The sequence below is a fragment of the Natator depressus genome, chromosome 23 (genome assembly GCF_965152275.1).
Source record: "Natator depressus isolate rNatDep1 chromosome 23, rNatDep2.hap1, whole genome shotgun sequence".
In the NCBI taxonomy this organism is placed as follows: Eukaryota; Metazoa; Chordata; order Testudines; family Cheloniidae; genus Natator; species Natator depressus.
In genome coordinates this window covers 23,544,052-23,610,635 of record NC_134256.1, presented here as the reverse complement: position 1 = coordinate 23,610,635, position 66,584 = coordinate 23,544,052, and the positions used below count along the sequence as shown (strand labels likewise).

At 56.0% G+C, this 66,584-nt stretch overlaps 4 protein-coding genes across 7 annotated transcripts; 2 read left to right on the top strand and 2 right to left on the bottom strand.

The window, feature by feature from the left end:
* The first annotated feature begins 151 nt into the window (after positions 1-151).
* On the top strand, positions 152-8,620 carry LOC141976552 (selenide, water dikinase 2). 2 transcript variants are annotated; one of them, XM_074937565.1, is made up of 8 exons: positions 152-200; positions 1,154-1,257; positions 1,631-1,738; positions 5,202-5,356; positions 5,935-6,025; positions 6,293-6,392; positions 6,767-6,979; positions 7,668-8,620. In XM_074937565.1, exons 1-8 carry the CDS (start codon positions 167-169, stop codon positions 7,895-7,897), a joined length of 1,035 nt encoding a protein of 344 aa, XP_074793666.1. In that variant the 5' UTR covers positions 152-166; the 3' UTR covers positions 7,898-8,620. The 2 variants fall into 2 exon arrangements, with proteins under 2 accessions (XP_074793666.1, XP_074793665.1); XM_074937564.1 differs by lacking the exon at positions 152-200 and adding an exon at positions 362-501 and having other exon boundaries at positions 7,668-8,618.
* A 5,318-nt stretch (positions 8,621-13,938) lies between these two features.
* Positions 13,939-32,102, bottom strand: IKBKG (inhibitor of nuclear factor kappa B kinase regulatory subunit gamma). 2 transcript variants are annotated; one of them, XM_074937563.1, is made up of 14 exons: positions 32,003-32,102; positions 31,674-31,877; positions 30,349-30,560; positions 30,035-30,118; positions 25,125-25,189; positions 24,746-24,808; positions 24,331-24,454; positions 23,368-23,483; positions 16,128-16,280; positions 15,870-15,966; positions 15,608-15,757; positions 15,374-15,516; positions 15,014-15,075; positions 13,939-14,890 (listed from the first exon to the last, which is right to left on the bottom strand). In XM_074937563.1, exons 2-14 carry the CDS (start codon positions 31,855-31,857, stop codon positions 14,733-14,735), a joined length of 1,611 nt encoding a protein of 536 aa, XP_074793664.1. In that variant the 5' UTR covers positions 31,858-31,877; positions 32,003-32,102; the 3' UTR covers positions 13,939-14,732. The 2 variants fall into 2 exon arrangements, with proteins under 2 accessions (XP_074793664.1, XP_074793663.1); XM_074937562.1 differs by having other exon boundaries at positions 13,945-14,890; positions 23,368-23,486; positions 32,003-32,100.
* A 124-nt stretch (positions 32,103-32,226) lies between these two features.
* Positions 32,227-48,941, top strand: G6PD (glucose-6-phosphate dehydrogenase). 2 transcript variants are annotated; one of them, XM_074937561.1, is made up of 13 exons: positions 32,227-32,246; positions 33,500-33,639; positions 39,176-39,213; positions 39,324-39,432; positions 39,660-39,877; positions 40,036-40,194; positions 40,382-40,507; positions 41,302-41,395; positions 46,012-46,198; positions 46,762-46,997; positions 47,369-47,445; positions 48,205-48,297; positions 48,651-48,941. In XM_074937561.1, the coding sequence occupies exons 2-13, from the start codon at positions 33,520-33,522 to the stop codon at positions 48,739-48,741; spliced, it is 1,548 nt and encodes a 515-aa protein (XP_074793662.1). In that variant the 5' UTR covers positions 32,227-32,246; positions 33,500-33,519; the 3' UTR covers positions 48,742-48,941. The 2 variants fall into 2 exon arrangements, with proteins under 2 accessions (XP_074793662.1, XP_074793661.1); XM_074937560.1 differs by lacking the exon at positions 32,227-32,246 and adding an exon at positions 32,322-32,381.
* Positions 48,942-49,962: 1,021 nt separating this feature from the next.
* LOC141976312 (ceramide kinase-like) lies at positions 49,963-66,084 on the bottom strand. Its single transcript, XM_074937243.1, has 13 exons — positions 65,682-66,084; positions 58,478-58,570; positions 56,945-57,070; positions 56,335-56,463; positions 55,267-55,330; positions 54,988-55,133; positions 54,498-54,572; positions 54,049-54,201; positions 53,484-53,589; positions 52,811-52,899; positions 52,070-52,269; positions 51,459-51,658; positions 49,963-50,450 (listed from the first exon to the last, which is right to left on the bottom strand). Exons 1-13 carry the CDS (start codon positions 65,839-65,841, stop codon positions 50,387-50,389), a joined length of 1,605 nt encoding a protein of 534 aa, XP_074793344.1. The 5' UTR covers positions 65,842-66,084; the 3' UTR covers positions 49,963-50,386.
* Between the last annotated feature and the right edge of the window lie 500 nt (positions 66,085-66,584).

Here is a 66,584-nt window from a genome sequence, read left to right as displayed (position 1 = left end):
CCATAGCGCGGAGGCGCAGGCCGCAGCCCCCTCGCGCTGCGCGGGGTCCCCCCTGCAAGGGCCCCACCCAGCCCGCGGGATTCAGTTTCCGGCGCCTCTCGCGGGATCCCCTGAGTGGCGGGATTTTCTCGTTCTCACCCCGCCCAGGTCTCGCGGTCTCTCCGCCATGGCCCAGCTCTCGCGGGACGTGTCGGAGTCAGGTCCGCCGCTCGCGCCCGACCCGCCTTCCTGCCGCGCTCCCTCGCTCCAAGATGGCGACGCTGTCCGGCTCCCCCTCGGCCACGGGCCCTGGCCCGCCCGGCTACCGGCCCTTCGAGCCCGAGGCGCTGGGCCTGGCCCCGGGCTGGCGGCTCACGGGCTTCGGGGAGCTGCGCGGCTGAGGCTGCAAAGTCCCGCAGGAGACGCTGCTCAGGCTCCTGGCGGGACTGGGGGGGCCGCGCGCGGGGCTGGCGGCGGCCGGGCTCGAGGCGGGGGGGCCCGAGGCCGGGGGGCCCTCGCTGGGTGAGCGCGGGGGGGCAGCAGCACGGAGTGTGGGGGCGGGGCGTTGCATGGGGAGCAATGGGGTCGGGGAAACACAGGGGCTGTGGCTAGAGGGGGGCACTGGGGCCTGTCGGAATGGGGAGGGGGCTGTGGGCGAGAGGGATGGGTTGGGGGCAGCAGGGGGCTGGGGTTGGAGTGGGGGCTGTGACCAGTGGGAGGGGCAGTGGGGAGGGGCTGTGAGCAGGAGTGGTGGGGAGTCTGCAGCCATGGGGGAATGATGGTGTAGAGGGAGCGGGGGGCTGTGGGTGAGGGAAAAGGGGCTGTTGGGTGGCAGCAAAACGAGGGGGTTGGGGCTGTGGGGGAAGTGTGGGTTGAGGGTCGTCGAGGCAGGGGGTGGTAGTAGGGTCTGGGAGCTGAGGGATAAGAGTCGTGGGCGGAGGTTGAGGTGGCAGCTTAGAGGGATTCGAGGTGGCAGTGGAGGGTTGGGGCAGTGGTTTTGGATGGATCGGGATGGTGGGTGAGGTAGGAGGGGGTTGAATTGGCTGTGGGGCCTGTGGCAGTGGAGGGATAAAGGCTCCAGGTGTTGGGACATCTGTGAAGAATGGGGATTATGGGTAGGGTAGTGGGCTAGAGGGCCGTTGCTGATGTGAAAGTCTCCATCTCCTGCTCATAGGCATAGGGATGGACTCCTGCGTCATCCCCCTCAGGCATGGGGGTCTCTCCCTTGTACAGACCACAGACTTCTTCTACCCACTGGTTGAGGATCCCTACATGATGGTACGAGTAGGGGTGGGTTCCAGAGTGGGCAGGAGAAGGGAACAAGTAATGCCAGAGCCAGAGACTGCGCTTGTGATGGCCAGTGGAAGGCGACTGTTGTGGGCATGCCATCTTCATGGGGGATGTGCTAGTGAGCTCAAAGCCCATGGGGGGGCATGGGTAGGGGATGCTCTCTGACTCAGAGCATGGGAAGTGGGCCCCCTGCAGGGGACATGCTCTGTGGTGCAGAGCCCACAGCGCAGGAGATGGGCCCAAGGAGGGGGGCGCGCCTTGAGTCTCAGAGCCCAGGAGAATGGGGTATGGGCTCTCAGGCTCAGAGCCTGAGGCATGGAAGGTAGGTCCTATGGGTGACCCTCACGCTCCTGTGTTCTAGGGCCGCATCGCATGTGCCAATGTGCTGAGTGATCTCTACGCCATGGGCATCACCGAGTGCGACAACATGCTGATGCTGCTGAGCGTCAGCCAGAAAATGACAGATGAGGTGAGGGGATGGGATGTCGGAGAGAAGGGTCTACCTATGTGCTGTGGTCACTGACCTTCACAGCTGGTATGGGTAGACTCAGCGTGTCCCTACACTGCTGGTGTGGGGGTATGTCGGATGTTCTGTGACAGGAGAGTTGGAAGTACTGCAGGTTTATAGAGAATGAAGCAGCTGCTGCCCCAGAGCTGGCAGCCTGATAGCTACTCTGCTCTGTAAAGCACAACTAAGATTTCCAGGCACTGAGTTACAATCCAGGGAGATGGTGGGGGAGGTCCTTGTCTCCCTACCAGAGCCCTGACTTTCCATCTAGGGCCCCTGAAATACCCTAGTGCTGGGGAAGGCAGAGACTGAGCCCTCTCATTGGTCTGATCCAGACTCAGCTCTCAGACATGGTTGGGACCAGGCACTCCCTCTGTCTCCCTTTCCCAGTTACCCAGGTAGGAAGCTTCCTGGCGGGCTACAGGGTGTCTCCTGGCATCTTAGTGGCCTAACTGGGCAGCACCTCCTGTCTCCATCAGTCCAAGGCTAACACTTGTGTCTGTGTGCTTTTGCCTGAGACCTTTGAGTGGGGTTCAGACTCCCCACTGACTTTATGCTAGTCCCTGCACTGGTCCTGCTTTCTCTCTTCAACTCTGCAACCTGAGGGGAGAGAACAAGGCTGTGTGGGACAGGCGGAGACTTAGGAGGTGAGATGATACCGGCGTAGTGAAGGGACTGTCATGCAGACAGTGAAAGGGGAGAGCAGGACTAGTACGTGGGCATGCTGAGAAATTATTATTTAAAGAAAACCAAAACAAGGAAATTAACTGCCCCCAACAGTTTGTTAATGCAGAGCAAAGGTTGCCCAGTGGTGTCTCATGCCCTTCCAGAACATGGAGATTGGCTAAACTGAAATCCCAGAAGTGGAAAGTGAAGGTACAGGCCACCCTCACAACACAGCCTTAACTCTACCATGTCCCAGCATGCCAAGAACACACATTCTGGCACTCTAGATATCACAGAGCATGGTAAAGTCCAATGCCACCTCTTTGCTAGGACAAAGGTCAGGTTTAGGTCTGGTGTATTGAACAGGTGCTGCCTGCCTCGCCTTACACTGAGAGGCGGAGCCAATGCCACCCAAACAATCCCATATTTGCTCTTTGCTGCCACCCCTTCACTCCTGCAGTAAGGATTCCATCTGAGACATTGATTTTACCTATCCCTCACTAAGCCCTGGAGACCACAGTAGTGTATGCCCCCAGGCTGATCATCCCTGTGGGATGGGAGGAAGAGGACACCCTCATGCACCTCTTCTGACTCAGCCTGCAGAATTCAGCACTGAACTGAGGCATTCCTCAAAGTTCATATGGAGCTGTTCTCATAGCATGGTGACAGCTCTGCCAACTTGCTCCAGCTGATTCACCCACCACTCAGTACAGCTATGTCTCACACAGGATTGCAGGTGGAGTGCAGGGAAATGCTTAAATTCAAATCTGGAACACAGCACAAACAGTGGCAGGTTTTTAGTGTCTGCCTATTATGGCTCCCTCTCTTACTTTAACCGTTTCCTGTGGCTATTGCCTGCTGTGGGGGGGGAGAAGACTTAAGATTGTGTTGTGGGAGTACCATGTACCTTTGTATTTCCTAGTTTTCAGAAGCTGTAGCCAGCAGCGCTGGGCAGCTTGGACTCAACATTAACAAAGTGTTGGGGGAGTTAATTGAAGAAAAGAGTCCACATGATGTGGCCCGTGCTATAGTGTCTCTCTCTCATCCCCCAGTACTTGGCACAGCTCAGTGAGGAGGCTCTTGTTATACTGAGCAGTAAAGCAAATACACCTGCAACCCGATATAATGCGGGTTCGCATACAATGCGGTAAAGCTCTGACACGCTGCTCTGAGCAGCATGTTAAGCGTGCCGGGCCAGGGCTGAGGGGTTGGATAAGGGGCAGAGGGTCTTGGGGGGCGGTCGGGGGCTCCCCCGCCAGGGTCTGGGGGGCAGGAGCTATGGGGGGGCACTTTTGGGGACCCCGCAGTCCCAGAGTGGCTCAGGAGATTTGGGGGGGTGGGGGGGCCGGGAGCAGCCCGCTCTGCTTCCCTCGCCCCGGCCCCAGATGTGTCGCTTGGGGGAGGGGGCTTGGGGGAAGGGATCCCCCCCGCACTCACCGGCAGTGGCGGAAGTGGAGCAGCCTGCTCCACTCCGCCAGCTCCCAGCCGTGGTGCTCCGCTTCCCGCTGCAGGTGAGTGTGGGACCTTTCCCCAACCCTGCCTCCAGCAACATGGCTGGGGCAAGGAAAGCGGAGCGGGCTGGGGCTGGGCTGCTCCGCTTCCCGCCGCCAGTGAGTGTGGAGGGCATCCTTTCACCAACTCCTACCCAACCTCCCTTCCGACCCCTATCCACACCCCCCCGCCCCCTGACAAGCACTCACCGGCAGCGGCGGGAAGTGGAGCAACACAGCCCCAGCGCGCTCTACTCCGCCAGCTCCCAGCCACAGCGCTCCGCTTCCTGCCATAGGTGAGTATGGGGGCTGTCCTTTCCCCAACCTCCTCGCACTCACCAGCGGTGGGAAGCGGAGTGCTGCGGCTGGGAGGTGGTGGAGTGGAGTGGGCTGGGGCCGCGTTGCTCCACTTCCCGCTGTTGCCGGTGAGTGCCTGTCAGGCGGCGGGGGGTGTGGATAGGGGTCGGAGCAGTCAGGGGACAGGGAGCAGGGAGGTTGGGTAGGGGGTGGGATCCTGGGGGCGATTAGGGAACAAGGAACTGGGGGGCCAAAGCAAGTTCGATATAATGCGGTGAGATTTTTTTGTCTCCCAAGGACCACGTTATATCGGGGTAGCGGTGTAACTTTAATTTCCCCTCTGGTCATCTTGTCAGTGACCAGCAGTCAGTGGCCCAGGGGCTCGGTACTCTGTGCCCCTAGACCCATTTGTCAAGCCCCAGTCAACAACTTGGTTCTCGTCAAAGGAGTTACCTTCATTCTGATAGGACACTGAACTATGTCAGCATCTCCACAAAGCACTGTTTGTTCCAGTGTGCTGTCGGGAGGCTCCATGCTGCGGAGAATGATTATTGTCCCTTCATTCTGAGGATGCCTCCTCGCCTCCCCAGCCTTGCTCTGGTAGAATGTCCTGCTGTCCTGGCATGTTTTCCAGCATTTCAAGTCCTTCTGATCTTCCTGAGTGGAGCTGATTAAAATCTGATATGTGACCTTTGGCTGTAGGTGTGAGGTCACCTGCAGTGTCAGTCTGTCGGGCCCTGTTGCATGTTATACGGTTGTTGTCCTTTTTTATTCCTCCTACTAATCCACTTTCTGAGAATTCTGAAGTGTTGGCAGAGCCCAGATCCTGGTCCTCAGCTGCTCTCTCCCTGCCGGTGCCTCTCAGTCCTGGCTTCCCTAAGGCACACCCTGCCCTCCTTGCATACAGGTCCCCTGAGCTGCCAGTAGCCAGCCCACCAGCTGTTTCCTGACCTGTGTTCTCACCTCCCCAGGAGCGTGAAAAGATTATGCCACTGATGATCAAAGGCTTCCGGGATGCCGCAGAGGATGGTGGAACATCAGTGACAGGCGGGCAGACTGTGTTGAATCCTTGGATCATTGTCGGGGGTGTTGCTACTGTGGTGTGCCAGCCCAACGAATTTATCATGTGAGTGAGGAGCAGTGAGGTCCTAGGGGCTGTACAGTTAGTACCAGGGTTAAAGGGCAAGGGGCAGCCCGAGGTGCCAGAAGCCTCCAGTGGGCAGGATAGCCTGAGGCATGCACAGCTCCTGGAGTGGCGGGAGGGAGGAAGTATGCAGGGGTTCCACATTTCTATGGTCTGGGCTGCGCGCTAGCCACTACACAATTTCCTGGAACCAGACCCCGAGGGACCATGCTTTTTACAAGGATGAGCGCGGCAGCTCTCCGACTCTGTTTGGGTTTTCAGGTTCCAGCTTCCTTATCTCTCACTGTGGTCTCTTACAGTGAGCCCACCTTAATTCAGTATCCTGGAGAGATTTCTGTACCTTCGGGGAGCAATGCAATCAGCGAGTCGTGATGCAGGGAGGCTGTTTCAAAACAGATAGCGTTAGTTAGTCAGTCACCCAGAATATGGCATTTGAGAGTTCTTTGGTCAGTATGGAAAAACCACGCTCCTCAGTCCGTATTGGTAGAAGCAGTGGCTGGAGGGCATAGCCAGGAATGACTCACCTGGGTGTGCACAGTTCACGGGTGTATCCGTTTCAGGCCAGACAGTGCAGTTCCCGGAGATGTGCTGGTGCTGACCAAGCCGCTGGGCACGCAGGTGGCTGTCAACGCTCACCAGTGGCTGGATAATGTACGTATTCACCTGCTGCTATTGTTGCCCTGTTATGCGTGCACAGCTTGCAGTCGGGGGAGGTGAGGGAGTCGGGATTGAGGAGCTGCCATGGGAGAGCCCCCATAGATCCTCGGGCCCAGGCGGTAGAACATCCACAAGATGGGCAACAGGCCTTGCTTTGGGACCCTCCAGAGGGTTTGGAGGAGACTGAGCCGCTGGGGGTGGCGGGGGAAGGGCGGGGGGGCAGGCCTGGGTGCCTTTTACCCTCTCCTGTTTCTTTTCCAGCCTGAGAGGTGGAATAAGATTAAGCTGGTGGTGTCCAAAGAGGACGTGGAGCTGGCCTACCAGGAAGCCATGTTCAGTATGGCCATGCTGAACAGGACAGGTAGGCACCTGGACATGTAGTTGGTGAGGAGCATGGGCTGCTCTGTTCTGCAGCTCCCAGCAGTAGCCTGACTGGGCTTGTGGCAACAGGACTTGCTTCCTGCCTCAGTGTCTGGAGCTGGTAGTCAGGGAGCAGCCAGAGCCTCTTGGCTTGTGAGCTCAAAGGTTAAACTAAGCAGCACGACATGAGATCTGTGCTTGGCAGGGAGTCTTCGGGGAGCACCCCTCATCTCCCGGCATTAATCTCCCAAAAGAGAAAGAGACGAAGCCCTGGCAAGTGAGAGGTGCATAAAGTCCCTTTTGGAATCCAACCCCTTGTCATGGAGTTAGCTCCTTCCTGACCGGCCCATAAGTGCCTCTCCTTCCCCGCCACAGCTGCCAGTTTGATGCACACTTTCAATGCTCATGCTGCCACCGACATCACGGGCTTTGGGATCCTGGGCCATGCACAAAACCTGGCCAAGCAGCAGCGCAGCGAGGTCTCTTTTGTCATCCACAATCTGCCTATCATTGCCAAGATGGCTGCCATCAGCAAGGCCTGCGGGAATCGTTTTGGGCTGCTGCAAGGGACATCCCCGGAGACATCAGGTAGGGCGGGGAGCCAGGGTCACCTGAATTAGAGGTGCCTCCTAATTCACCTACCCACAGGCAGGTGAGGACGGCTGTCTCATATCATCAAGCCTGGCCAGTTCCCTGGGGATTTCAGGGGAGGCAGCTGGGGTGGTTTGTGGCTCAGAAGCTTGATGCCTCTGAGATGAAGCTGGGGCAAGACAACATGGGATTGGAACCGGGGCTTCATGTGAGACAGCCAGTGACCAAATGGTGGGGCCTGGTGTGACAGGAGAGAGGGAGAGACTCACTGGGTTAACCTGGCAGAGTGGAATCTGATACCCTTTCGTTTCAATATTTATCGACTCCACCCTCCTGGGCTGGCTGCCAGGCCTTAGTCATCCTGCCTTGTAGTCCCTGCCCAGGGCAAGGAGAAATGCTAATCCCTGCACGTCACCCCAGGCCACTGCGTGTGCACCGGCTCTAGCTAGCGGCTGGGCGGCGGGACTCTGGTGGCATCTCCCCACAAGCTAACTGTGTGGGGCAGAGAAGAGTTTTCACCCCTTTCTGAGCTGCTCTGATTGGCCCATGGCAGAAGGTTTGAGGGGCCAATAGCAACCTTCCCCCCACGACTGCTGCTGACTGTCTACATGGCAGTGAGACTTGAGGGCGAATTGACACCCCTCCCCCCACAATGGGGACTGAGTAGCCCTGTCCCTCTTTGCAGGGGGGCTGCTAATCTGCTTGCCCCGGGAGCAGGCCGCCCGCTTCTGTGCTGAAATCAAGTCTCCCAAATACGGGGAGGGGCACCAGGCCTGGATCATTGGCATCGTGGAGAAGGGGAACCAGACTGCGCGCATCATCGACAAGCCGCGCATCATCGAAGTGACGCCCCGGGGCGCCACGGCCTCCCCCCAAGAGAATAACTCAAGTGCCAGCCCTGAAGCGGCCTCGTGAGATGGCAGATCTTCCTTCCTTTGGACACTGTAAGCTTCTGCCCGCAGATACAGGGCAGCAGGGCTGGCTGGGTGTCTTGGCTTTGGGAATGAGAATCACAGAATCATAGGACTGGAAGGGACCTCGAGAGGTCATCTAGTCCAGTCTCCTGCACTTTGGCAGGACTGCTCTATACCATCCTTCCCTTGAGAGCTATGCTTCTCTCACGGTGCAGCAGGTGCTGATCTTCCTCCCCAACTCAGAGCAGCACCGTGATCAAACGGCTCCCCTTCCCAAGATCAAGGTGGCCGAGGCAAGGCCCTTCCAGACTGTGCCTGAGCTGAGTGTCCGGTGATGCTGCCTTCCCCACAGGCTGATTCAGGGGGTTAACGTGGCTAATTAGTTCCTGCAGATTTAATGAATTAATTATTTATTAAGGATAAATGCAGGTGATGCAGAACAGCAGGTAGTTTCTATCTAGAATTATTTATTGGAATATTTCAACGACCTCTCGGGCTCCCCCAGCCTTTGTTCAGACTGAGCAGCTGGTATAAAGGCTGGGAGGGTTGGTATAAGCCATGTGGCTGGGCATGTGCCCTTCCTCTCTTTAATGAAGCTCTTCCTCTTAAACCCACCCTGGGGCTAGGAGGAGTCGAGGACCCCCAGAGGGCAGGGCACCAGCTCATCCAGGTGGATTGCTTCTTGGGTTGTAAATTCCTGATGATTGATTCAATAAATACCAATTTCTATATGTGCTGTGGTGGTCAATCCGCAGTGGGGGGGCTGGACGCACACTGCACTTCAGTTCAAGGAGACGCTGTACAAACGGCCTGCAACGAAGGCACTTCACAATTGGCACGATCAGAGTGGGATGGGATGGTGCAGGAAGGGTGGGGGCTGAATGTCAGCCAATAGATGTATCCGGTATCGAAGTTAATGTAGAATCACTGCTGCTAACATTTGCAGATGATGCAAAGATTCATGGAGTGGTCAGTGAGGAGGATAGGGCAGCCATAAAGAATGATCTGGCCCTAGCTTGGTAAGATGGTGCCATTCAAACAATGTATTTTAATACAAGGTCATACACCCAGGAACACTGAGTGCAGGTGAGAATGCCCAAGGGGCATGTGTGCGCAAAGGTGGGAGGGGAGCATGCAGTGAGTGGGTCTGGGGGTTGGGGTGGGGTGTGTTCAGGCCAGCTAGGAAAGCAAAGGGTAAGGAGGGCCTGGGGCTGTCACGTGACTTTATGGGATGCTCCTTGTTTTGGCCTTTTCAGTGCACTTTGCAAAATGGTTAATGGGAAAGGGCTGGAGGAGGGGAAAGAGGAAACCCCTCAAATGATCACTGAACCCAGGAGTCTGGCCCTGCCACCCCAGGGGAATGGCCTAGCCATCAGGATCATGGAGGGCAGTGTTGGGGGCAGGGGGATGGGGATAGTTGGCTGGTCCGTTCGGGCCAGGTGGTGGTGCCACCTGGTGTCTGTGAGGGAGGTTGGTGCTGCTGGAGCTGGGAGAAGAAATTACCCTAGTGTTCTCCCATACTGGCCTCTGGTTCTGCCTGAATTCAGCCTGGGACTGATAGCCAGGACTCCTGGGTTCTATGCACGGCTCTGGGAAGGGAGTGGGGTCTAGTGCAGTAATTCTCAACCTGTGTTCTGTGGACCCCTGGGGGTTTCCGCACCTTCATTCAAAATTTTTTAGGGCTCTGCAAATGAAAAAAGGTTGAGAACCACTGGGCTGGGGGAGTAGGGGACTGAGAACCAGGACTCCTGGGTTCTCTCCCTGGCTCTGGAAGTGGGGGGTGGGGTTCTGGTGGGTTAGAGGGAAGGGGGAGTTTGGTTCCCACATCTGCCAATCAGCTGGTGTGAGATCATAGACAAGTCCCTTCCCTGCTCTCTTTCCCCTTCTTGCCAAGTATCTATTCAAATTGAGCTGTTTGGGTCAAGGACTGTCTGTGCGGTGCCTGGCAAAATGAGATTCTGAGCTCAGCTACCCTAGTACTGCTAATAATGCATACTGTGTAATGGGGCCCAGTCGCAGTTGGGCAGGGCGTGAAGACTTGTCTGGCAGCCAAGAAACACCCAGAAATAGGGCATGACAGTCACCGGAGATGCTCAGGAGTTGTTTCTGAAGCTGCACAGGAAGTTTCCATTAAGGGCATGTAGTCTTGCAGGCGTCACCCATTCACCCTCAGAGCTGAGCCAGTCAGAGCATGGTGAAGATTACATGCATGGGAGTTAAAGCCAGCACTGTGGACTCTGCAGCCAGTCGACGTGGGTGATTGTTGTGTGGGCTGGTCCCAGCACCCAGATCATTTTGGATGCAGGTAAGTGCTATTCCAGCTGTACTGCTGGTGAAGGCACACAATAGGCTGTTGTGTCCTATGGATCTGGAGGGAGAGCTGGCAGCCCTAGAGGCTACAGAGCCTGTGGGACTTAGACCAAGACTCAGCCCCAGTTTAAACAAGGGAGCTCATAGCTCAGTGTAAGAGAAACCAGGGCACAGTCGAGTGTGGGGAGGGTTTGGCAGTCCTCACCTGCCCTAGCAGGGCACATGGAGAGAGGACAGTGCCCAGGCAATGGGGGTGTTATATGCTAGTCCCAGAGCCTGCACCACTTTAGATATAGGCTACAGATTTCCCCCCTCACCAGCATCTGAGCAGAACATGCAGTTGCTAACCCGAGGCTGGAACACTGCTAGTCATGAGGATCCTAGACTGTGCTCACTCACAAAACTCGGAAGGGTTTGGAAAAGCACAGAGACACTGCCGTTCTTCTCCAGCTCTGGAGCATCCTGGGACCCGTGCTGCACTTCAGGAAAGGCTGCAGAGTGAGAAGTTGAGCAGAGGGGATGTGTTCATATGCATGGGCTGAGGTATAGAAATGTAAATGTTTTGTTAGTCATGCATTGGACTGTGCATAATAGCAACAAAGTGGAGCAGTCTTTATGGGCAACAGCAGCACTGTTATTACCTAATAGATAGTAAACAGACGTTATCTATAAATGTTCCAAATGCTGTTGAGGGTGTTTGCTGTGTGTATTGTTTGTTTACTAAGGGGTTGACTGGGGCTCTGTCTTTGAAGCTGACTGGGAACTAGTTACACCAGCAATCCATGTTTTACACACAGTGGCCCTGAGTGTGACTCTGCAGAACCAAAGGCCAGAGTTTGGTCTTAGCTGAAAACTCTACAAGGAGCGTTAAACTAATGTGTAGGGGAGACTGTCATAGAATTCTACACAATATTAGCTCAGCTCTCTGTTCCTGGTGTGCATTTTCTGATGGGGCCCTCAACCCAGTTGGGACCTCTAGGTGCTACCAAACGTAAACTTAATAGTGGGGCCTTTACGTGCTCCTGTAATCCTGTAGTAATGTGGCCCTGATCTTGCTTGGAATGTTGATCTTTCATCCTGGTCTCCTTTTAACTCATTCCTCTCGTTGTAGGTTATGGTATCAGTGCCAGCCCATCATGAACTGGCACTCAAAAGTGGACTCACATATTTGTGCTCCATAATGCACCTTAGCTGGAGATGTCATCTCAGAGTGTTGCGATGCTGCTGTGGAACATTCTTGCTAGGGCTGTGCTCTGCTGTGGGGGAATTTTTGATCCTTGATGCTGGAATAGGGAAGCGTTGGTACCAAAATGCTGCCTTTCTCTCCCTTCCCTCCCCCAATGCATCTGTTGGCAAACTTTTGTTTCCACTTCAGTTGCTGAGATACTATCACCTGCCCCCACATCCTCCTGGCTGTAGAGAGAGGAAGCTGCACTCAGCTAGTCTGTTAAAATAGAAGTAAAAATCCCCTTCTCACACACATCTGTAAGAAAATAGTGCGCTGTTCCTTGCAGTCAGTTCTTCACACCGGGTGAGACTGCTGGGACAATGCAACAGGAGGTAAAAGGCCTTAAAAGGGAGCCAGCAATGATGCACCTGAATGTGCTGGAGGAGTTGGAATCACCTCAGCAGCAGAGCACACCCTGCTGCCCATGGGGGCCTTAGTGCTTCAGCAGCAGCCAAGGAAAGGTTGCTGTGGGGCTGTTGCACCTCCCAGAAGCTGTTCTGAATGTGGGCTGTATTTTGCTTTTGAGTCCCTCTGTGTAATCTCATTAACTCTAATTTAGTCTGATTTCTGTTCCCCTTGCCTCGCTGTGTTGGTGTCACCCTGATTTGGCATAAGAATGGCCAGGCTGGGTCAGACCAAAGGTCCATCTAGCCCAGTATCCTGTCTTCTGTCCGTGGCCAGTGCCAGGTGCCCCAGAGAGAATGAACAGAACAGGTCATTATCAAGTGATCCATTCCCTGTTGCTCATTCCCAGCTTCTGGCAAACAGAGGCTAGGGACACTATCCTGGCTAATAGCCATAGATGGACCTGTTCTGCATGAATTTATCTCGTTTTAAGTCTTGGCCATCACAACATCCTCTGACAAAGAGTCCTACATGTTGACTGTGTGTTGTGTGAAGAAATACTTCCTTTTGTTTTAAACCTGCTTTTAATTTGGTGGCCCCTAGTTCTTGTGTCATGAGGAGTAAATAACACTTATTTACTTTCTTCACCCTAGTCATGATTTTATAGACCTCTAGCATAACCCCCATTAGCTGTCTCTTTTCCAACCTGAAAAGTCCCACTTGTCTTATTTGCTCATCCTATAGAAGCTCTTCCATGCCCCTAATCAGATTGGAACAGCAGAGTCCCCTGCGCTGTAACCCGAGAGGCTGCTTGCAGGGTGATGTGCTTTGCAGAATGGGCCTGGCTTTTAAACATCAACATACAAACCAGACTTTTTATGTTAAATCTCCCAAGCCATAATGAGAGAGAGACTGGCCCCAAAGCTGGGGGGAATGTGGCTCTGTAACTTTAAAGGAGGGAACACTTACTGGGGGGTGTGGAGAGTGCTATGGTGGGGTTCACTTGCCCTCTTTATGCTTCAGAAATTTGGGAGGGGTGTGCCTGTAAAGGGCTGCATCAGCTGTACACAGTGGAGCTAGGTCCTTCCAGCCAGGGTCCAATGGGGGTGGGGTGAACAGTGCTAACTAAAGCTCAGCCCCCTCCGCGGGCTGCTAATAGAAGCGCCCACTGGGCTCCTGCCTCATGCGCCTCAGCCAATGAGCCGCAAGTGAAGAAAAGCGAGCTTCCTGATTGGTCTGCAATGTAGCCAATCGGTGGGGACGGGCCCACTCAGCCAGTCGCTCCCACCAGCCTTGAGTTCTGGTTACATAACACGCACCGCTCCCCCGCTAGAGTCAAACGGCCAAGGGCATGAGCCGTAAATGCTGCAAAGCAACGGGCTGGCGAAGAGCCGTGAAAAAGGCTGCGTGTGAGAAGCTGTTGAGCACTTTTCGCTAGCCCAGTACCCTCTATGTTAACTAGCCTAACTCCACAAGCTTGCACGCACGCACCAGGAGGCTATACGCAGGGGATTCAATACCCCCCCCACACATATTTGGTTAGTTTATAAGCAACTTGTTAGACCTATTTCAGAGTAACAGCCGTGTTAGTCTGTATTCGCAAAAAGAAAAGGAGGACTTGTGGCACCGTAGAGACTAAGGTGCTCAAATAAATTGGTTAGTGTCTAAGGTGCCACAAGTACTCCTTTCCTGGTTAGACATAAGACTCCACCAGGTGGTAGCTTCCTAATTTTACTTTTTTAAAGTTAATTTAGGAAAAAAAGTACTTCCAAAAGTGCCCAGTGTTCATACCCTTTACACAGAGAGCGATTAACCTGAGGAAAGCCTGTCTCCCAGAACAGGAGGCAGCGCTCCCCCTCAGGCCTCAACGTGGAGCACAGCTCATTTGCTATTTCAGAAGTACTGAAGGGTACTGGCTTAAGGACTGACACAAGTGACCCAGACCCCTACTGCCTGCCCTGGTGCTTATACAGTAAGGGGGCATAGTTGCCAGATGATCCATAAATGCAAACTAATGCACGCTGGAAAACACAGTCCTCACTACACACTGTGTGTTTGTGTAAAACAGCTGCTGTTGGGATTAACCAGTATTGAATTTTATTTGCCATCTTGTCTTCCCCCCTTCCCCTCAGTAGTGCCAGCACTTGCGTTTTGGACATTGTTATTCCATGGTAGAGGAGGGCAGACCTGGTGATTGTGTGAATCTAGCTCAGCATATAAGCACTTTCACAAGAAGAAAATACCAGGTACTTAGAAAAGAAGCAGATTCTTTTGTTGTAGATGCTTTAGCCAAACCAGGAAGGGGGCTCAATACAGCAAGGTCTGTAAACACTCAACTCCCCTCCCTCCACATTAAGTTTTAATAGACTTTACATTAAGGCAAGAGTCTGACTTTTAGAGCAGCACATGGACCATAATGTTAAATAACCAGAGCACAGTGTAGAAGGAAAGCAGAGAGATGCTGCGACAGCCTGAAACTGAGCAGGAGAATCTGTCTTCACCACCACACCCTGCAAATGGTTCAGGGTTAGCAATAAGGTGCTCAAAAAGGAGATGAACAGTGAAACCTTCCTGCCACCCCTCTTCCACCCCTGCCGAGTGCTGCTACAGCCCTGGCTTGAAGTGGTTTCCATTATATACAGGGTTTAAAGTTTGGTTCAGTAGCTCTCAGCACCCCTGCTCACCCTACAAATCTGTCAATCTCCACAGATTGTCAAATCCCTGAATTAAAGCAGATCAGGTACATTCAGTTTCACGTAAGGCAGAGACAATGGTGCAAACCCCATCCTCCCCCATGGTACCCGCAGACTGTCCATTCCAACTGGCTCAAGACAGCTGTGAACCCAGTTTGCAGCATTGTGTCGCAGAGCAGCAAGTGCCATGGGGGGGAAAGCAAAGAGTCGAGCAGGCCAGGCATGCCCCTTGCCCCCAGCCTCCTCCTCCTTCATGGGCATCACTTGATACAGTCCATCACATGGATCTGCAGTGTATCCATGTCAGGAGCCTGGTACTGGCACTTGGGACAGCAGAAATCCGGCTGCTCCTCGGAGATACTTCGCCTACGCCCTGCAGCTGGCAGGGCTTGGAAAGGTACTGGGGCCATGTTGTAAACTAGGGGGAGAGAGAAAGTTACTGTCCCGAAGATCAGCACCTTCCCGCGGTGCCCAGATAGTCTGCAAGTGCCCAGGCCCTGGCCATGAGCATGTCCCACCTAGGGAGAGTTTTAAGACTCACCTGGCTGGGGTACAGGCGGGCGCCCCTCCGAATGGCGGTTCCTCATCTCCTCCATCAGAGCCCTTTGCAAAACAGCAAGAGGTTGGGAGTGGGTGGGGGGGGGGGTCAAAGCAGAACTTCAGCATCCTTTTCCTCCTCCCTCCCCCTCCCCACAAGCATTAGAGTGGGGCTCAAACGCCCATGGGACCCAGGGCAGTGGGCATGGCTAGGGACACTGGCTCTCCACAGGAGCCCCAAGGGACAAAGCAGCTGTCTGCAGATTCGTCTAGCAAGACAGGAACTTACACTAAGCTCTGACCCACTGACAGGGCCCACAGGCCAAGTGTTTGGGGAGTGGACACAGACAAAGGGAACACTCACCAGGTGGCTCCATTAGCGTCTGCCTTCAGCTTGTCATAGTCCCGCCGTAGCTGCTCCAACTGCTCCTGCAGAGTTTCGCGTTGCTCGTGCAACTTCTCCCGGGCCTCTCGTTCCGCTAGGAAATCCGCCTTGTAGATATCGGCCTGCAGGAGAGGCACCAGCGACCCTGCCCTTCAGCAACCGTGCGCGCGCACACACACGGTTACCCCCCACCTCCTATCCCCCTGCACCCACCTGGGCCTTCAGCACCGGGATGGTCTCCAGCACAGCCTTGTGCTGCTCCATGTCCTCCTTCAGCTTGTCAATCAGCTCCTGCTTGGCCACCAGCGCCTCCTCGGCCTGCTGCAGCTGCTGCAGCAGCTCCTTCAGGTGCAGCTCCATGCCCTGGAGTGGGGGAGAGGCCCACATAACACTGAGCAGCAGGGCACCCAGGGGGCAGGGCTGGCCCAAGCCAGCCAAGCAGCCCTCCTCCCCCCCAAACCAACTCTAAACCCACCTGGCTCCTCTTCTCGCTCTCTAGGCTGGATTTCACATGCCCATCGTACTCCTGAAAGATCTGGTGATAGGCCGCCTGCAGCTGGGCCAGCTTCCTCCTGAGGGATAATTGCGAGGTCAGAAGCAGCTCCCCACCTCCCTCTGCTCCCATACCACCCCAACTCTCCCTCCCACTCATCTCCATGGCACACTCCCCCCGCCCCCCAGACAGACACAGACGCTCCTCTGCTCTGTGGCCCCCGTTCCCACGCCCACTCACTTCTCCTCTGTGGCGCCCTGCCTCTCCACCCGCAGCGCCGTCTCCAGGTTCTGGGCCTGCATGCGCAGCTGGTCCACCTGCACGCTGTGCTGCTTGTGCAGCGCCTCAGCCTCCCGCTCCAGCTTGCAGCACTGCTCGGCAGCAGCCTGTGCTCTGGCGCACCGGGCAGGGGAGAAATGCCAATGTCAGCAGGGGGGTCGGTCCCATGTGCCCCCTCGATAGTGTGAAAGTAGAATGAATTATATTGAAATTATAATTCATTAAAGAAATGATACTTGAAGGGTTTGTTGAAATATAGTTGTCAGGAAGAGAAACATTAAGGAGAGCGAAACAATGGGTCCTCAAACTAATTAACTTGGAGCTCCTACTGAGCTAGGAGATTGGTAAACATTAGAATGCAAATAAGATATGTATGTATATTTGTCAGTTTCTGCTTCCTTTTGTCTCATGTTAAATTGGCTTTGGCTTAGCTGTATAAATAAGTCATCTTGAGCCTCAGAGAGGGGCTCACATCTGGGTGCATTGGCAAAGCGCTTTGCTAATAAACAGAGTGGTCAGACAAATTATGAGAGTCCTGAATCTGACTTTGACAATTTGGAGGTTCCACCGAGATGGCAACCGTCTTCACTGGGGCCGTGTGACTCCTGACTGTTCTTAGGATGGCCATGGCAAGCCGGCACCTGGGCATTTGGCCCGAGTGGTCCTCCGCTAGAACGGAAGGGTGCATGACCACAGTGAAGTCTACGCCATCGAACCTGTTGGTTCCCACTCTGTTCTGGTAGGGATCCCGGGATCTGATATCAGGAATCTGGTCAGGTAATTATTTCTGTGTTTTGTCCGGACTGAGGACTGTCTTGTCTCTGTGTCTATCCGTCCTCCCTGTGGTGTGTTTGAGTCTGGGCGCCGTCTCCGTCTGGGGATCAGCTGACCAAAGGGTTCCTGTCCCCACGGTCTGAGTGAGTGAAATCTGCACAATCGCAGCCGCACCGCGCCTTGGGTAAAACCCTTGGTGTGAAAGCAAGGGTGATTGAGGCAGTGGCCTGTGGGCTCCTTTTGTGTGTTGCACCGGGCATCGCTCTGACGAACCCAACTTTCCTTCTTGTGTGATTGGTGTGTGAAGTCCTCCTGTATGGGTAACCAGGCGTCTCAGTCGGGACAGTTCCCTAAAGGAACGCCGGCTCATTTTATGTAAATTTCTGGAAAAATGGTCTAGGCTAAGGGGGTCAGGTAGAGTGGCTACTATCACCACTACGCTTTTGTCCCCAGAAGCCTTTACAGCTATTCTGAGGGAAAATGGGCCCTTTTCCCACAGAAATGGTCTATAAGGGGCTGCTGCAGGCAGCAGGCAGAGAGAGAACCTGATCAAAATTATTTGACTATTGGGTAATGTAATCAAAATCACTAAAGGATGTAAGGGGTTTCTATTGGAACTTAACTTGGCTGCTCCTGGTTGTGTCTAGTTGTACAAGATGGAAGTGTAATCGGGGTACAGTTGTGTAAAAGAGTAATCACAGTGCAAGGGATGTTAGGCAAAAGAGAATTTTGTGTGTGTGTATAGTGCTAAAATCTGAAGCTGTGTCTCAGCTATTACCTGAGAATAAACTTAAAACTTGGTACAGCAGAGAAACTATTGCAAACATGGTCTGTTGCACGAGAGGGGAAACTGAGGTACACCACCTCATGAATTTCATAAATGACCAGCGAGTGGGGTAATTCACTAGCCCGACTATAGAACAAAATAAGTACAGCCTGGAGGTAATTCTTCTGTTTTTCCTGCAATTAGCAAGGAAATTTGTAAAAGAAAGTGGTATTATTATTAAGCAATAATCTGTCCCCACCAGGGGGGTGGAAATTGTTTCTTTTGTTTTTAGACTCTACAAGCAAGCTGGCGCCAGCGGAAGAATAACTCAGAATACCATGGATCTATGTTTTGTGTTGTTTGTCTTGTTGCTAGCATTGTTGTGTTTTAATGAACAGAAAACCTCATGACATGGGTGGGGGATGGCTTCAAAAGGCTGACCTTTGGGGGGGGGGGGGGGAAGATGTGTATAGGAATGCAAAAGGCTAACTCAGGAGAATCCCAAAATTCAGTGGCCACTGTTAGGATCTTGGACAAAGACCGAGTAGACGTCTTAAAAGACAAACTCGGCCAACCTAAAACTAAATTGGCAAAAGGAGAGGTTGATTGTTTCATGCAGTGGTGGGAAGAGGTAAATCATAGGTGGACAGAATCAAAACTTGCCTCTCTCAAAGATTCTGGCTTCTATCCCACCAGATGCAACTCATTTTACTGTTGTTGATTTGTGCTCTGCTTTCTTTTCTGTCCCGGTTCACCCTGACTCCCAGTTCCTGTTTGCCTTTTCTTACAAGGGGCAATACTACACATGGACCACACTGCCCCGGGGTATACTGAAAGCCCGTCATATTTTTCCCAAGCATTAGCCCGAGACCTTGCTGACCTTGTTTTCCCGTCCAGGTCCACACTAGTCCAATATGTAGATGATCTACTCCTCTTTTCCCCTTCATTGTCTGCCTCTGAAACTGACTCTTTAGTGCTCCTTACTGCCCTAACAAATAAGGGTCACAAAGCTTCTCACTCTAAACTATCCTTGCAACAAAGCCCGTTGCCAACTGTGCCCACATATCTATTCAGGGGACACCATCACAGGGCCTAATAACAACATCAGCCACACTATCAGAGGCTTGTTCACCTGCACATCCACCAATGTGATATATGCCATCATGTGCCAGCAATGCCCCTCTGCCATGTACATTGGTCAAACTGGACAGTCTCTACGTAAAAGAATAAATGGACACAAATCAGATGTCAAGAATTATAACATTCATAAACCAGTCGGAGAACACTTCAATCTCTCTGGTCACGCAATCACAGACATGAAGGTCGCTATCTTACAACAAAAAAACTTCAAATCCAGACTCCAGCGAGAAACTGCTGAATTGGAATTCATTTGCAAATTGGATACTATTAATTTAGGCTTAAATAGAGACTGGGAGTGGCTAAGTCATTATGCAAGGTAGCCTATTTCCCCTTGTTTTTTCCTAACCCCCCCTCCCCAGACGTTCTGGTTAAACTTGGATTTATGCTGGAAATGGCCCACCTTGATTGTCATGCACATTGTGGGGAGAGTGGTCAGTTTGGATGAGCTATTGCCAGCAGGAGAGTGAGTTTGTGTGTGTGTTTGGGGGGGGGGGTGTGTGTGTGTGAGAGAACCTGGATTTGTGCAGGAAATGGCCCACCTTGATTATCATGCACATTGTGAAGAGAGTGGTCACTTTGGATAAGCTATTACCAGCAGGAGAGTGAGTTTGTGTGGGGGGGCGCGGAGGGTGAGAAAACCTGGATTTGTGCTGGAAATGGCCCAACTTGATGATCACTTTAGATAAGCTATTACCAGCAGGAGAGTGGGGTGGGAGGAGGTATTGTTTCATGGTCTCTGCAGTATGCATCCTATGAAGTGAGCTGTAGCTCACGAAAGCTCATGCTCAAATGAATTGGTTAGTCTCTAAGGTGCCACAAGTACTCCTTTTCTTTTCACTCTAAACTACAACTCTGTCAAGCTTCTGTCACATACCTTGGTTTTCTCCTCTCCTAGGGTTCCCGTGCACTTTCTCCCACCCGCGTCCAAGCTATCCTTAGCTTTCCCCGACCCCGCTCCCCACGCCAGGTCCAGAAGTTTTTCGGCATGGCTGGATTTTGCAGACAATGGATTCCCCAATATGCCTCCCTTGCACAACCTCTCCAGGAACTCACTCGATTCTCTGTGCCTGACCCCATCCCGTGGCCCCCTGAGGCCAATTCTGCCTTTGTTTCCCTCAAACAGGGTTTGGCTTCTGCCCCTGCCTTAGGGCTGCCTGACTATTCTAAGCCTTTTACCTTTTTCTGCCACGAACAATCTGGGTGTGCACTTGGAGCTCTCACTCAGATGCACGGAGAAAAGAACCGCCCAGTGGCTTATTTCTCTGCCACTTTAGACCCTGTTGCCCAAGGCTTACCCCCCTGCCTGCATGCTGTGGCTGCTGCAGCGCGCCTAGTCGAAATGTCTGATTCCCTTGTTCTCCGCTCTCCTCTTACCCTCCTGGTCCCTCACTGACCTCACCCTGCTCGAAGACTCTGCCCCAGAAACTAAGAAAGAATCCTGGGTTGCCCAAGGTTGCTCTCTACATCCCGATTCTTTTTGGCGCTCGCCTACTGGTGCCTTTGTAGCCCCCTTTTCACTCTACCCATCTCTGGCCGTCCTGCTACACGGTGTTCCACGTGTTGGAAAGGAGGGGATGGTCTCTGCTGTAACTAAGACAGGATGGTGGGCCCCCCCATTTTAGCTCTTTTGCAGCCTGCCACTGTGCAGCCTGTACCATTTGCCAAAGCCATAATATTGGTAAACCTGTAAAAGTGGCCCAGGGGTTCCGGGGCCTGCCTCAAGCACCGTTCTCGCACAGATGTCTAAGTGTCAACAATATGAATTTATATTGGTTATGGTATGTTTATTCTCTAGTTGGATTGAAGCCTTTCCTTGTTGCAAGGCTGACTCACTGTCTGTTGCCAAATGTTTGTTAAATCATATTATGCCTGCCAAGGGAATTCCTGCTACTCTGTCCAGTGATCGGGGTACATATTTTACTGGACAACTTGTTCAACACCTGGACCGTATATTGCATATCAAACACCTGTTGCACTGTCTCTACCACCACAGAGTGCAGGTGCAGTTGAAAGACGAAATGGTGTACTTAAGAATAAGCTTGCTAAAATTTGTGACTCTACAGGATTAAGCTGGCCAGTAGCCTTACCATTAGCCCTTATGGACATGAGATCCACTCCATCCCAAAGGCATAAATTAAGTCCCTTTGAAATTGTTAAGGGATGCCCTATGCAAGCTATGACTACCATTACTCCCGTTTCAGATTTGAACTTGACTCACAGTGCGCTCCTTCAGTATTGCAAGGAACTAATGCAAGCTGTAAGTCACTTCCATTCACAGGTTCGAGTCGCCTGGCCCACGGAACCCACCTCCGACGCTTGCCACAACCTCGAGCCAGGTGATTGGGTCTATGTATGGCGCCATCATCGAAAGCACGCCTTGGAGCCCCGGTGGAAGGGTCCTCATCAGGTACTGCTTACTACACAGACGGCTGTTAAACCATCTGGCATCGCAGCGTGGATACATGCTTCACAGTGTAAAAAGGCACCAACCCCAGAGAACCAATCACCACCTCAGGACAACGCAGAGTCAATTTTGACTCCAGAAGAAGACGTAGAGGAACAGTCTGCAATACCTTACAATCTACGCTCTCGTAAGGGTTGCCAGAAGCAGACGCTGTTCCTTGGCTGCTGGTATCTTACACTCTAAGGAGACCACGATGACAATTCTTTTATCCAGCAGCAGGTGTGGATAGCTCAGACCCTTAATATTTCTAATTGCTGGGTCTGCAGCCACATCCCAGCCCACTCTCAAACTGGTGTTCCTGTCCTGGCTATCCCATTCAAGTCCCCAGACCTCACTGGAGGGCCTCGTCCGTTTAATAAAATATGGAACAGCAATGACACTTGGGAAGCGGCGGGAATAAATGCATCTAAATGGATAAGTGTGGTGGAGGGAAAAGGTCATTGGTGTTGGGTGTATAATGGGACAGGGCTGGATCTGGGGAAAAGCCGTTGCTTTCAGCATATTGCAGCCAATGGTGTATGGGATTATTCAAACAAAACTAAAAAGTGGCGGGCCGGGTATGGAGATGTGAATTTTTTCTCAACCTGGGATCAAACAGAGAAATCAATCTCATGTTCCCCTTACAGTACACTTAGTGAAAACAATACAATCTTTCAATGTCATGCAAATAACACCACTCCTCATAAGGAGAATTACCCTGTACCCTTTGGGGGATACTACTCCTCCTTTGCAAACACCTATATGACAAATGGGTGCAACCGATCCTTCCCGGCCTTAATAGGCCATCACTGGGTGTGCGGGACCAGGGCTTATACCGCACTACCAGCTAATTGGTCAGGAATCTGTTATCCCGCCCGAATCTTCCCACAATTCCGAGTGCTAGGAACCTTCCCTCGAGAACGCCTCCGCAATTTCAGGCGAAAAAGAAGGGACTTAACAGATGCCCAATGGTATGTAAATAACATAAGCCCCTTAACCTGGGAAGAGGCCACTGGTGGTTCCTTCATATTGTTAGGGGGAGTAATACACCATGCAAAAAGGCTCCTAAGGTTACAAGGAGTAGTTGAAATAATGGCAAATGAAACCGGAGAAAGTTTAAGAGCCCTGGCCAAAGAAACAGGGGCAATCCGACAGATGGCCCTCCAAAACCGTCAGGCATTGGACATAGTGCTGGCGGCAAAAGGAGGGACTTGTGCTCTCATTGGAAAAGACTGCTGTGTGTATATACCAGACAACACCAATGAGGTAATAGATCGTGCTAGCCACTTAGAACAAATCGCATATCTTCCCCAAGAAGAGCCAAGTTCTTTATGGAAGTGGCTAAGTAACCTTTTCAATTTCTCTGGCATAGGAAACTGGTTGTTTCAGGGAGTCCTACCTCTCCTGTTTGGAATCCTAATATTTTTTGTATGTTTTCAGTTACTTTCCTATTGTATCCAAAATTGTGTCAGGCATGCTACACAGATAGCTGCCCCAAACCAGAGTGCTAATTTGATGATTTTAAATATCACTGATGAACAAAGAGATAAAGAACGATTGATATGTGCAACCCAGTCATTGTTGGTCATTGCATAGCTTGACCAAAAGGAGGGATTGTGAAAGTAGAATGAATTATATTAAAATTATAATTCATTAAAGAAATGATACTTGAAGGGTTTGTTGAAATATAGTTATCAGGACAATGGGTCCTCAAACTAATTAACTTGGAGCTCCTACTGAACTAGGAGATTGGTAAACGTTAGTATGCAAATAAGATATGTATGTATATTTGTCAATTTCTGCTTCCTTTTGTCTCTTATGTTAAATTGGCTTTGGCTTAGCTGTATAAATAAGTTATCTTGAGCCTCAGAGAGGGGCTCACATCTGGGTGCATTGGCAAAGCGCTTTGCTAATAAACAGAGTGGTCTGACAAATTATGTGAGTCCTGAATCTGACTTTGACAATTGTCAAGGCCTGCATCCCACTTCCAACCTCCCAGGACAGGTCAGTGGCTGCAGCCAAACTGACCTGCTGCCAGCCCCAGACCAGGAGGGAAATTCACGGGTGCGCATACTCACTTCTCCTCCAGATCCTGTTTCTCCAGCATACAGGCCTCCAGCCGGCTCTGGCTCTCCTGCAGCTCCCCCAGCAGTGAGGTCACCTGGGCTTTCACCGAGGCCCTGTCCTCCGTCAGCTGCTGCAGGGAGGGAAGGGTCCACACCTTAGCCCAGGCCACACCGCCTGGGAGATCTAGATTCAGAGAGAGGGTGAGGCTGCCGCAGGCTGGGATGGAGGCTTATGGAGGCCCCATCCTGCTCCCTTTCCCACTTCCCTGGAGGAGGGGCTGGCGTTGGATGTGTTTGCACATGTGGGGAGGGGTAAGAAAAAGGGAATATTCTGAAAATGTTTGTGACTGATATGCATGGCAGGGACTTACTGAACTAGAGATTGCTACCCACTGGGGGCAGAAGGGTTAAAAAGCTGCTTCTGGGTCCGAGCAGGGAACATGAGATGGTGGGGGGGGGGGGGGGAAAGGTGTCACATCTAGGGGTTGCTAGAGGACTGGCTGCAACTGACCCATGTCAATGGGAGCCCAAGGACTGAACAATTAACACCTAACAGTGCAAACTCCAGCAGGCAGAGCCTGGGGACTGAGGAGGTTCTGCAGGAAAGACAATGGGACTGGGGCATCAGGACTGGGTTAATAGCAGGTATCACCATTGGCTTCTCTCTGCTAACCAGAGGGCATCCAAAGCTGCACCCAAGTGACTACACCCAGCTCTGTTTGGAGAACGCCTGGCTGCCGGCCATCACTTGCTGGGGTGTATGGGTCCCTGCAGAGCGTAAAAGTCTCTCCCAGGAATTTGTCTGGGAGGGCCGGAGCCCGGGGGCTCTATCTCTGACTCAGTAAAGCTGCATAGCCTCCCCTGACAGAAGAGGGGGACCCCTTGGGGGCATGCTTACAGGGTTTCTCTGAGGGGCTGTTTAAAGGCTGGGGTCTAGCACCCATCCCATGGGGCCGTGACTTTGGCAGCCTTTACCTCCAGCTGTTTCCTCAGGGCCTGAAGCTGCTGCTCGGCCTGCTGCTCAGCCTCCTGCGCCCTGGCTCCCAGCCTGGCCACCTCCTCCCGCACCAATGCCAGTTGCTGCTTCAGCTCCACGCTCCTGCCAGGGAACCCACACAGTGAGTGGGTGATGGATCAGCGCCGAGAGCCCTGCCACCTGCCCCCGCTGCGTGTCTTGCATTCCCCTCCCATCCACCGCCCCCCCAAGTGTCCGCCAGCCTCTTGCACAAAACCTGACCCACTCCATCCCCCAAGCGCTGAGAGCACCCTGCATCCCCCTCCCCTCATGCCCACACACCACATCCCAGAGCCACCTGCAGCAGCCCCTAACACACACACAGGTGCCAGCACTGTCCCCAGGGGCACAAGTCCAAGCTGGGAAGCAACTTACTCCTCCTCCGTCTCCTTCAGCCGCCTCTGCAGCAGCTCGGCTGCGTCCTGCCTGCTGCTGGGTCTGAAAGGACATGCAGGGTGGTGAGGGGTGCCCGGCAGATCTGAGACTAGGGTGGCTGGTGCTCAAACCCTGGGGAGCTCTGCTCCCCTCAATCACAGCCCCCCCACCACAAAACTAATCAGTTGTTCCTGCCACGAAGGATGTGGCCCATGGTGTCCACACAGGAGAATACCTGTTGTTCCCTCCGCAGAACCTGCCCCCTCTTTCCCCCCCAGTGGGGTAGGGACGCCCAGCCTGGGGGATAAGGGGGGCCGGCACCAGCGGGGGTCTCCCAGCCTCACTGTATCACCGCCTCCAACGCACGAGCTGCTCTTACCCGCTGTCCCCGCTGCCCTGCAGGGCCTCCAGCTCCACCGGCCTCTCCAGCTGGACCCCATTCTCCTGTGAACGACACTGGCACCGCTGAGCCACAGCTGCCACCAGAACCAGCCCAACTCCCCCCACCCTCCCACACCCCACTTGGAAACGGTCCCAGGCTGAGCAGGGCCAGCCTGACACCACCAGGAACCCAGGTCTCCCTGCCTGGCACAGGGCACCCCAAGAAAGGGTGCACCTCTCCCAGCACCTCTATGGCTGGAGCCCTCAAACATCCCTGTGACCCCCACAGAACTCTTGATTCTGTGAGGACATAGGATTTTTTCTGACGCCTCGCTGTGCCTGTTTCCCCCCATACTTTTCATTGCTACCCAGTGGGGAGAAAAGGGTCAAGTTTGCTCTTGGGCTGTGCAGGATGGGGTGGTAGGAATGGTTCAGTAAGGAACCCACTGAAAGCAACCCAGATCAATGCAGCGCCTGAGAACACGGAAACCCCCTATGGCCAGACCATTGACACCTAGCATTCCATTGCCCAGAGGAAGGATGTCCCCACAGCCTGCACCCCTCAGTAGGGAAGCTGAGCAGAGAGCAACTGGAGAACAAAGGACTGGGATGTGGCAGGCAGGGGATAAAGTGCTGGCTGTGGGCAGAGTCTGGCAGCTCTCATCTGGGACTGAGAAAGGGGCAGAGACAGAACCGGAAGTGGGGCCCACTCCAGCTTGGCTGGCGAATTGTTCTGTCCTGGCCTGATGGACTACGTCTTAACCTTTGTGTCTCTGTGTGAACGTAAGGAGGCCCCGGGTTAGGTTACAGGTGACTAGTGAACCAAGCTTTGTTCTGCAAATCCTGCCTGGGTGCATTAGTCCCTGCCAGTGTGAGAGTCTCTGACCAGGAGTCTGTCTCTGCTGGACTTGCTGGGCAGAGCTCACAGCGGGAATCAGGCATGCTGGAGCCCCAAGGCTCAGCCTTGGAGGCGGTGAGGCTGCGGGGCCCGCCTCTGCAGGGGGTGAGGGAGGTCTGGCATGCTGAAGGGGTTCCTCCATGGAGCAGAGATCCTGCCAATTGGCAGCGGATACAGGGGGCATTACAGAGATCCCAAGTCTGGCCCTCACATTCTAGTTCACCAAAGAGCCTCCTGTCCAGTTTCCAGGGAAAGCCTATGTCACACTGGCCACCACAAGCTTTGTGAACTGCATGTGTAGATCATACAGATGATTGTGATGTTGCATTCCAGAGGATTCTATGAAAATATGCTAATGAGTGTGAATATAATGTAACTGGAATATGCTTCATGAAATGGCTCTGTTTACTTGTAAGTCTTCCTGTATGGGGGGAGCCGCCTGCGCGCTGGCAAGTGGGCAATGAAGTCTTACAGTGACGTGATCACGTCACCTGAACTGGAATCCATCTTTAACCTGGTGCTTTTCCATTTAGAAGAAGGGGTGAGAACCCAGAGGGAGATAAAGGATTCCCATCTTGTGCAAAAGATATATAAGGGAGTGGAACAGAGCAAAGGGGGCTGCAGTCATGAGAAATCTCCTAGCTACCACCCGAGCTGGAACAAGGACTGCACCAGGGGAAAGGATTGGGCCCAGAATAGAAAGACGTCTAGTCTGTGACAGAAGCTTATTCGAACATCTCTGAGTGTGAGGTTTCATCTGTAATCATATTCTTACTGTATTAGGCTTAGACTTGTGTGTTTTGTTTTATTTTGCTTGGTAATTTACTTTGTTCTGTCTGTTATTACTTGGAACCAAGTAAATCCTACTTTTTACATTTAATAAAAATCACTTATATTTACTAATTAACTGAGAGTAAGCAATTAATACCTGGGGAAGCAAACAGCTGTGCATCTCTCTCTACCAGTGTTATAGACTGGTAGAGAGAGATGCACAGCTGTTTGCTTCCCCAGGGGTCGGTCCTGGGGCCGGTTTTGTTCAATATCTTCATAAATGATCTGGAGGATGGTGTGGATTGCACTCTCAGCAAATTTGCAGATGATACTAAACTGGGAGGAGTGGTAGATACGCTGGAGGGGAGGGATAGGATACAGAAGGACCTAGACAAATTGGAGGATTGGGCCAAAAGAAATCCGATGAGGTTCAATAAGGATAAGTGCAGGGTCCTACACTTAGGATGGAAGAATCCAATGCACCGCTACAGACTAGGGACCGAATGGCTAGGCAGCAGTTCTGCAGAAAAGGACCTAGGGGTGACAGTGGACGAGAAGCTGGATATGAGTCAGCAGTGTGCCCTTGTTGCCAAGAAGGCCAATGGCATTTTGGGATGTATAAGTAGGGGCATAGCGAGCAGATCGAGGGACGTGATCGTTCCCCTCTATTCGACACTGGTGAGGCCTCGTCTGGAGTACTGTGTCCAGTTTTGGGCCCCACACTACAAGAAGGATGTGGATAAATTAGAGAGAGTCCAGTGAAGGGCAACAAAAATGATTAGGGGTCTAGAGCACATGACTTATGACGAGAGGCTGAGGGAGCTGGGATTGTTTAGTCTGCAGAAGAGAAGAATGAGGGGGGATTTGATAGCTGCTTTCAACTACCTGAAAGGGGGTTCCAAAGAGGATGGCTCTAGACTGTTCTCAATGGTAGCAGATGACAGAACGAGGAGTAATGGTCTCAAGTTGCAATGGGGGAGGTTTAGATTGGATATTAGGAAAAACTTTTTCACTAAGAGGGTGGTGAAACACTGGAATGCGTTACCGAGGGAGGTGGTAGAATCTCCTTCCTTAGAGGTTTTTAAGGTCAGGCTTGACAAAGCCCTGGCTGGGATGATTTAACTGGGAATTGGTCCTGCTTCGAGCAGGGGGTTGGACTAGATGACCTTCTGGGGTCCCTTCCAACCCTGATATTCTATGATTCTATGATTCTATAGAGGGCGGACAATTTATGAGTTTACCCTGTATACGCTTTATACAGAGTAAAACGGATTTGGGGGTTTGGATCCCATTGGGAAATGGGTATCTGGGTGCTAGAGACAGGAACACTTCTTAAGCTGTTTTCAGTTAAGTCTGCAGCTTTTGTGGGGGCGTGGTTCAGACTTGGGTCTATGTTTGCAACAGGCTAGCGTGCCTGGCTCTACAAGACAGGGTACTGAAGTCCCAAGCTGCCAGGGAAAACGAGCTCAGAGGTAGTCTCAGCACATCAGGTGGCAGTCCTAAAGGGGTTTCTGTGATCTGTATCCATGTTGGGAAATGATGTTCTTAAGGCCTCATTTTAAAGTAGGGGTGGGCAAACTTTTTGGCTCGGGGGGCCACATCTGGGTAGGGAAATTGTATGCAGGGTCATGAATGTAGGGCTGTGGCAGGGGTGAGGGAGGGGGTGCGGTGTGCAGGAGGGGGCTCAGGGCAGGGCATTGGGGTGCAGGAGGGGTGCAGCAAGGGGCTCAAGGCAGGGGGTTAGGGAGCGGGGTGCAGGAGGGGTTCGGACTCCGGCCCGGCGCTGCTTACCTCAAGTGGCTCCGGGGTGGCAGCGGCACGCAGCAGGGCTAAGGCAGGCTCCCTGCCTGCCCTGGTGCCGTGCCACTCCTAGAAGTGGCCAGCATGTCCAGCAGTGGCTCCTGGGGGTGGGGTGGGGCAGGGCAGACAGCTCAGCCATGCACTGCCCTCACCTGCACATACCACCCCTGAAGCTCCCATTGGCCGCGGTTCCCCATTCCCGGCCAATGGAAGCTGTGGGGGGCGGTGCCTGCAAGCAAGGGCAGTGCACTGAGCCATCTGCCCCCCCCACAGGGGCCGTAGGGAGCGGCGCAGGGCCAGGGCAGGCAGGGAGCCTGCCTTAGCCCCGCTGCACCACGGGACTGGCAATCCCGCAGGCCGGATTGAAAGCCCCGACGGGCCAGATTCAGCCCACGGGCCGTAGTTTACCTTCCCTGTTTTAAAGGCAAGTCGCTCAAAGGTAGTGTGGAGACTTTCTCCTCCTGGCTGGGGGGGCACTTCTGTCCATTTACATATTGAGGCAGGTGCTAATGGGAACAAGCAGACAGACACAGCAGGGGTTCTCCTGAGGGGGAAGAAAGCTACCAGTGGGCCTGGGGTAGGCCGCATCTTATTACACAGAAGGGCAGCTTGGAGGGTGAGTTTAGGCTTTAGAACACATGTGAGGATTTTACTTCCAATGTTTCTCTTGGAGTCTCCGTTCTTTGTGAGCCCTACCCTGGCTGTGTGAGAAGTGGCGCTGTGCTCAGTGTAGCCAGTCAGCGGCGCTGGGGGTTCCTTTGGGAACAGCTGGTCTGGTAATTCTGGGCGCATCCAGTGGATCAGGGGCTGGGCACTCAGGGGGATGCTGGGCCATTGCTAGCCTGCACGTGCTGAGGAGAGGCCTGGTGCTGCCTGTGGCCGAAGCCAGCAGGGAGCTGAACCTTGGCTGGTCCAGATAAGGCTCCCTCGCGTTAAGGGCAGGTGGGAGCGAGGTGCCTCGCAACCCTGGGTACCCCCGGGAAGAGATGGGGGCATTACGGGTAACATTCACATCCCCCTACCTGACCAGTCCCTTACCTTGACCCTCACACCAGCCTCTCCTGGGGGCTGCACCTGCTGCTGGATCTGGGCCTGCAGGGTCTGGTTGGCCTCCTGGAGCTGCTCCAGCTGCTCCTTCAGCAGCTGCAGAGTCTCTGGGCCAGGGGGAACGGGGAGAGCGAGGGACAGACACCACAGCCTGCTTCCCCCACAGCCAGCGCTCCCACCCTGCCCGCTGCTGGGAGAGGCCAGGGCTGGAGTAGCCAGGAGCTCCTCCCAGGCCAGAGGGCCCCTGATGGGCCTTTTTCCTTCTACTCTCTCGCTAGCACAGCTATGGATGAGGCAAAGCAGGGACATTTTGGGGTGGAGTATTCTGTTCCTCAGGGAATTGGGAGCTGGGTTAGGGGAGATCCCCGCCCCCCCGGCCAAGTGTCTCTCACCATCATGGGCTCAGCCAATTCCTGGGTCAGGGTCATAGTGTCCGCCTCCTCTGGCTCAGGAATCTCCTTCTCCAGGGTGGGCGGCTAGGAAGTTGCAAAAGAGTCAGACGTCTGAGAAGAGGCAGCTGTCCTGACCTACCTCCTGACTCCCCATGGCCCTGCTGCAGAAAGGAACTGGGCCAGGGGAACCGCGGAGAGATCAGTGCCAAGGTGAGACCTCCTCCTGGACTTAGTGTTGGGGGGGAAGGTGACACAGAATGCCCCTGCAAACCCCCTTTCCCCTTGGTGTGGGGGATAGGAAGCTCTCCTGATACCTGCTGCCTTCCCTTGAGCTGCTCCACCTCCCAGAGGGCCTGCTCCAGTTGGCACTTCATCTCAGTCCGCTCAGTGTTCAGCTTCTCTACCACATCCCGGGCCTCCCGGAAACGGAGCATCAGGAACTCCTTCTCCTCGCGCTGCGTGGCCTGGAAGCGCAGGAACTCCTGGTAGCGCTGCCGCAGCATCTGGTTACTCTGTCGAATGGCCTCTGCCCCAGGGACAGGGAGATTGTTAGCCTGGTGCTGGCTGAGTTCCTACCCTCCCTCTGTGGGGGGGCACACCCTTTATCCAGCTCTCCACCCCCCTATCCGGGAGACCTCTCTGGGATCAAGGGGGAAGTTTGGTAATGTGTATGATGCCCGGGTGTGCCTCAGTTTCCCTCTGTGCTTAGCATTGCTGTGTATGGCCTGGGGTGGCATGAATAGGTCGCTCAAGGACTGGCTGAAACCCACCCACTGCAATGGAGGATGTAGAAAGACAATGGGAGCCCCGATGTGTAGGATGTGCCAGGTCACATCTAGCAACAACCCAGTTTTTGCTCCCACCCCTAAGCCCATTGCTTCTTGTCCTGTCCTCAGAGGTTCAGGAGAACAAGTTTTCTCCCTCCCCCTTGTAACAACTTTTATGTAATTGAAAACTGTTCTCATGTCCCCCCCCTCAGTCTTCTCTTCTCCACACTAAACAAACCCAGTTTTTTCAGTCTTCCCTCATAGGTCCATGTTTTCTAGCCCTTTGATCAGTTTTGTTGCTCTTCTCTGGACCGTCTCCAAATTGTCAACATCCTTCCTAAAAGGTGGCCTTGTTTGAAAAGGCTCCTTGGTGTCACTGCAAATACTCCAGGGCCACATTGCCCACTGAAGGGGCCCAAGAAAAGCCTCCTGCAGGGGTCTTTCTTGGCAGGATTCCCTGCAGGGAGCCATGGACAGAGACAGGGATCACTGGAACCCAAAGGGCCACCCTGGGAGGCCAAGGGCCTGCCCCTGTAAACTGTGGGGGTGCTTAGGGCCCAGTCCATGGAAGGGGTGACTCCCAAGGGATTAGTTACAGGCTGGGTCATAGACCAGACCCTGTGGATCCATGATATTGTCCCAACCATCCCCCCCAGCAGCAGGGACTAGCCACAGCGCAGGGCTCCCCGGCCCTCGACCCACCCACCACGGGGAGCAGGGACTAGCCACAGCGCAGGGCTCCCCGGCCCTCGACCCACCCACCACGGGGAGCAGGGACTAGCCACAGCGCACCCCGGCCCTCGACCCACCCACCACAGCGCAGCGCACCCCGGCCGGAGACGAGGCCTCCAGGGGGCCCGGCTCTTCCTCACCCTTCAGGTCCTGGTTCTCGGCCAGGAAGCGCTGCAGGGCCTCGTGCCCGGCCAGGTCGGGGGGCAGCTGCCAGGCCGCCACCTTGCCCAGGGACGAGTCCTCGCCCAGGGCTCCGCAGTCGCCACCTGGGCCTGCGCTTGGTTGCACCATCTCGCAGCTCCGGCGCTGCCGGGTCCCGTTCATCCAGCCGGGCGGGTCCGGGCCTGCGGGGAGAGATTGCGGCGGATGAGACGGGCGGGGCGGGGGGGCGCCAGCCAGATGGGCCCGGACACCTGGGTTCAAATTCCCGGCGGGAGAAGAGGAAAGCACGGACACCTGGGTCCCTTACCCGGCAGCGCGGCGGAGCTCGGACGCCTGGGTCCCTCGGCCAGAAGTCCTAGTACCTGCGTCTCGCCCCGCCCAGCTCCCACTTCCCCCTTCCGGGATCGCGGCTCTGTCCCACCCCCCCGGAAGTGCTGCCAAAGGACCCGGAAGCAGACGGGACGCTCGGCGGCAGATGCGGACCCCGTTGGGAACCGGCCCGGAAGACGCAGCACCGCTTCCGCCTCGCTAGGTGTCATGGCGGGGTCGGGGTGAGGCCGCCGATTGGCTGGGCGGCCAGGGGGCGGGGCCGCGATGGGGAGCCGGGCGGCCAGGGGGCGGGGCCGCGATGGGGAGCCGGGCGAGCGTTGGACCGGCGGCAGAGCGGGAGCGAGACCTGGGGAGCGGTAGGAAGCGCCCGGGGCGGGGGGACGCATGTGGGGAGGCGGGGGGGGCATGTGGGAGCGGGGGGGCGCTGGGGGAAGGGGGAGGCGGGGGGCATGTGGGAGCGGGGGGGCGCTGGGGGAGGCGGGAGGCATGTGGGGACGGGGGGCGCTGGGGGGGGGCATGTGGGAGTGGGGGGGCGCTGGGGGAGGCGGGGGGGGCATGTGGGAGTGGAGGGGCGCTGGGGGAGGCGGGGGGGGCATGTGGGAGTGGAGGGGCGCTGGGGGAGGCGGGAGGCATGTGGGGAGCGGGGGGCGCTGGGGGAGGCGGGGGGGGCATGTGGGAGTGGAGGGGCGCTGGGGGAGGCGGGAGGCATGTGGGGAGCGGGGGGCGCTGGGGGAGGCGGGAGGCATGTGGGGAGGGGGGGCGCTGGGGGAGGCGGGGGGGGCATGTGGGAGCGGGGGGGCGCCCAGGGCGGGGGGACGCATGTGGGAGCGGGGGGGGCGCTGGGGGAAGGGGGAGGCGGGAGGCATGTGGGAGTGGGGGGGCGCTGGGGGAGGCGGGAGGCATGTGGGAGTGGGGGGGCGCTGGGGGAGGCGGGAGGCATGTGTGGGAGGTGGGGCGCTGGGGGATGTGGGAGCAGAGGGGCAGTGGGGGTGGGGGGCTCTGGGGAGGTAAGGAGCAAGCGGGGCATGGAGTAGTGGGAGGGGACCAGGAGTTAGAGGGCGCTAGGGGTAGGAATGGGGGGAGCAGGGGGACGCTGGACGGGAGTGAGGGCACTGGGAGGGCAGGAGGATGCTGGGGGATGAGGAGCAAGTGGGTGTGGTTCGCTGCGGGGGCAGCGGTTCTGGTGTCTGGGGCTGTACTTGGGGCAGGACCCAACAGTGACCCCTCCCCTCACTCCTATCCTGGGACTTCTCTTCACATCCCCACCAGGCCTCATTTCACCTCCGCCATGGGGCTTCTCTGCCCTGGGGCTTCTCTGCCCGGCAGCTCAGTATCCGCCCGTCCTGTTGGACAAGCAGAGACCTGTTGCCCTGCTCCCCAGGGTGCTGGTGGGGGAGCCACAAACTGGGCCAGCCCTCCCAGGGGCGGGGAGTCCAGCTCACACAAACCAGCCTGGTCTCTCTCTTGCTCTTAGGGAGCAGCAATTCAAGCACCATGACTCTTCAGCGGGAGCTGAGCCGCTCGCAGGTGTGTGGGATGATGCGCGAGGAGCTGTGCCAGGGCAAGGACTTCCTCCAGTCTGACACCCACATCTTCATCATCATGGGGGCCTCGGTGAGTACCCACAGCCCACCCTGGAGCCATTGAGGCAGGTGCCCCATGCCGGCGCCTTCTCCTGAGTCGCCTGGCCCATGCAGTGCCTCCAGCCTTAACCCAGATCACCCTGTACCAAAGTCTGCACAGGCAGCGCTGAGAGGTCACAAGGAGCTCCCTGTAGGTCTCTGTGGAGCGCTGAGGGAGGGGATGGATCTGGGCAGCGGGCCCCAGGGATGGACCCAGATCCCCCTCAAAGGGCTCTGTGTTTCTGTGGGCTGGGACCCTGAAATCCCTCTGGCCCATGGCTCTGGGGGCTGACAAGATTGATCTTCTCCTGGAGAGACAGCAGCCCTGAAGCACCAAGTGGCCGCAGGATTGTCCCTGGTCTCGAGCCTCCCTTGGGGCTACTCAGGTACTTCTGCACTGGGCTCGAAGGAGAGGGCAGGGATTGTACCAATTGAGATAAATAATGTTGATGGCTGCAGCCAGGCTGCCCGGCACTGGGTACAGAGTGACTCAACTTCCTGAACCATGTTGTGTAACACAGGCAGCGATTGCAGCTCATTGTGTAACCTGGCTCCCGCAGGAGCAGCTTGTGGGATGGGGGTGCGGGTGGGGAGTTAATCCCTGTAAGCACAGATCAGGTTTAGCTGTGTGCCCCGCCATGGGGAAACCAGAGGCCTGGGTGCACTGCTGGTGCTGGCCGTGGTGATGAGACGGTGCGGGGGGCAGGCCCTGGCTTGGCCAAACCCCCATTGTCTCGATCCTATGCACAGTAGCATGATTTCAGCAAGCAAATGTGTGTGACTGAGATCGTCCCGGTGCCCGCAAATTCACCCACCGCCCCAAATTTGCCCTGACACCCCCAGATGCCCCCAAAACTGCCCCATCCCACAGGCATGCTTTAGGCCCCTGAAACCACCCCATACTCACCTCAATGCCCCCCAAACTGCCCCAGTTCCCTCCCCAGGGCCTTCAGTTTAACCATTTTCTACCTCGATTTCCGGTTCCTGCTGCTCTCAGGGGGGCCGTGATGGTGACACTCATGCTGCAGGATCCATGGTGTTAGCACAAGGGGAAGTGCCAGGCACTGCTGAGTCACTGTGCCCAGAGGAGAGCGAGGCTGCTCTAGTCCCGGTGCCGGTGGTGGGTGTCCTTGTGCAGCAAGAAGTGTATGGTCACATGGAGGTGGCTATCGCTATAAGTCCTGGCGCAGATGAGCCCCAGGTAGCTCTTACCTCTACGTAGCTAGGTATGGTCAATGCTACACTGCTCACCTTTGCTAGCTTCATGGAAGTAAACCTACCTTAGCTTGCAGCAGTGTGGGACATCTAGTCTAACGCGTGTGTGTCCCAGGCCAGAGAATCTCACCTACTTCGGTCCCTGGTTAGCCAGTACCTTGTGTGAGGTTCCAGCATCTTCCATCAAGGCAGCCTGGCTGGACTCGGAGGCAGCAGAGACAGAGAAGTCCTCACTTCCCTTGGGAGTTGGTTCCGATGGCTAATCACCCCCACAGGTGCCGTATTGCTGGACTGAATTTCTCTGGCTTCGGCTTCCCTTTCCCAGTGCTGGGGCTGCCTTTCTCCCCAGCGCTGGAATCAGTCTTCCCTTTGAAGCAGAGAGAGCCATTTAGGGCTCTTGCATTTATCATATAATCATAGAATATCAGGGTTGGAAGGGACCCCAGAAGGTCATCTAGTCCAACCCCCTGCTCGAAGCAGGACCAATTCCCAGTTAAATCATCCCAGCCAGGGCTTTGTCAAGCCTGACCTTAAAAACCTCTAAGGAAGGAGATTCTACCACCTCCCTAGGTAACGCATTCCAGTGTTTCACCACCCTCTTAGTGAAAAAGTTTTTCCTAATATCCAATCTAAACCTCCCCCATTGCAACTTGAGACCATTACTCCTCGTTCTGTCATCTGCTACCATTGAGAACAGTCTAGAGCCATCCTCTTTGGAACCCCCTTTCAGGTAGTTGAAAGCAGCTATCAAATCCCCCCTCATTCTTCTCTTCTGCAGACTAAACAATCCCAGCTCCCTCAGCCTCTCGTCATAAGTCATGTGCTCTAGACCCCTAATCATTTTTGTTGCCCTTCGCTGGACTCTCTCCAATTTATCCACATCCTTCTTGTAGTGTGGGGCCCAAAACTGGACACAGTACTCCAGATGAGGCCTCACCAGTGTCGAATAGAGGGGAACGATCACGTCCCTCGATCTGCTCGCTATGCCCCTACTTATACACCCCAAAATGCCATTGGCCTTCTTGGCAACAAGGGCACACTGTTGACTCATATCCAGCTTCTCGTCCACTGTCACCCCTAGGTCCTTTTCTGCAGAACTGCTGCCTAGCCATTCGGTCCCTAGTCTGTAGCGGTGCATTGGATTCTTCCATCCTAAGTGCAGGACCCTGCACTTATCCTTATTGAACCTCATCAGATTTCTTTTGGCCCAATCCTCCAATTTGTCTAGGTCCTTCTGTATCCTATCTCTCCCCTCCAGCGTATCTACCACTCCTCCCAGTTTAGTATCATCCGCAAATTTGCTGAGAGTGCAATCCACACCATCCTCCAGATCATTTATGAAGATATTGAACAAAACCGGCCCCAGGACCGACCCCTGGGGCACACCACTTGACACCGGCTGCCAACTAGACATGGAGCCATTGATCACTACCCGTTGAGCCCGACAATCTAGCCAGCTTTCTACCCACTTTATAGTGCATTCATCCAGCCCATACTTCCTTAACTTGCTGACAAGAATACTGTGGGAGACCGTGTCAAAAGCTTTGCTAAAGTCAAGAAACAATACATCCACTGCTTTCCCTTCATCCACAGAACCAGTAATCTCATCATTTTTCTGCAGCTCTTGAATAATTTTTCTGGTTCTTTTCTCCGCCCTCTAGTTTTTCCATAGCCGTTTTAAAATGTGGCCACCAGAACTGGACACAATATCCCAAGGCCGTGTCTGGTGGTAAAATCCCCTCCCTGCTTCTGCTCACGGCTGCCCTGTTGCTACACCCCAGGATCCCACGAATCCCTTTGGCCACAGTGTGGCCCTGGGAGCTCAGGTTGTTCACTAAGGCCCGTAGGTCCTTCTCAGATTCACGGCTTTCCAGAGACCGCCCCCGTGCAGTGGGTTCCTTGTTCCTAGGTGTGTTAAGCACACCTCTCTTTGCAGAGATTGGGGCTGGGGCGGACAACACACGCGCTCCCACCACCCCACCCCGAGTGGGAGCAGAGCCCCTGTTACACTAGGCACTGCATGGACACTCAGTCCCTACGCTGTAGTGGGGAAACTGAGGCATGGAGCGATTCAGTGACTAGTCCAAGGTCACACAGGGCAATTGAACTCAGGAGCCCAGCTCCCTTTCTAGACAGGCATTCTTCCAGCTTCATGTGAAGTGGGTTAACCCCAAGCTAGTGGAGCCGATGCCCTCCATAGCCCCTCTCACATCAGGGAATCACGGGTAGGAGCTAGGCATCCCCACACTATGAGCCAGGCCTGGGCCAGCTGTGGTGGGGAGCTGCCCCTGCCATCGCTTGGGGTCTCTGTGGGTCAGGCAGGGATGGCCCAGGCTGAATCCCTGGCACCTGCCCCTCCCCAGCAGAGGGAGGGAGGAGAAAGCTGGCTTATTGTTTGTGATAGATAAGGAGCTTCCTTGGCTTCCTGTTCATTTCCCCAGGGTTTTGTGAGGGGAAATGGGCCAGGTTCTGGGGGAGCTGTTCATTTTCCCCAGGGCTTTGTGGGGGGGACCTGAGCCAGGTTCTGGCGGAGCAGAAATCTGGGACACGGAATGAGCAGAAGGTAGTTTCTGGCTCCTGGGCAGGGCGGGTGGCAAACATGAATGTCCTTGCTGTCGTGTGGCGGGGAGGGGAGCTGTGGACGTGCTGGTTCGGCTGGGCCGGACACCTGGCTCTCATTGGCATATTTTCCCCTAGCTGACCAGGGCCCTGCTCAGCCATTTCCTGGCCTCGGACTGACATCCCTGCTCTGTGGGTGTGTTTGTTTGTGTGTATGTACACTGACTTGCTACAAGCCCAGACACCTTCCGCCTGGGGCACTGCCCCTGCTGTGTCATGCAGGGGAGGAAGGCTGTGACTCACTGCTTTGTTTTGTCCCCATCTCCCTGAACTAGTTTGCATTGAAATGGGCTGGTGGGTGGAGCCAACATGGACTAGGTCAGACTGGGAGCCACACCCCCACCGCAACTCCCAGAGCAAACTTACATAACCCTCCACCAGGCTGGGCCTAGCTGAATAGGAGGCAGCTAAGCTGCTGCAGGTTCTGAACGGGGCAAGAGGGTGGGATGGGGGGCGGTGACCCTTTGCAGCCGGCAGAGAAGCCCTCTGAGCTAGACCTTTGGGGAATCAATCAACCCACCTAGTGTGATCCTCCCTGCCCCACCCCCTATGTCTAACTTGCCCCAGAGATCCTGCTGTGTCCGCACCCACCTCCCTGCCGCCCATGTCTGCATGTCTCCTGCTGCATCCACATCCACACCCACCCCATGGGTCTTGCTGTGTCCACACCCACCTCCCTGCCTCCCACCCCCATGTCTGACCCTCCCCAGAGCTCCTGCTGCACCTGCACCCACCTCCCTGCCCCCTGTATCTGACCCTCCCCAGAGCAGCATCCCAAGGCGACAGCCTGGCTCTACAGAACCCCCAAATCCCCAGGGTGAGACAGACGGACAGGGATCCATGCCCACACACAACATGTGGCCCCATCTGGGGGACGTCCCTGCCCAGTGCAGACAGGGGGCTGGCGTTTGTTTCCACTGGCTGCCGCAGACAATGAGCCTGTGTTGTCAGCCTGCGTGCACAGAGTTCACGGTCAGCAGGAGGTCAGATGGCATGGTCTGTGTGGCTCAGGCTGGGGAGTTGCCCTGTCACCCCTGTACTGAGCCAATAACTGGCTGGGTCCCGTCCCGTTCTCCCCACTGCCCCTTGCACCAAGAACCACCTTTCTTTTGGGTGCTGAGCCTCCATGACTCAGCAAATCCCTGTTGCTTGCAACTCAATCAGCGTGATCTCCCCCCCCCCCCCCCGAACAAACAGCACCGGTGCTCAGGCTGTGGGGTTTGCAAGTGGGGCCTGGCACAGAGCCCACGAGTTCACCTGCCTGCAGCGCTATGGCAGCTTAGTTTTGCTCCGCCCTCCCGCAGAGCCACACCCCACCCTGGGTAAAGGCCCGAAGCTGCAAAGAAAGGACGTGTGAGAGTATGGGTAGACCTGGGGGGACTGTGTCATGCAGAGAGCGTTGGGGAATTTACCCTCTAGGGGGCTCTGGCTGTGATCCAGCCCCAAGGTGAGGACTGGCTGGCTCAGGGGAGCAGGGAATGGGGCACTGGGCCTTTCCCCTGTAGGGGGTGCTGGCTCTGATATGGCTGCAGGGCAGGGACTGGCTGGCTCAGGAGGGCAGGGAATGGGGCACAAGGCCTTTCCCATCTAGGGGGTGCCAGCTCCCATCCAGCCCCAGGGCAGGGAGGTGGGAATGGGGCATGGGGCCTTTCCCTGCCTGTTTGCTGCTGTGACATCCCCTTTGTCTGTTCCAGGGCGACTTGGCCAAGAAGAAGATCTACCCGACCATCTGGTAAGTCCCTCTTTCTGCCCTCCGCCACCCCCACCAGGCCGGGGTAGTGTGGTGGTGACCCGGTGCCTTGGTGGCCTGGCATCGAGTGACCCAGCTGAACTCTCTTCCAGGTGGCTCTTCCGGGATGGTCTCCTGCCCGATGATACCTACGTGATGGGCTACGCCCGTTCCAAGATCACCGTGGCCGACATCCGCAAGCAGAGCCAGCCCTACTTCAAGGTGTGGCCCTTTCACCCCACCCACTGGCCCCTCTCCAGAGCAGGGGAGGGCCTGGGGTCCTCAGCCTTGGGGTGTGTGCGTCTGGGGTACAGCTCCCCTGAATAGCGGGGCGCAGGGCCTTTATCCCTGGGATTAGGTGGGGTGTGTGGCTAGGTGTCCCTCGGTGCCTTAGCTGACTGGGAAGGCTGTGTCCCTCAGCTGATGGCAGCCGCATCCCCTCCCCGCAGGTGGAGCCGGATGAGCAGAAGAAGCTGGAGGAGTTCTTCGCCCGGAACAGCTACATGTCGGGGACTTACGATGACAGCACCTCCTTCCGGCGGCTGAACGCCCACCTGGACGCACTGCACAATGGGGACAAGGCCAACCGGCTCTTCTACCTCGCACTACCCCCTAGTGTCTACGAGCACGTCACCCGCAACATCAAGGAGTGCTGCATGGGCCACGGGTGAGAGACAGGGGTGGGGCAGGGTCTAAGCATGAGCGCCCAGGGGAAGGGGTTAGGGCACAGGCCTGGGGTGTGTGAGAACCCCATGGGGTGGGGGCTCCGAGGTTCCCCTCTAGTTGCAGCCACATTTGACACCCTCTGTTCTCCCCTCCCACCAGGGGCTGGAACCGCATCATTGTGGAGAAGCCATTCGGGAAGGACCTGGAGAGCTCCAACAAACTGTCCAATCACATCGCGTCGCTCTTCCGGGAGGACCAGATCTACCGCATTGACCACTACCTGGGCAAGGAGATGGTGCAGAACCTCATGGTGCTGAGGTGGGGCTGGCTGGGAGATGGGGCAGAGCCTGGGGGAAAGCGTGGCTGGGCCCTTTCCCAAGGGAAGAACTGGGCGGGTGGCAGGGGAGCATTAAGGGTCCCTCACCGTCTGTCAGGGTGAGACCCCCCCCAAAGCCTGCCAGTATGGTAGCTCCCCCCTCAGACAGGCTCTGCGTCTCCCTGGCAGGTTCGGGAACCGGATCTTCGGCCCTGTGTGGAACCGGGACAATGTGGCCTGCGTCATCCTGACCTTCAAGGAGCCATTCGGCACAGAGGGGCGGGGCGGCTACTTCGATGAGTTTGGGATCATCCGGTGAGCGGGGAAGGGGGCCCTGTTCTTGGCATGGAGGCGGCAGGCAGAGCCGTGCTGGCTTGGCCGCTGGAGGGGTGGGTAAAGACGGTACCAGATGGGGAGAGCAAGGGGAATCCCAGACCGGCTGGCACGGACCCCCTCCTCCTGCTGGGAGGGAGGGATCCAGGGCAGAGGCTCTCAATCTTTCCAGAGGACTTTCAGGAGTCTGATTTGTGTCACGTACCCCAAGTTTTACCTCATTTAAAAACCATTTGTTTGCAAAGTCCGACATAAAACTACAAACGTGGCACAGCACAGGATTACTGGGAAATTGCTGACGTTCTCATTGTTACCATAGAATTATAAAAGACATCCATTGGAATATAAATATTGTACTTACATTTCGGTGGATAGTATACAGAGCTGTATAAACAAGTCATCGTCCATATGAAATTTTAGTTTGTACTGAAGTCGCGAGTGCTTTTTATGTAGCCTGTTGTGAAACTAGGCAAATATCTAGATGTACTGATGTACCCCCTGGAAGACCTCTGAGTAGCCCCGGGGGCACACATACCCCTGGTTGAGAACCATTGATCCCGGGCAGTGGGGGTGGATGGAGGAGAGGTGGGATCATCCTGGGGGGCTGGATGGGGGCCGTGCTGGGGTGGGGATTCCCGCACTGACCCCTCCCCCTTCTGGGAGGGAAGGACCCAGGGCACTGGGGGTAGATGGAGGAGATGGGATTGTGCTGGGGGACTGGACAAGGGTCGTGCTGGGGCAGTGATTCCCGCGCTGACTCCTCCCCCTCCCGGCAGTGATGTGATGCAGAACCACCTGCTGCAGATGCTCTGCCTGGTGGCCATGGAGAAACCAGCCTCCACCGACTCAGACGATGTGCGGGATGAGAAGGTGGGTCACTGCACAGGGACCAAGCACCCCAGGCCCTGCCCCAGGGGGCATCCTGCTTGGCAAGGAGTGCTGGGACCAAGGGCAGGGCCTGTCCCAGGAGGTGTTGTGCCCTCCCCACCCCTCCAGCTCTATGCTTAGCTGCTCCTGTCCTAATGGATTGGGTTGAGGTGCCCTCTTGTGGCCCAGAGCGAACAGGGGCAGCTAACAGGGAGTTATGAGAGGGAATTTTGAAGGGGAGTGGGAAGGGGGCAAGGTACACTTGCCATTCTTTAAAACCTTTACATTAAACTATAATCAAAACTTCTTGATTTAAACAAAAACCCTATCATTAACCTAGGTAACTGTAAGAGAAAATGCAGGCAGAAGTCCAGCAACAGAGTGGGGGCTATCCTGTTTATTGCACTTAGTGTAGCATGTATGATTACCTGCCCTGTGGGCAGGTGGCGTATGTGTGCTTTCCGTGCAAGGAGCTCCTGGCCCTCAGATACCATGTATGGGCTTTGGAGGCCAGGATGGTGGAACTTGAGCAGCTAAGGGAGGCAGAGAGGTATGTTGATGAGGCTTTCTGGGACACTATAGATTTGTCCCACCTCCAGTCAGAGAGCCCCTGCACTGTTAAGGAGGATGAAAGGCCCAGAGAAGGAGAGCAGTCAACGGGAAGAGAGGGAAACCTTCCCATAGTTGGGACCCTCCTTCCAGATCATATTGGGGTATCCTCTCACACTGCGGTTACCTCTCCGGGGGAGGGAACTTCAGTCATTAGGAAAAGGCAGGTTTTAGTAATGGGGGATTCTATCATTAGAAACATAGATAGCTGGGTTTGTGATGACCGGGAGAACCATATGGTGACTTGCCTGCCTGGTGCGAAGGTTGCAGATCTTTCGAGGCCTCTAGATACACTTATGTGTAGTGCTGGGGAGGAGCCGGTGGTCATGGTACATGTAGGTACCAATGACGTAGGGAAGGATAGGAGAGAAGTCCTGGAGGCCAAATTTAGGCTGCTAGGACAGAGACTGAAATCCAGGACCTCTACGCGCAGGGCCAGGTAAGCAGGCAAAGCTTCAGAGTCTCAATGCATGGATGAGATGATGGTGTAGAGAGGAGGGATTTAGATTTATTAGGAACTGGGGAAACTTTTGGGATGGGGGAGCCTATACAGGAAGAATGGGCTCCACCTAAACCAAAGTGGATCCAAACGGCTGGCACTTAACATTAAAAAGGTTGCAGATCAGTTTTTAAACTAAGAGATGGGGGAAAGCTGATTGCTGCAGAGGCGTACGTGGATAAGACAGAGACTTCTCTTAGAGGAGAGTCTATTGATAGAGATTCTCTAGGTTTTAGTCATCAGGTGGGGATGAAAGAGGACAAAGTATGGGCCAGATCAGACGAGAAACGTTCACATAAAGAATCTGACACATCAGAAGAGGGCAGACAAATAAACAGTGACAAGTTTTTAAAGTGCTTGTACACAAATGCTAGAAGTCTAAATAATAAGATGGGTGAACTAGAGTGCCTCATGGTAAAGGAGGATATTGATATAATAGACATCACAGAAACCTGGTGGAGGGAGGACAATCAATGGGACACAATCATAACAGTATAAAATATATCGGAGGGACAGAACAGGTCTTGCGGAGTGGCACTATATGTGAGAGAAAATGTAGAATCAAATGAAATAAAAATCTTAAATTAATCCACATGTTCCTTAAAATCTCTATGGATAGTAATTCCATGCTCTAATAAGAATATAACAGTAGGGATCTATTATTGACCACCTGACCAGGACAATGATAGTGATGATGAAATGCTAAGGGAGATTAGAGAAGCTATCAAAATAAAAAACTCAATAATAGTGGGGGATTTAAATTATCCCCATATTGACTGGGTACATGTCACCTCAGGACGAAATGCAGAGACAAAATTTCTCAATACTTTAAATGACTGCTTCTTGGAGCAGCTGGTACAGGAACCCACAAGGGGAGAGGCAACATCTAGTTCTGAGTGGAGCGCAGGATATGGTCCAAGAGGTAACTATAACAGGACCGCTTGGAAATAGTGACCATAATATAACAACATTTAACATTCCTGTGGTGGGAAGAACACCTCAACAGCCCAACACTGTGGCATTTAATTTTAGAAAGGGGAACTATGCAAAAATGAGGAGGTTAGTTAAACAGAAATTAAAAGGTACAGTGACTAGAGTGAAATCCCTGCAAGCTGCATGGACACGTTTCAAAGACACCATAATAGAGGCTCAACTTAAATGTATACCCCAAATTAAAAAACACAGTAAAAGAACTAAAAAAGAGCCACCGTGGCTTAACAACCATGTAAAAGAAGCAGTGAGAAATAAAAAGGCATCTTTTAAAAAGTGGAAGTCAAATCCTAGTGAGGTAAATAGAAAGGAGCATAAACACTGCCAAATTAAATGTAAAAATGTAATAAGAAAAGCCAAAAAGGAGTTTGAAGGAACAGCTAGCCAAAAACTCAAAAGGTAATAACAAAATGTTTAAGTACATCAGAAGCAGGAAGCCTGCTAAACAACCAGTGGGGCCCCTGGACGATCGAGATACAAAAGGAGCACTTAAAGACGGTAAAGTCATTGTGGAGAAACTAAATGAATTATTTGCTTCAGTCTTCACGGCTGAGGATGTTAGGGAGATTCCCAAACCTGAGCCTTCTTTTCTAGGTGACAAATCTGAGGAATTGTCACAGATTGAAGTGACACTAGAGGAGGTTTTGAAATTAATTGAGAAACTTAACAGTAACAAGTCACCGGGACCAGATGGCATTCCCCCAAGAGTTCTGAAAGAACTCAAATGTGAAATTGCGGAACTATTAACTATGGTTTGTAACCTGTCCTTTAAATCAGCTGCTGTACTCAATGACTGGAAGATAGCTAATATAACACCAATATTTAAGAAGGGCTCTAGAAGTGATCCTGGCAATTACAGACCAGTAAGTCTAACGTCAATACCGGGCAAATTAGTTGAAACAATAGTAAAGAATAAAATTGTCAGAGACATAAAAGAACATAAATTGTTGCACAAAAATCAACATGGTTTCTGTAAAGGGAGATCATGTCTTACTAATCTATTAGAGTTCTTTGAGGGGGTCAACAAACATGTGGACAAAGGGGATCCAGTGGACATAGTGTACTTAGATTTCCAGAAGGCCTTTGACAAGGTCCCTCACCAAAGGCTCGTACGTAAATTAAGTTGTCATGGGATAAGAGGGAAGATCCTTTCATGGACTGAGAACTGGTTAAAAGACAGGGAACAAAGGGTAGGAATAAACGGTAAATGTTCAGAATGGAGAGGAGTAACTAGTGGTGTTCCCCAAGGGTCAGTCCCAGGACCAATCCTATTCAACCTATTCATAAATGACCTGGAGAAAGGGGTAAACAGCGAGGTGGCAAAGTTTGCAGATGATACTAAACTGCTCAAGATAGTTAAGACCAAAGCAGACTGTGAAGAACTTCAAAAAGATCTCACAAAACTATGTGATTGAGCAACAAAATGGCAAATGAAATTTAATGTGGATAAATGTCAAGTAATGCACATTGGAAAAAATAACCTCAACTATAGATACAATATGATGGGGGCTAATTTAGCTACAACTAATCAGGAGAAAGATCTTGGAGTCATCATGGATAGTTCTCTGAAGATGTCCACGCAGTGTGTAGCGGCAGTCAAAAAAGCAAACAGGATGTTAGGAATCATTTAAAAAGGGATAGAGAATAAGACGGAGAATATTTTATTGCCCTTATATAAATCCATGGTACGCCCACATCTTGAATACTGCATACAGGGGTGGTTCCCTCATTTCAAAAAAGATATACTGGCATTAGAAAAGGTTCAGAAAAGGGCAACTAAAATGATTAGGGGTTTGGAATGGGCCCCATATGAGGAGAGATTAAAGAGGCTAGGATTTTTTATCTTGGAAAAGAGGAGACTAAGGGGGATATGATAGAGGTCTATAAAATCATGAGTGGTGTGGAGAAAGTGAATAAGGAAAAGTTATTTACTTGTTCCCATAATATAAGAACTAGGGGCCACCAAATGAAATTAATGGGCAGCAGGTTTAAAACAAATAAAAGGAAGTTCTTCTTCACTCAGCACACAGTCAACCTGTGGAACTCCTTGCCTGAGGAGGTTGTGAAGGTTAGGACTATAACAGTGTTTAAAAGAGAACTGGATAAATTCATGGAGGTTAAGTTCATTAATGGCTATTAGCCAGGATGGGTAAGGAATGGTGTCCCTAGCCTCTGTTTATCAGAGGGTGGAGATGGATGGCAGGAGAGAGATCACTAGATCTTTACCTGTTAGGTTCACTCCCTCTGGGGCACCTGGCATTGGCCACTGTTGGTAGACAGGACACTGGACTGGATGGACCTTTGGTCTGACCCCAGTATGCCCATTCTTATGTTGAACCGGACTGGCTACTTCCCTGGTGCAATGGCGCTGACCCTGTACTCCCCCGTCCGTCCCCTGCCACCCTCTGAGCCCCTTTACCCTGGGCTCCCCCACCCTGGGCTCCCCACGCCTCTTCCCCTTCCCCAGCACCCTGGTCCCCGTGGTGATGCTGGGGACCTAAGCCATTCATCCCCGCCGCAGGTGAAGGTGCTGAAGTGCATCTCGGAGTTGCAGCTGGGCAATGTGGTGCTGGGCCAGTACATGGGGAACCCTGACGGGGTGGGTGAGGCCCGGAAGAGCTACCTGGATGACCCCACCGTCCCCACTGGCTCGAACACAGCCACCTTCGCTATCGCCGTGCTGTACGTGGACAACGAGAGATGGGATGGTGAGCGAGCGCCGTGGGGGGGGTGACCAGCAGGGGTGCAAGCAAGCTCACAGGAAGGGGGGGTGAGCGAGCACTGTGGGGAGGTGAGTGAGTGCCGGGGGGGGAGGGACTGGGGTGATTGCCATGGGGGGCATGCTTGAGCGAGCGTGGTGGGGGGTGACCAGAGGGGATGTGAGCGAGCGCTGTGGGGGACATGAGCGGGCGCCTGGCAGTCAGTGTTGTGGTGGGGATGGCATGGGGGAGCAAGTGCCTGGGAGTCAATGCTGTGGGGAGGATGGGATGGGAGGCAAGCGCGGTTGGAGGTGTCAGCGAGCACCTGGGGGTGAGTGCTGTCGGGGCGCTGTTCCTGGGAAAGAATAGGACAGGATGGGACAGGGTGGCCCTGGACTGGACAGTCCTGAGCAGGGGGAGTGGAACAGGAAAATCTGATGTCCTCCCCTCTCTCGCGGTGTTGCATGCTGGGGAGTGTCTCTCTCTCCTACACACCCCGTCCCTGCCCCATGTGTGCTGTCGTGCTATTGGGGTGGGTGGCCCTAGCTCTGTCTCTAGCCCCTCCTCCCCAGGTGTCCCGTTCGTGCTACGCTGCGGGAAGGCCTTGAACGAACGCAAGGCCGAGGTGCGGCTGCAGTTCCGGGACGTGCCGGGTGACATCTTCCACCGGCAGTGCAAGCGCAACGAGCTGGTGATCCGGGTGCAGCCCAACGAGGCCGTCTACACCAAGATGATGACCAAGAAACCCGGCATGTTCTTCGACCCCGAGGAGTCAGAGCTGGACCTGACCTACGGCAACCGCTACAAGGTGCTGGCTCCCCCCCACAGCCGCCTTGCCCCCCATTCCCGTCTATCCCCCAGCCCACTGCCTGAGGAGTCGGAGCTGGACCTGACCTATGGCAACCACTACAAGGTGCTGACCCCAGGCCCCCCCCTTCCCTCCATCCCCCACCCCCACTGCCCTAGGAGTGAGAGCTGGAACTGACCTATGGCAACCGCTACAAGATGCTGGCTCCCCCCCACAGCCCCCCCTTCCCTCCATCTCCACTGCCATGAGGAGTGAGAGCTGGACCTAACCCATGGCTGCAAACCAGCCATTCTTACCCCCCATCCCAGCCTCCTCTTCCCAACACAACCGCTCCCTTCCTCACACCCCAGTTCATGTCTCCATCTCCCCAGGATGTGAAGCTGCCAGATGCCTACGAGCGACTCATCCTGGACGTCTTCTGTGGCAACCAGATGCACTTTGTGCGCAGGTGGGTGCTGGGCCTCTCCAGCCCTGATCCCCCAACCCCAAGGGCCCCAAGGCAGCCAGGTGCTGGGCCTGACTGGCCCTGATCCCTCATCCCCGAGGCAGCCAGGTGTTGGGCTCGGTTCCAGCCCAGACCCAGCCACTCCCACATGGTCCCCATGTGCTGGGCCTGTCCAGCCCTGATCCCCCATCCCTGAGAGCCCCAGGGCAGCTGGGCTTGGTTCCGGCCCTGATCCCCCATCCCCGAGGCAACCACGTGCTGGGCCTGACTGACCCTGATTCCCCATCCCTGAGGGCCCCGGGATGTCTGGGTGCTGGGCTCAGTCCCAGCCCTGATCCCTGTCCCCAGGGCAGCTGGGTGCTGGAGCTGGATCCATGCAGAGTGGGGTGGGTGCGTGCTGTCACCTGGGGACCATGGGGGAGCGGCTGGGTCTGGGCGGAGCGGGGCAGCTGGACCTGGGCAGGGCGGGTGGGTGCTAGCACCTGGGTACTGTGGGGGAGCAGCTGGGTCTCGGCCTGGGTGAGTGCTGGTACGTGGGGACCATGTGGGAGTGGCTGGGTCTGGGCTGGGTGGGTGCTGGCCCCCATCCCAGTGTGGGACAGACCCTCCCTTTCGCATGGGATTGCCTCTTCCCATCCAGCACTCACGGGTCGCATCCACCTGCTCAGCACATGACACTGGCTGTCGTTGCCCCCCATGCTGCGCCCCCCGGCTGCCATTGCAGGGGGCACCAGCACTGACGTTGCTCCCCTCACCCCCCAGTGATGAGCTGCGCGAAGCCTGGCGCATTTTCACGCCACTGCTGCACAAGATAGAGTCTGAGAGGATCAAACCCATCCCGTACTGCTATGGCAGGTGAGGCCCCAGGGCATTGTGCCAGACTCCCAGGCAGCAGGCACGGGGGGCACTGGGTGGGGGGTGCTGGGGGGCCTGGCAGGGGCACTGGGGAGGCATATGAGGTGCTCTGGGGCACTGGGCAGGGGGTGCTGGGGGGCTTGGCAGGGCACAGGGTGGGGGGTGGGGGTGGCGCTGATTTAGATGGGCATTAAGCTGCCAGAAAGACTTCTCCAGCTGGAGCTGCGGAGGAAGGAGGTGAATGATCGGGGGGGCAGGGGGGGCCTGCTCCACATCCCATAAGGACCCTGTGCCCCACACATGTTGGCAGGGCTGCCTGTGGGCTCTAACCCGGGGGTGTTGCTCTTTCCCAGCCGGGGCCCACCCGAGGCGGATGAGCTGATGAAGAGGGTCGGGTTCCAGTACGAGGGCACCTACCGCTGGGTGAATCCGCACAAGCTCTGAGTCAGGGGCCAGCTGCTGCCTCCCCAGAGCAGCCCTGCTTCTCGCCCTGGGAGGTCCATCTGCTCCGCTCACTGCTCCCCCAGTCCAGGGAAACCTGGGGTGGGGACGTGTGGCTGGAGGCCGAGAGGGAAGGGGAGAGTTGGATATGGGTGGGGAGGCTAGGACAGAAGGGCAAGGTGTGAGCAGCTGGGGTGGGGGAAGGCTAGCAGAGAAGGGCAAGGTGGGAGGAGCTGGACACCGGGGTTGGGGAGGCTGGCAGAGAAGGGCAGGGATGGGGTAGCTGGGCACTGGGGATATGTCCTGGACAGCCAAATGAGTTGCGATTTCCACCCCACCCCACCCCCCGCCCTCCCTGGTGGGCCCAGGTCCTGGTTCGCCCTGGTCGCCTGCAGCCCTGGCCCAGACACTAATCCCCCACCCATCCCATCTATAGCCTCCTCCAAACCCTTCAGTTCCCTGGGTCCGGATTCCCTGCCCCCTCCAGATGCACTCCAGCCAGATCCCTGCCCCGCATTGGGCCTAGATCCCCTTCCCCACCTGCATCCTGGGACCACAACTGGGCCTGGCACGGCCTGTCATGTTTACAGCCCATCTCGCTTCCCACCCGTGCCCTGGGCTCTGGCCTCACACTGGGCTTGAGGGAGGTTAGAGCCTCTGGCTCCAGTGGGGCTGGCTGCCGCCACCTTACCCTGGACTCTGTGCTTGCTTTGCTGCTGAGACATTCCAGCCCCACCACAGCCCTGGGGCTTCTGTAAATGGCACCGTTTTGTAAATGGCACCGTTTTGTAAACAGAGATTGTTGGAATCAGCCTCAGCACCGTGCTCTGTCTGTCCGGCTACTGCGTCCTGTGCCCCTTGGGGGTCTGACAGCTTGTTACCCGGAGCCTGGCCCTGCCGCCCAGCTCTGCTGGGAGTCGCCTAGTAACTTGGATGGCCCTAGTGATAGCCGCAGGGAAGGGAGCGGCACTAAATCAGAGGCCAGTCTCCATCCGTGCACAGTGCCCACCCCCCCACAGCCTGTCGAGGCATGTCTTGCTGCCCACCCCCACCACAAAGGCACCGGATGCCCCTGATACCCACCCCTGGTGGAAACCAAACACAGCCAAGCGGGACCCGTTCTCCCTTTATTTGTGACTGAGCTGCTTTTTCAGAAGCCCCCCCCAGAGTTCTCTACTTGCCCCCCACCGTGCCCACTCCCCCAGCTACATTATATCTGGCCCTGTTTACCCCCGGGGTCTGGGCTACACTACAGGGTTAGGTCGACCCAAGGCCACTTACATCGACCTAACTGAAAGTGTCAACACTGAACTTTGGCTCCTGCTGACGTAACCACCCCACTACACCGACTGTGATCACTGCAGCGGCTTCATGCAGGGTGGTGGCAGCCTGAGCCCCCAGGTTGCTGCAGAGGACTGTGGGTTCCGCTCCTGTCCGCACCCCACCTCGGAGCCAGCCAGGCAGGGATGGTTTAAGCCCCACAGCCGACCCAGCATGGCACAACTCCCTCTGGGGGTCAGGGAGCAAACAGAGGGCTCTGACATGCGGCTGTCCTGCAGACCACAGTGTCTGTCACCCTGCAGGGCTCTTGGTCTCCGCTGATGGGCGAGGGAACAGCCCTCTCACAGGACGCAGCTCCAGGCAGCCCCTAAACCAGGCCCATCTTCTGCTCGATGCCCCGGGCAAACAGGTGGATGAGCTGCCCATGCACCCTGTGGACAAAAGACGGCATCAGCAGGACAACCTGGAAAGTGGGAGTGTCAGAAATGGGAGGAAATGTAATAGTGCACAGGGACAGGTCCTGCACTCAGAGACAAGCACTGAGGCTTTTTGCTACAAGTTGGGGCCTGACCGGTTGGAAGCAGCAGGAGAGAAAGACCTGTTTTTCTTTACGTGGGAGATCACAAGATGACTATGAGCTGCCAATGTGACGTGGCTGTGAATGGCTAATGCGATCCTAGGCTGCAGAGAAGGGTAGCACTGGAAGGGACCTCAAGAGGTCACCTAGTCCCAGCCCCTGCACTCAAGGTAGCACTGTGTAATAGCTAGACAGGGGGTCATCTAACCTGTTCTCAAAACCCTCCAGTGAGAGGCCACAGCCTCCCTAGGCAATTTGTTCCCATGTTTAGCCACCCTGACCTTTTAGGAAAAACTTCCTAATGTCCAACCTAAACTGCCCTGGCTGTAATTTAAGCCCGTTGCTTCTTGTCCTACCCTCAGAGGTCCAGGAGAATCCCTCCCTCCCCCATGATAACTTTTTATGTAACTGAAAACTGTTCTCATGTCCCCCCCCTCAATCTTCTCTTCTCCATGCTAAACAAACCCAGGTTTTTCAGTCTTCCCTTATCAGGCCATGTTTTCTAGCCCTTGGATCAGTTCTGTTGCTCTCTGGACTGTCTCCACTTTGCCCACATCTCTCCTGAAACGTGAGGCCCAGCACTGGACACAGTCCTGCCGCGGAGGCCTTGTCAGCATGGAGTGGAAAGAAGAATTACTGCTTGTGTCTTGCTTACAACAATCCTAGAGGGCAGAAAGGGACCAAACTCCCACAATCCTTTGGGAAGCTCCCATAATGCTATGGGGGGAAGCCCTGCATGCTATTGTCAAGTGGCTTTCATACCATGTGGGGGAGGGCATGGACATGGCTGCTCTGGAGCATTTCCTCCTCCCCCTGCTGCAGGCCTTCCCTCCCTCCCTCCCATGGGGCTATGGACACTCACCTGACACTGATGTCGGCATGGGGCAGGGTTTCCCCATCACAGCTCCAGGAGCTCAGTGGCTGCTCCCCCCAGCACAGCCCCCGTAGAAGCCCTTTCCACCCCCTGCAGCCAGGCCGCTCCCTCTCCTCGCTGCCCTCCAGCTGCTTGGGGGTAAAGCGCAGGGCCCGCACCCGGTGTACGCTCACAAAGGGCAGGTCAAACTGCAGAGGGAAGAGGGGAGCTGGACTGAGTGAGAGGCCTGGGCAGGGACCTAGCTCCAGGGGCCCCTCCCTGTCCCTCCTGGGGGTCATGACCCAGCCTTGTTGGGAGGGACTGCCCCATGCCCCATCCCCCACAGTGGGGGTCAGCTGCTCCCCTGATGCTGGAGCCCCCGGGGGCTGGACCCAGAATGGATCCTGCAGTGACTGCTTGAGCCTGCCCTCCTCCCACTCAGCGTTCCCACACCCCAACCTGCTGCTTGCTGACCCCATGGACCCTGTTCCCACCATCTTCCTTCCCCATGGCTGTGACTCCAGGCCTGCTCATCCTCCTCGTGCCACCGGGCCTGGCCCATGACCCCTTCCTGGGCCCTGGGAGTCCACATATGTCCTGGGTCTGGCCCACCCCCCCACCTGGTCCCGATGGTCCGTGTGTCGACTCAGGTGACGCAGGAAGCCCAGAGCTGAGCACTCGCGCACCAGGATGAGGTCGGCTGTGCCGTCGGCCAGGTGGGCGCTGGGCGAAAGGCCGTCGGGGCTCTTGGGGCAGGCGCTGCTCATGCAGGTCAAGTTAATGGCCAGAAAACGGCCCTGCTCCCGCTGCCACTCACTGACTGGGGGAGAGATACCGTTACTCCCAGTCTCCCTGCCCCAACCCCCCCCCCCCCCAATCCCTCCATCACTTGCTGGCTGGGGGAGAGACACCGTTACCCTGGTCCCCCTGCCCCAAATCCCTTCCCCCTGCCACTTGCTGTTTTGGGGGCAGTTTAAATCCCAGACTGACACTCCCCCTCCTGGCCTTTTGGGTCTCATTTATTATAGCATGACTGCAGGGGAGTCTAGTGGGTGACAGCAGAGGAGGGAGGGAGTCAGAGCCAGGACTCCTGGGTTCTCCCCCGGCTCTGGGAAGGGAGTGGGGTCAGTTGGGTTAGGGTGGGGGGGGCTGGACACTAGGAGTCCTGGGTTCTCTCCCCAGCTCTGCTGGTGCCTGTGGCTCTGGGCCCATCTCAGCCTCCTTTTGTTGCATGTCATTGCAGGAGCCCCCAGGCTGAGCTGGGTTTACAAGAGCTAGTCAGGGTGTCCCTGGCTGCTCCTGTGGCCCCAGCTGGCTTGTTAGTGCAAGGGGCGGGGACACCTGTTCTGTGCTCAGCTCACCTGCAGCCCCAGTGCTTTCCTGCTGTGGTAGCTTCTCCTCCTCGCTCCGCCCCAGGAGCTGGTGACTGGACTCGGAGCAGACAAGGCAGCTGCAATGGAAGAGGTTGTTATAGCAAGTGTCCAGGGCCCCAGCCCCTCCACAGGGCTCAGAGCCATCCTGTAGGCACTGGGGGAGCTGCCTCAGGTGTGACCAATGCTGCCTGAGTCTGCAGAGAGCCTGAGCCCATCACTCTGAGTTTGTGGGGGGAAGCTGCTCCAAGTATGACTGACTGCCTGAGCCAATCACTGTAAGGAGGAAGGAGCTGCTTGAACATTTAATGAATGCAGACTGGTTTGTGGGTGGGATACAAAGTCACCCCCCCTCCCCCAACCTCCGAGCCTCAAAATGCTCTGGGCTGCCACTGCTGGCAGGAGCATAGGGTTCCACCCCCATGCACTGAGGGGCATGAGGCCCTGGATTGACAACCCCCCCCCCATGGGATCCAGTCCCTCCCCAATGGGCCAGCAGCCTACCTGCAGCCCCCCCCCACCTTGCAGCCCCTCCCACAGGACACCAGCCTCCCCACCCCATCCTGCAGCTCCCCCATGCTCCCTCTGCTCTGCAGACCCTAGGCCAGCAGCCCCCCCACCTACTGCCTGCAGCCCCTCCCACAGGCCAGCAGCCCCCACTTACCCTGCCCTGCAGCGCGTCTGGTCCCGGGGATTGGCCTCAGTGCCCCCTGCTGTCAGGAACTCCACGGTGCCCTCGTAGCTGCGGTTACACAGCACGGCCTTGAACCCTGTGTGGGGCGGGGGGGGGGAGGGTTCAAGGCCCCACGTGGCCTGCTCCAGTCAAAAGACTGTTTCCCACACACAAACCCATGGAGCCCTCCTTGAGGCTTGTTCCTTCCCTGCCCTCCAGACATGCCACCCCCTCCCCTCTGGCAGTCTTGGTCTGCCTAGGCCCTCCCAGTGCATTCCCTGTGGGCAGCGACCGCCCCATGGTGCATCTCAGGCCCGGCTCCTTCTGCCCCATCCCCTGGTCAGTCCCCAGGTTCCCAGATGGGTGAGGGGACCCCCTGAGCCTATCCTCCCCCATGTCCTTTCTGGGGCAGGGGCTCCCTCTCCAGTCCCCACCCTCTGTTTGGCTGGGGGACCCCTGGCCTCTCCCTCACTGGGGTCCCCACACTCCCCAGGGCTGGGGGGAGGGGACACCCCAGCTGGGGGCTCCCTGCCACACCCTCTGGGTCCCCTGGCACCTGAGAAGTCGTAGCGCATCGGGCCCATCCAGCGGTGCCGCTCACTGTCGCTCACCACATCCCCATAGAAGCCGTAGCCCACCAGCGAGACCGCATACCGCAGCAGCCGCTCATGGTGGTGGACACTGCACACGTCCAGGGGCTGGCTGTCTCCTGGGGCAGAGAGGGGCACGGGCACCTGAATACACAGAGTCCTGCCTCTCCTCCACCCCCACACCCCCGCCGCTCTACTCCACCAACCTCCCACTCCCTTCCCAGAGCTGGAGAGGGAACCCAGGAGTCCTGGCTCCCAGACACCTGCCCCCAGACCCACCAGCCCCCATTCCCCTCCCAGGGCCATCAGAGAACCCAGGAGTCCGGGCTCCCAGCCCACCCCTCCCCCCCCCGCTCTGACCCACCAGACCCCACTCCAATCCCAGGTGAACAAATAGGACCCAGGCATCCTGTACCGACGATGATGTGCAGGGCAGAGGTGACGGGGTCATTGGTCCCCACCGTGGCGAAGCAGATGCAGTCCGTGGAGCCTGGATTGGGAGAACGGAGTGAGTCATCCCCTGGGGCCTGCTGAGCTGTTATCCCTTGCAGGCTCCGCAGCCCCACACCCAGCCCCTCTTCCACCCCCCACCTGTCCCCAGTGCCCTCCCTCTGACCAGCTCCCCCCATCCTCCACCCCCACCCTGTTGCCCATCTCCCCCATGTCCCCTATCTCCACCAGTCCCTGCCCCCCAGAGCTTCCCCCACAACCCCTCCACTCCACCCCCTCTTCCACCCCCCACCTGTCCCCAGTGATCTCCCTCTGACCTGCTCCCCCCGTCCTCCACCCCCACCCTGCTGCCCACCTCCCCACTGTCCTCTAACTCCACTGGCCCCTGCCCCCTTGGACCTCTGCCCCCCACTTCCCTGCTCCCCCCCAGCCCCTCTCTCTCCTCCCATGCGCACCTGCAGGGATGATGCCGATGCGGAGTCTTGGGGGCAGGAGTGGGGCCGCAGGGTTGTCCTCAGGAATCCCAGCCTTCCTCTGTGTCCGGGAGATGAGTGCATGCATCAGCTCGTTAAACGTCCCATCACCCCCGACGCAAACCAGCCTGGGGGGCAGAGACCTAGGGGTTACTGGGGCTGGGGGGGGCTGCCCAGGGGGTACGTGAAGTGTGTGGGGGGGTTAATGGGACTGCCCCGTCCTAGGGTTGGGTGGTGGGGCAGGGTAAAGGGGTCTCTCACCCATCCAGGTCGCCCAGGTCTTGCTGCAGGATGAGCTCTCTGGCCTCGTGGGGTCGCTGGGTCTCTGAGGGGAGATGGGGGGGTGAGTGAGCAGAGAGGGTATTGGGTGGGGGTGGGAGTGGGAGGGAGTCAGGGGGCACTTGGAGGTGTTGCAGGGGTGGGAATTGCTCATGGGGCAGAGGTGGGAGGGGGCAGCAGAGCACGGTGGTGTGGGGTGGTCACTCAAGAGGGGGGATATGTAGGGGGTTTCAGAGGAAGGGGGCCACATGGTGGAGTTGGCCAAGGATGGGGAGGGAGGGGCTGTCATAAAATGGGAATTTTCTATATTATTTTTATGAACCCTATCCATGCCTCAGTTTCCCCTGTGCATGGTTGTGTTACCCGGTGGGTGGGAAAGGACTGTGAGGGCTCAGGGCAGATTCAGAGACATTGTGGTGAATGTCACCTTGCTGCCAGAGACTAAATGGGTCTGAGGCTGGCCACTGATCAATGTATAAATCCCTGAGGACACAAGCAAATTCTTGGAGCCTGGATCCATGGCTGGCTGTTAGCCAGGATGGCCATGGCCGCAGCCCCCTGCTCTGGGTGTCCCTGAGCCACTGACAGCCGGATGCCAGGACTGGATGTAGGGGATGGATCACACAATAAACCCCTGGCTCTGTCCATCCCTCTGGAGCACCTGGCACAGGCCACGGTCAGCAGACAGGACATGGGGCTAGCTGGACCATTGGTCTGACCCAGCCTGGACGTTGTTATGTTCTGTCCTCATCAGTCCCACTGTGCGGCCAAGTCTCTAGCAGGCGTCTGTCCTGGCAGCCTCACTGGGCCGAGCTCCCTGTGTGAATCCGGAAGGCTGGAGCCCCGAGGCTCGGTCCAAGCAGAGGAGGAGGCCATGTGTACCCCGAAGGAAGAGAGACCTCAGGAGGGTCTGGCACACTGAGGGGTCCTTCCCAGAGACTGTTCCCAAGCTGGGGGCATAGCATCAGCCCTGTGGGTCTGTGACTGGGGGTCACTCAGTGGGAGGGGGCAGCACAGGGTAATATGGGGAGATGTTGGGTGGGCACTCACCTATGACTTCTGTCTGGATCCCTGCCAGGGCAAAGAGCCCAGCCACCCGGTCCCGGTAAATCTCACCCGCGCGGCACCGCCCCCCCACGGGGTTCACGAAGACGAGAAGCTTCCTGGGGCGTGTGACACCTGCCGGGGGAGCAGAGAGAGTGTCACCTCAGGTCACAAGATCCTGGGGGGGTGCATGATGGAGTGGGGACGCTCCTGGGGCACAGATTCTTACCCCCCACCCCTCCGTAGGGATGCCCCAACCCACCATCCCCTCCAGGGACACCCTCCCCTGTCCCTGCTCACCCGGAGCGGCTGCTATGGGTCCAGCACAGGATGCTGGCACCCAGCACCAGGGAGAGGGTCACAGCTCCCTCTGCCCATCACAGGGGGGAGGGGTCCCCCAGCACTGCTGACCCCAGCAGTAGGAAATAACCAGAGTGCTGTGATCCCCAGGGACCCTCTGGCTCTACAGCCTGGTCTGGTGCCTCCTCCCCAAGGCTACTGACTAGTACCCCCCACTGCTGCCCTCCTTACTGACCGCCCCCCCAGTGCTGACCAGTCTCCCCTGCCTTACTGACCAGTGTCCCGCCAGTACTGACTGCCCCCCCCCAGTACTGACCATGCAGCTGGATGCTCCGCTGCAGGGCATCAACCCAGCGGGGGGCCAGCCCCGAGCCAGGGGCCACAGTGAACTCCAGGGAACCCAGGCTCCAGCGCTGTCGCTTCTCCCGCTGCACGAAGAAAACTGGGGGGAACCAGAGCCGGGGGGTCAGAGCCCAGGGGCAAGGCTGTGACCCCCACATAGCAGCTGTCGTGCGGATGGGGAGTCAGTCACTCCCATTAGTCTCTGATCCCCACACCCTCCCGTTTCCATTGCTCTGAACTGCCTCATCCCATCCTGTCCCACTGCCAGTACCTGCCCCCCAAACTCATTTCTGCTGCCCGGCCCTGCCCCCCAAACCCATCTGCCTGGAGCTGTCCCCCAAACCCATCTACGCTGCCCAACCCTGCCACCAAACCCATCTCCTCTGCTGGGTCCTGTCCCCCAAACCCATCTCCTCTGCCCAGCCCTGCCCCCCAAACCCATCTGCCTGGAGCTGTCCCCCAAACCCATCTACGCTGCCCAACCCTGCCACCAAACCCATCTCCTCTGCCCGGCCCTGCCCCCCAAACCCATCTGCCTGGAGCTGTCCCCCAAACCCATCTCCACTGCCCAACCCTGCCACCAAACCCATCTCCTCTGCTGGGTCCTGTCCCCCAAACCCATCTCCTCTGCCCGGCCCTGCCCCCCAAAACCATCTGCCTGGAGCTGTCCCCCAAACCCATCTCCACTGCCCAGCCCTGCCACCAAACCCATCTCCTCTGCTGGGTCCTGTCCCCCAAACCCATCTCCTCTGCCCAGCCCTGCCCCCCAAACCCATCTGCCTGGAGCTGTCCCCCAAACCCATCTCCACTGCCCAACCCTGCCACCAAACCCATCTCCTCTGCTGGGTCCTGTCCCCCAAACCCATCTGCCTGGAGCTGTCCCCCAAACCCATCTCCTCTGCCCAGCCCTGCCACCCAAACCCATCTCTGCTGCCTGTCCCTGTCCCCCAGTCCATCTCAGCTGCCCAACCCTGTCACCAAACCCATCTCCTCTGCCGGGTCCTGTCCCCCAAACCCATCTGCCTGGAGCTGTCCCCCAAACCCATCTCCTCTGCCCAGCCCTGCCCCCCAAACCCATCTGCCTGGAGCTGTCCCCCAAACCCATCTCCACTGCCCAACCCTGCCACCAAACCCATCTCCTCTGCCAGGTCCTGTCCCCCAAACCCATCTCTGCTGCCTGTCCCTGTCCCCCAAACCCACCTCGGCTGCCCAACCCTGCCACCAAACCCATCTCCTCTGCCCAGCCCTGCCCCCCAAACCCATCTCTGCTGCCTGTCCCTGTCCCCCAAACCCATCTCCTCTGCCGGGTCCTGTCCCCCAAACCCATCTTGGCTGCCCAACCCTGCCACCCAAACCCATCTCCGCTGCCTGGCACCGCCACCTCATCAGTTGCTGACATCTCAGATGCTTCAAATACAGCCTCTCCCCCACACCCTCAGCCCCTTCTCCAGAGGGTCCTGGGGCAGGGATGCCCCACAGCCCCCCCTCCCCCCGCCACCTGACTCACCTGTGAACTGGTTTCCCTCCACTGTGGGGGAGGAGCCAGACCCGCCCAGCTGCACCCCGACCATCTCGGTGATAGGGATGCAGAAGCTTTGGCCTGCGAGGGAACAGGAGAGGGGTTAGCACAGGACTCCTGGGTTCTATCCTGGTTCTGGGAGGGGAGTGGGGTCTGGTGGGTTAGAGCAGGGGGGGCTGGGAGCCAGGACTCCTGGGTTCCCTCCCTGGCTCTGGGTGGGGAGTGGGGTCTAGTGCTTAGGGCCCAGGGGTCAGTGATCCTCCCTCCCTCAGCCCAGGGAAGGGGGGAAAGGTGTGCCAGGCATCTGTGTGCAGGGTGTGCATGGAGCTGTTGCCAGACCAGGCCCTGGGGCAGCCCTGACCAGCCCAACCAGTTGCGCCACTTGCTGACCCAGCTCAGCTGCTGCGGGGCAGGAGGGGTGGTGGGACCGGATGTGCTCAGAAGCATGACGCTCTGTCAAATCTCCCTGGGCACATACTAATTGTGCTGTGCTGTCCCAGACGCTGCTGCTCTGGGGCCTTAGACCCCACAGCCCCAAGGCATTCCCACCTCAGCTGTCTGCCTGACTCAACAGGACACCTGGGTTCTCGCCCCAGCTCTGGGAGGGGAGTGGAGTCTGGTGGGTTAGAGCAGGGGTGGGGGTTTAGAAGCCAGGACTCCTGGGTGCTCCCCGGCTCTGGGAGGGGAGTGGGGTTCAGAAGGTTAGACAGAGGGGGCTGGGAACCAGGACTCCTGGGTTCTCCCCCCAGCTCTGGAAGGGAAGGGGAGTCTGGTGGGTCAGAGTGGCGAAGCTGGGTGTCAGGACTTCTGGGTTCTGTATGGACCCTCTCGCTGATAACATAATGCAAATTGAACCAAAATTCTGATCGTTAACAGACCCACGTCCTCCCCAGACCCTCGACCCCAGGAAAGACCCTCACCTGCTGGGAAATCAGAGGAAAGCTCAAATTCGCTCACCTCCCCAGAAACAAGTACTGTGTGAAAATCAGGACCAGCAGGGGCGGGAATAGGGTCCTGTATAGGACAAAACCCCTAATATCGGGATGGGGGGGTCACACTACTCAGGAACTCTTTCTGCAACCAGCATCCCATTTCCCCCCCAACCCCACCCCCATGCCCAACCCAACCTGACACAATTCAGGATGATTTGGCTTTCGGGTGGGTTGTTGCAGAAACTGCAGCTGCCGCTTCACTGGGTAATAAATGCCAGCCCATCCCTGGTGCTTGGGTTCCCTTGGGGAATCGCTTAATTACAGGAGTGTTTTAAAATATGCAGCTAGGCAATTAACCCCCAGTTCTCCTCGTTAGGCCTAAGGGAGAATTTGCGACACCCGGATGCACGCTCCGATACCAGCGCTGCTGCGTGAACCCCTGAGGTCAGAGCCAAACCCACAGGCATCGAAACTACAGTGCCAGAAATAGGAGACATGTTGATCCTGAGGTCACCAACTCCAGGCACAGGGAATGGGGCACTGGGCCTTTCCCAGCAATGTCACAGGGCTGGCCTCTCTCTGGGCTGGGCGGGGGATGCAGGAACTTTCCCCCCAGGGTCCCAGGCTAGGGAGAGAGAAGAGCATTGCTAGTACAACTAACAGCTGGCTGGATGTTTCAATGCAGCTGAACACCAGGTCAGTCATACAGGCTCAACAGATACAGACGCGCTTAGAACAGGAGGGAACAGATGTAAGATAGGCAGTGGGACTGTGATTCTGGAGAGGACTGGGGGGCGGTCCCGGCAGATACCAACTGAACCTGAGTGCCCGCTGTGCTCCCATGGTTAACCATGCAATGAATATCTACCTACACAAACTACCAGGGGAAGTGGCAGACCATGGCTTCGGATAACGACTGCTGCCTTTCTGGAAGCTGCTACACTTTTAACTAAACACAGGGCTGCTTCAGACACAGACAAGTCATTGGTCTAGCCCAGGGTGCTCTGAGCTGGGTGAACCCTTGGGATGGGCTGAGTTCACATGTGTTTGTGAGGTTTTAGCACACACCATAGCTGTAAGAAATGCTTCAGGGACCACTTCTAAAACAAGGCCTAATCTTCATTTAGGGATCTGGGGCAAAAATTGGGGATTGGTCCTGCTTTGAGCCAGGGGTTGGACTAGATGACCTCCTGAGGTCCCTCCCAACCCTGATATTCTATGATTCTGCCCCGAAACCTGCATCTTGTGAGGGGAGGGGGCTTGTTTTGCTGATGTGTGGCTGAGGGAAAGGAGAACCCGCTGATTCAAACTGGGAACGAAGAGAGGGGGACAGAGACAAACAGCAAGAAAGCCTGTGAGCAGAGCATGATGCTGGAAAAAGGGTCTGGTGGCTAACGAGGCTGGGGCTGCAAGCTAAGGAACAGCTCGCTTTGTTCCTGGTCTCTCCTGTGTTTGGAGAAGCAGGACTTTATTTACAAGGAATGAACAAACAAGACTGCTTGAAAGGCAATACGGACTCCAACAGGAACCTCCCCCAGGACCCAAACTGACCAGCCACTCAGGGCGAAAAGGAGTAACTGGGACCTGGGTCAAATGGGGCACTAGTGATAGGAGCGGGGGAAGTGGCAGCTCTGCAAGTGGCATTGGTGAGCCCGAGCCTGGATAGCACGCCCAGTTCTGGTGTCCACGCTTCAAAGGGCTGCTGATAAATTGGGAAGGGTTCAGGAAAGAGTGACAAGGATGGTCTGAGGGCTGGAAAAGCTGCTTTTCAGTGAGAAGCTGTTTTATCAAAGGGCAGGTCTCCCCTGAAAGCACGGCATCAGGAGAAAACATAGTTAATCTGCTCCCCGAGAGACACTCTGGTGACACAGCACTGACTGCAGGGGGTGAGGTGGGTGTCACAGCAGGCTTGTCAAACCCCTGAGCAACACAGTTATACCCATCTAGGGCTGTGGTGCTGACCAGGTCTCAGGCACTTTTTTCACCCCCGCCCCACCCCCACCCCCCAGTGTCCGAGCACCTCATGCTCTGTAATGTCACAGCACCCCAGGGTGCAGGTACACCTGTGCCCCCCAACAAACTCAGTGACATGGCCACGTCACACCAGCCACAGTCAGCAGAGCTCAGACACCCACAGGGCTGGCCCATCCTCCTCCTCTCACTGAAGGCTCCCTTTATACCAGGCCTTAGCCAAGAGACTAAGCGGTAACATGATCACCATCTGCAAGTACCTAACATGGCCCAAAGCTTCTGACAGCAGCAGCTGGCTCTTTGCTGACGGGCTGGGCGGTGGGGGCTGGAAGAACAGGAATGGAACATGAGCGAGGCTGGTCTGTCTGGATGAGGGGATACGGGGCCTTTCCCCCCAGGGTCAGGACCCTCTGAGTTAGGTGTCTGGCCTGGTTTAGACAATAACTAGGTCTCCCCTTCCCAAGGCAGTGCCCTGCTCACTGGCGTGGGGCTGGTTCAGTCTCTCCTACTGAAGCTGTTCCTCTTGCTACAAACAAATGTTCCTTGGCACACAGCTGGTCTGTGACTGGCTCTATGGCTTCTTGGGATTGGCCATAGAGCCAGGAGATCAGACCGGCTGGGTCTAGTCCCTGGGTCTAAAGACTGTTTTACTGCAGTTCACGCCATGGATCAGCTTCACCCAGAGACTGAAAACACCCTGCCCTAGTGTCCCTCAGAGCCAGGGAGTAGAGTGGGACCCCAGCTAGGCTCACAGCCCCCTCCTCAGAGGACTGTTTTATCATCGGGCTCAGCTTTGGCAGGGGAGACACACCCCAACCTCTCTTACAGCCTGGACGGGAGTGCGACTGTGCCAATCCTTGCACTGAGGCGGGCAGAGGTTTGACCCCCATTCTCCCACACCCCAGGGGAGTGCTCTGACCACTAGGCTGCTGGGCAGCTCTGGTGCCCAGCTCCGTTCTCTGGCCAAGGAGCTCGCGGGCCTATCTCCGGGCTGTGAAAAGGCTGCAGGCTACTGATGAGGCTAGATGGCTGCTTAGGAGACAGTGCTGAGCATGGGAGGGCGGTGTCTCGGTGCCCCTGCCCCGGAGGGCTGAGGGGCTTGCACTGTGGAGTTTGTTTACTGCTCATCATGGCTGATAGAATTGGTACCCCAATTCCCTGCAGAGGCTGCGGCACAGCCAAAGCCCCTGGTGCTTTTGTGACCCCGGTATGAAGGCATGAGCCCTGTCCACCCTGCTGCGTCTACATATTGTTATGATGAGTATTGTGGTGCCTCTCATGGACCACGGCCACATTGTGCTAGGCACTGCATAGAACAAAGAGGCATAATCTGAATTAACTCTCAGGTGCAGACAAACCTGTAGATTAAGATAGGGTGTGAATTTAAAGTACAACAGCTATTCCTGATTAACTCAGTGTGTGGACGCTGACATTCCAGAACAGGAGTGCCTAGTTTCTGTTTCCTCTTACTCCACCTTCAAACAGGAGAAGGAAGGCGCTGTCGGCTACACTTGTGAGCGCACTAAAGCAGCCCTGGGCGCCCTAGCTCACTCCCCGTCCACACTGGCAAGGCACATAGAGTGCTCTGGCTCCATGGCTAGAACGCTCCTTGTACTCCACCTGGCGAGATTAACTGATCAGCCTCCGGAAACGTCCCATAATCCCCTTAAGTCAAGTGGCCACTCTTCTCATTGTTTTTGAATCGCTGCAGGAATGTGTCTATGCCCCTGATAGCTGGCTGCTTGAAGCAAGCCGTTACTGTGGAATGCTGTGTGTGAGAGAAGGAGGCGGGGGGAGGGGGGTCTGCTGCTGTCTGAACTTACAAGACAGCATGCTGACATGCTCTCAGCCCCCCAAAAACCCACTCTCTCCCACCCCACATACACACAACACACCCCCTGTCACACTCCACACCCCCTCCCCCATTTGAAAAGCACGTTGCAGTCACTTGCATGCTGGAAAAGCTGCCCATAATGCACTGCTCCCAATGCCGCTGCAAGTGCTGCAAATGTGGCCACGCCGGTGTGCTTGAAGCTGTCCATGTGGACAGACTGCAGCACTTTCCCTACTGCGCTCTACGAAGGCTGGTTTAACTCAAAGCGCTCTACATCTGCAAGTGTAGCCATGCCCTTAGTGTCATGTACAGGGAGTAACTGCACTTTAAATTCACACCCTAGCTATGTTGTAGGATTGTGGAAGGGACTTCAAAAGGTCATCTAGTCCAGCCTCGCATGCTGAGGAAGGACCAGGGAAACCCAGATCATCCCTGACAGGGGTTTGTCCAGACTGTGCTGAAACCTCTCATGATGGGGATTCCTCAGCCTCCCTGGTAAGATGATTCTAGAGCTGAACAACTCTGAGAGTTAGAAAGTGTTTTCCTAAAATCTAACCTTCGTCTCCCTTGCTGCAGGTTAAGCCCATCACTTCTTGTCCCTGAGTCCACTGACGGTAAGAAACGTCTTACTAATTGCCCTGTGTAGACATGGCCTTACATTCACACCTGCCCTTAATTCGGATTAACCTTCAAGGCCATGTCTACACTAGCACTTTTGTTGGTATAACTTATGTGACTCAGGGGATGTGAAAAAAACAACCCCTCTGAACAACATAAATTGCACTGACAGAAGTGCTGGTGTGGACAATGCTATGTGGGCAGGAAACACTCTCCTGACAACACAGCTACTACCACTTGTTGGGGGTGGTTTGCTTGGGCCAACAGGAGAGCGCTCTCCCGCCAGCACAGAGCAGCTACAGGGGAGACCTTAGAGCAGTGCTGCTGAGCAGTACAGCTGCGCCGCTGTAAGGTCTCTAGTGCAGACATGGCCTCTGTGAAGAAGGGCGCAGTGGTTTGCAGATTTTGGTGCAGCTGGTTCAATTCTCATTGCTCTGTCATGGCCGCCCCAGCCTGTCTGCATCTCCACTGCCCTGCTAGGCAATGGAGCTGGTGGTGTTTCCCTCACAGAGGTGGGGGAGGATGGCAAACACTTTGAGAGATACTGATGCGAAGCGCTACACTAGTTTGTTCTGTGGGAATGGATTTGTCTGCGCGTGGGGTTAATCAGGAATGCTGATTCCAGAACAGCTTGTCCTGAGTAACCTAGCACAGGCCAGTCAACCCTAAGCCACAGTGTCTGACCCCGGCCTGACCTCCTTCGAGGCACAGGAAGGGTTCCTGCTCCGCAAACAAGCTGCCCTGGTTAATGGTTAATTACCAGAGGAAATCACACCCATGGAGAAGGAGGTCATTTATCTGCACTAAAGCACAGGGCAAATATTATCGAATAACTTGGGGTAGGAGGCAGTGGACCTGGCCTTTCCCTGGAGGCCTGTGGCCCCACTGATTAGATCCCAGTAGTGCCCAGTTGTTTTGCCCCAACCGCACACAGAATCTGGGCTGCACATCTGGCCTACAGGGCTCTCTCTGCCTAGCTGTACAGGGGAACATTGCCCTGGGAGAAGGGGCCCGACGCCCCATCCCAGACTCCCACACCAATGGGAGGGGGTGTTTCCGCACATGTGCTTGGCAGCGCTGGCCCTGTGTGATGGAAGGGGCATGGAGTGGGGCACAGACAAGCCCGACCCGGATCTCCTGTTCTCTGCCCGTGGCACACAGCAGCTAAGCCCCTGAGGACGGAATTGCTCGATTTAGGGAGATTTGGGGGACGTTCTCCAGCCTTGGTCACATTAGATAATAAATCACAACTGGCTCATTAGGGGCCCTCGCCATAGCTCCCCCTCCCCATGGTGCCAGGTGCTAGACACAGAATAATCTGTCCAATGCCCCACCAGCCTCTGCCCTCGGATGGGCACCCCTCTCAGCAAAGACTTCTGGGCGATGGGTGCAGACATAATATGCGTCATGGTGGGGTCTGATGGGTGATGGGGATCCTGGGTGAGGGGCACTCAGAAAACTGTCTCCCCCCACCCCTGGGTCCTATGGGATCTCCCCTGGTTCATCACCGGGTCAGCCCCCACCCCAGGGCCCGTGGCAGGTGCGGGGGGGAGCAGTTCCCAAGGACAATTCTCTCCTGGTGAGGCACCTGCCCCTGAGGAATTAAAGGACCCCGACTCAGCAGGACGATGGCAGCAAAACCTGGGGCAGGGATACACAGCGTCCCCTTGGCTAACCTCCCTCAGTGCACAAGGCATGAATGGAACCCAGGAGTCCTGAGTGCCCCTTCCCCCGACTTGAGAATAGAACCCAGGAGCCCTAGACACCTCCCCTCCCTCCTGGAGCTGCGGAAAGGACCTATCTCCCCCCGCCGCCGCCCCGAGGTCCCCGGACTCACCAGCGGCGCCCGGACGGCTCAGTGGCTCCGGGGTCCCCAGCAGGAACTCACCCCCTGGGGGCAGCGAGACGCGGAATCGGCCGCGCGGAGTGCGCAGCAGGGAGAGGTGGAAGGGGTCTCCCATGGCGGGGAGCGATCGGGCGGGGGTCGGAGTAGCCATCACGGGTCAATTCGGTTCTAGGAGGGTTCAGGGCTACAGCTGTCAGACAGGATCGGGTCCGGGTCCACGGGCAGGGGGGTCCGGTTCCGGGGGATCGGGTCCGGGTCCACGGGCAGGGGGGTCCGGTTCCGGGGGATCGGATCCGGGTCCGGGTCCGCGGGCACTAGAGGGTCTGGCGAAGGCGCTGCAGCTGGATCCCGGTTCCGGGTGTTTTAACCTGCGGGAGGTGCGGGCTGCTCCCGGGGCGGGGAAACCGGAGAGACCCGCCCTCGGCTACCCTTGGGACAGGACGGGAACCTCCAGGCTCCTCCAGCCCCCCCCCCGCCCGGACCCCCTAGGAGCCTACAGTCTCCACCCCCCCACACACACACCTCTAGGACCCCGCATGCCACATCATTCCCCAGGATCCTTCAGCCTCCCCGTATCACCCCTCACAGCCTCCAGCCCCTCACCCCCCAGGAACCTCCAGACCCCGACTCCACATTCCTGTGAGCCTCCAGTCCCGTCCCCCCAGTGCACACACTCCCCCCCCCCCCCGGAAGGATGGGGCAGCTGGGGGCAAGACGGGGGGGGGCGTTGTCCATGTGCAGCTTATTCATAGGCTGAGTTATCTTTGAAAACTCGTGGCGAACGGGGGAAGTCCCGGATGACTGGAAAAAGGCTAATGTAGTGCCAATCTTTAAAAAAGGGAAGAAGGAGGATCCTGGGAACTACAGGCCGGTCAGCCTCACCTCAGTCCCCGG

Excerpts from the sequence above, each read along its gene's own strand:
- LOC141976552 (XM_074937565.1), top strand. The coding sequence starts at position 167 with ATGGCCCAGCTCTCGCGGGACGTGTCGGAGTCAG. Across the intron at positions 6,026-6,292 it reads CTCACCAGTGGCTGGATAAT|CCTGAGAGGTGGAATAAGAT; the intron begins GTACGTATTCAC and ends TTTCTTTTCCAG. Across the intron at positions 6,980-7,667 it reads GACATCCCCGGAGACATCAG|GGGGGCTGCTAATCTGCTTG; the intron begins GTAGGGCGGGGA and ends CCCTCTTTGCAG.
- IKBKG (XM_074937562.1), bottom strand. The coding sequence starts at position 31,857 with ATGAACGGGACCCGGCAGCGCCGGAGCTGCGAGATGGTGCAACCAAGC. Across the intron at positions 23,487-24,330 it reads CCCTGAGGAAACAGCTGGAG|CAGCTGACGGAGGACAGGGC; the intron begins GTAAAGGCTGCC and ends CCCTCCCTGCAG. Across the intron at positions 15,076-15,373 it reads GACGCTAATGGAGCCACCTG|GGCTCTGATGGAGGAGATGA; the intron begins GTGAGTGTTCCC and ends TGTTTTGCAAAG.
- LOC141976312 (XM_074937243.1), bottom strand. The coding sequence starts at position 65,841 with ATGGCTACTCCGACCCCCGCCCGATCGCTCCCCGCCATGGGAGACCCC. Across the intron at positions 58,571-65,681 it reads GAGCCGTCCGGGCGCCGCTG|GCCAAAGCTTCTGCATCCCT; the intron begins GTGAGTCCGGGG and ends GTTCCCTCGCAG. Across the intron at positions 52,270-52,810 it reads GGAAAGCACTGGGGCTGCAG|TCAGTGAGTGGCAGCGGGAG; the intron begins GTGAGCTGAGCA and ends TCTCTCCCCCAG.
- G6PD (XM_074937560.1), top strand. The coding sequence starts at position 32,324 with ATGGGGAGCCGGGCGAGCGTTGGACCGGCGGCAGAGCGGGAGCGAGAC. Across the intron at positions 33,640-39,175 it reads TCATCATCATGGGGGCCTCG|GGCGACTTGGCCAAGAAGAA; the intron begins GTGAGTACCCAC and ends TGTCTGTTCCAG. Across the intron at positions 46,199-46,761 it reads GGACAACGAGAGATGGGATG|GTGTCCCGTTCGTGCTACGC; the intron begins GTGAGCGAGCGC and ends CCTCCTCCCCAG.